This window comes from Schistocerca cancellata, chromosome 1 (assembly GCF_023864275.1).
Source record: "Schistocerca cancellata isolate TAMUIC-IGC-003103 chromosome 1, iqSchCanc2.1, whole genome shotgun sequence".
In the NCBI taxonomy this organism is placed as follows: Eukaryota; Metazoa; Arthropoda; class Insecta; order Orthoptera; family Acrididae; genus Schistocerca; species Schistocerca cancellata.
The window spans coordinates 1,107,843,566-1,107,915,654 of NC_064626.1; the positions used below are offsets into that span (position 1 = coordinate 1,107,843,566).

At 43.7% G+C, this 72,089-nt stretch overlaps 1 non-coding gene across 1 annotated transcript; it reads left to right on the plus strand.

Moving 5' to 3' along the window:
- The first annotated feature begins 21,986 nt into the window (after nt 1-21,986).
- On the plus strand, nt 21,987-22,061 carry Trnas-cga (transfer RNA serine (anticodon CGA)). The gene has a single exon. It is a non-coding gene; the product is annotated as a tRNA-Ser (tRNA).
- The last annotated feature ends 50,028 nt before the right edge of the window (nt 22,062-72,089 follow it).

Sequence of the window (72,089 nt, forward strand, 5' to 3'; positions counted from 1 at the left end):
TCCATAATTACGGATGCGAAACAAAAGCAAATAGGAAAAGAACAGTTAACACAGCTGAACGAAGCAGGTGATGTACGGTCACAACAGACAAAGGAGCGAGGAAAGGTAAACGCGCGCATTCCAACAGAACGGAAGCCCATCCTCCCAACGTGAGTGACGCGAGAGCAGAGCAAAGGTTGTAGATATTAATCTAATAGGAAGGCAGAACACTGAACTAGTAACAGTAAATGTAAACGGATCTTTCAGTTCGATACATGAGGAACGGTACGGTGCAGATAACTGCACACCACTGCGTAGATACGATGCTAAATGGGGCATAAATACGTCATATCAAGACGCAGATGTGGTAGAACGAGTACAAGAGAAGATGACACAGTCGCAGGGAACGAGAAACGTTGTGAAAACACAAACGCCGTATGGTGAAAGAGAAAATTTTGACGATGATCACTGTTGGCAGTCAGAAAATTCAACATTAGGAAGAAAGCGGGAACGGCTTACATCCACGCACATTTATAAATCAATTTCAGATCGGTTTACCAGAGCATTGGCCACTTACGATGAAGGAAGAAAGGAATATAAAAGTTTACTATCGAGAAAAAAGGAGAAAGGGATAAGCAGAACTGAGAAAAAGAAATTTTAAGCTTTAAAAAACAATGCAATAATGAAGATTTTTGAAAGGCGAAAGAGCAATAGCAGAGATAAAGTGTGTTTTGAGGTTCTGTTACAGCTAAGGACAAAAAGAAGAGAATGCAGAGAAAAGGAGCTGGAGTCGGTGTCAAAGAGCGAAGTTTTCAAACTAACGTAACATACTTACAGTTAGAAAACAAACAAAGAAATAAAACTTGAAAGTCACTAACTTACTAACCGTTATCACCATCAATTTCACTCTTACTAAGTATCGTGTGAAGATGAGGAAACCAAGACCTTTATATTAAGAAAAGAAAATGGGGAAAGACTGAAAAAAAATTATATAAGAATAAGAACAACTGCTTTGGATAGAGGAATAATACTTTTTTGTAGAGTCATGAAAAGAAGTTTAATGTTTGTAAAGTTTTAGCGTAATTTAAGAGAGAAACATTGTATTAGATATGAAGTCAGCACACAAGGTGCGGCATCACTGCGGCCAGATCGACGACAAGACTGAGGAGAGCGGTTAGGCGTGAGAGGAAGGGACACTGAGTGCGAATGCTGGTACGTCAGCTACGAGATGACGAAAGAAGGGGCCTTGCTGGAAGCAACGTTCCTAGAGGATAACTCCTCTGTGGAATAGTTTGGAGAGCTACAACTCATCCATGTACCATGACGTGAGCTCTATTCATATGAAAGCCACACACAAGCGTTATAACAATGGTTTTGCGAAAGTGTTCGATACGTAGTACTTTTGTCGCGAACTATTCGAAGCAGAATATGAAGAGATAATAGGGAAAGTCTATCGACTATGGATGAGTTCTCTCGCATAATGAGAAACGTAGGGAAAGTTTCTGCTGGAAAATTCACCAAAGGTGTAATTAGTTTTATAGGAATTTCAGCGGAAGAGAGCGGCCTAGCAGACGACAGCTCATCGCAGCTTAAGGTAAATACCGCGTGCAGAGACGTAAACTTGTTGTTTCACCAGCTTGCGTCCACTGTAAACTCGAGCGACTTTGGGTAATCTTTTGCTCAATTTGTCACATAAGTAACCATCCAACGTAGACTTGACTGTCATTATAAAATATAGTACCGAATTTTGAACCGGAATCGGACGATTTTCGTAGTACTGACCAACATCATAACGTAAGTGTAGGAACAATTTTGTAAAGAAATTTCTAGTTAAACTTTAATATTGTATTGTTTAGGAAAATTTAACTTTCAATATTGTTGTGTTTAGGATTATTTCACTTTTTGATGTTGACGAGATGCGCTATCCAGACAACTGTTTTTTGTTGTCACATTGAAAACTCTGTAAAAGCTGTATTCTTGTGCTAATATTGCGATGTTAAAAATGTCATTTCAACTTACACAGTTGTCTACAATCTTAGAATAGTCAAACCACAAATATTGCACTTTACAGTTTATACGGCTGTTGTGTTCCCGTCGCAATCTTCCGTGTTTATTGCGGATATGAGACCGTTATTTCGTATAACTTACAATTAGTAATGGTGGTCGCGAGCAGCGCCTACATGGCGTGTGAAGATAGGCGTTCAGTAGTAGCTCTTACCACTTGTGTTATGCAGGAATTTGGTGCAATGGCCTACGACTAACAATCTTACATTCTCTGGGAATATTGTAACCATGAAACTTAAGATGAGGATGTGTCTTATTAAAGTGAAACCATTTCCAGAACTAAAATAGTATCTTTATGGTTTTTTTAGGGTCTTATTATGTACCGTTTAAGGTGACAATACCCATTTGAATTATAAACGGTTTCGCAGAGACATAATCCAATTGAAAATTATGTCATTCGGTGACAGGCACTAGATGTACACAGAAACCACAGATTAACAGTCTCGAAGCTGGAACAGCTGATGATTATATTATTTGTTGTTGTTGTTTTAATCTTAGCTACTGGATTACGCTTTTCCAGCTATTTAGTTTGCGACTGAGTTCCAACTCGATTACCACTTAATTGGGTGTGGTCTTCCATGTAATGATTCTGGAGTCTTTGTTGCGTTAAAGTAAATCTCTAAAGGGAGCTTCTGCCTTTAAACATTTCTGAATTTGGATTATGCTGCGGAATTAATTCCTGTACGGGCACAGGTAAATTTAATTGGTTTGGATGGCTACTGATTCCTTTTTAATCTTTTGATTAATTCAGTTCTGTAATTTTGTTTTAAATGTCAGTTCTAGCTATTCACTAAAGCACTAGCTAAATTTTGGCTCTATTAAATTCAGTGACCGTTAAGTGGCTAAATCTTGAATTAACTTTCGTCATTTATGGTTGACTATTATTAATCAGTTGCGTGTGTTTGTACATTTTCTTAAGTTTCAGTAAAGGTTTCAGCTACACTGTCCGTCTGTTTTAAATCAGTTGTTTTGCAAGGCTGTTGACTTAAAATTTAATGATAAGAGTTTTTAATCATTTTTAAAGATTATTTTTTACAATTTAATTTGACTTCAGTATAATAGCCAAGCCATAGTCGCAGTAAATTACAGAAGTTTACATGACTAGTTTCGGTACTCAGTCACCATTTTCAAGTTTAAAAAGTATGAAATAAGTCTGCTATTAATTATGAGAATTAAGAGAATAATTAATAGCACACTTATTTCATAGTTGTTACCTTTGATAATGGTGACTGGGCTTCAACAGAAATAGTCGTGTAAACTTCTGTAATTTACTGCGACTATGGCTTGGCTACTCTACTGAAGTCAAATAAATTTGCAGAAACTTGCATTTAGTGGCGCTCCTCAAGATAGTTATGTCTAGTTACAACACACTTGTAAAGAGTTGCTTTGGTAAATTAACAAGCCTTGATAGAGAAAGAGAGGTATATAACGTTAGTTGCGTCAGTGACGTAATTCAAATATCTTGGTTTTAATAAATATATCAAAGTGTTATTCTGCACCTCATCCCCGACAATCCTTATTCCACACGTCTACGTGGTACAAAACATGTTTTTGTATCTTTTTATTACGGCATATGACCGAGAGTTGCTGGAACACCATCACTCAACGGAAAAAGCATCTTTAACCCTGTCAAGAAACCAGTGAGACTAATAAAAGACCTACAGAGAACAACACGTCTGCGTTAGCGATGTATTGAAGGCAGAATTTTTAAATAATTGCGTCTCTTTGCCAATGAAAATGTAATGTTTTATCGATTTTAATGTAAGTAGTTAAAAGCATAATTGAGAGCTGTGAAATGGTTGCTTATGATGTTATTAGTTTAGTACTGAATGCCTAATGTTCAGTGGCTGCTGTTGTAAGTACAATCTGAGAAACTTCTTTCTGCGTGGAGGGATGACAAAACATAAAATAACGCAAGTAAACAAAAATGTAAATACCGTAAGATATATCTAGAATAAAGACTATGTAATTTTGATAGTGATGTAATAATTTTCTGTACCTCATAGATGTGAAACACGTATTTTTTTCGATTAAAAGTAACTATCAGCTTTATCCTATGAGTTTTAATCAATATAGGACAAAATATATGTGTTCATTTCACAACAAAAAAAAATTCACTTTCATGTTGTTATTGCTATGAAAAGAGAAACTAAACTCAAAACTTAATGCACACATGTGGAATTAATTGCGAATAACCTCGTTAGAGCTATGCAGAGAACATAGAGGTTTACATTTCTGTTCCTTTTCCATTACTTCATTCTATTCCTGTTGGCTTCCTTTCTCCGGTCTTTTCATATATATATATATATATATATATATATATATATATATATATATATATATATATATATATATATATATATATATATATATATGCACACACTAGCTTACCACCTGCTGCTTCGCTTCCACAGATTGTGTCACCCACAGAAATTCTTTTGATTCTATTTAATCGAATTTTTATGTTGTTCGCAAATTGCAACAGCTTTTCTCGATAATTAAGACAATGTAATCATGGTCTTTCCCGAAGGTACTTCTGATCAAAAAGCGATTGTGGTAGCTGGAGCCGGCTGCTGTGTCCGAGCGGTTATAGGCGCTTCAGTCCGGAACCGCGCGACCGCTACGGTCGCAGGTTCGAATCCTGCCTCGGGCATGGATGTGTGTGATGTCCTTAGGTTAGTTAGCTTTAAGTAGTTCTAAGTTCTAGGGGACTGATGACCTCAGATGTTATGTCCCACAGTGCTCAGAGCCATTTGAATTGGTAGCTGGAGTCCATAGTTTTTGTTAATCATGCCGTATGCGTTATTGTGGAGCTATTTCCATAGCACCTTTCATCCCCTAACAAATATTTCTTTCTATCCAAGGAGTAAAATACCAATTTTCATAAACTTAGGTTCAAAATTTTTTAATGTAACGAAATATTTTCTTAAAAATTTTCATCCGTTATTGCAATCCCTTACCAGAAATACCGAAAGAGATATTTTTTTTGTATTTCTAACTTAGATGTCCAATGCCAATTGTCATAGAGTAGCGTTAGGAATCCTTAATAGTTCGTTAGTAACTATATATTTTCAAAAAGATTTCACCCAGAATTTTACCCCATTAATGGTTGAATTCCCAAAAATGTTGAAACATACAATATATTTTATGTTCTGAGTGAAAAACAAAATACCAGTTTTCGTAGTTCTAGTTCCAAAATTCTCTTAATAGCGTCTTACTTTTAAAAAGCTTTTCAACCCCTATTTCATTCCCTTAGGAGAGTAATTTCCGACAGTCACTTCTTAAACAATACGAACAGTATAAGTCCAAACATCAAGTATCTATCCTTAGCAGTTTGGGCTGGCCGATGGTGAGTCAGTGTATCAGTCTGACCCTATTTCATCCCCTCAGGGATTTAATTTCTAAGACCAGTGAACAACGTATTTTTCATTTCAGACTGAGAAGACAAATTTAAATTTTCATAGATTTACCTTTAAAAATGCTTTCATAATAAAATATTGTCACCCTCTACCATTCAATTTCCAAAAAGAATGAAACTTGTATTTTTATTTGTAACCGAGAGGTCAAATACCAGTGTTCATAAATGTATCTTCTAAAATACTTCAGTAATTCCTTAATAATGATATATTTTCAAAAAAGCCTCCATCCTATATTTCATCCACATGGAGTTAAATTTACTAAAATGCTGAAACATGTATTTCTATATTTCTGACTGAGAAACCAAATTCTAGTTTTCGTAGCTCTAGCTTCATGATTAGTTCAATAGCGACTGTTTTCAAAAACGTCCTTCGGATTGTGATTTCGAAAAATCCCTTCTTAAATGACACCTGTAGTATAAGAGCCACATCTTCTGCAGATGTCAACTTTCTATCCTTATCGGTTTGGACTTGGCGATGATGAGTCAGTCAGTCACTCACGACATTGCATTCAACGCGATGACATGATGTATGCTGAGTAGAACGAGATCCATTTGTCTCACTTACATTACGTATTCATAATTTGGCTTATGCTGTGGGAGCTATACTATTAAGTTATATGAGTAATCTAGGTAAACAGTAATTATCCGCGTTATGGAATAACTGTAAACCGCTAAGTTGTGTTACGGCCTTTCCCTTAGATATGACACTCTAGCGGACTCTCTAGCAGAACCATTACGTATACATCACGAATATATCTTGGTGGAACATAACGTATTAATAACTGGAATACAAAATATTAATGTTCCATAATAATATTCAATAGTTCATTATGAACCTGCTTTCGGCTTCTTAGGCCATCGTCAGGTAACTTCTTACTAAACAGATAGTCCACACAACTTCAGCGAGAATTCATAGGTGTACAGAGACTGTTGTAGAAAGATATGTGACACTTTATGACTTAATCAATACAAAACACTAACATAATGTAATACCTAAAGAGACTGAACACACAAGACTTATGTTACAGTACAGTCAAATATTAAAACTACGCCAATGTTAAAGTCAAAAATGTTCTGCAAGTGAATAATGGCACAGGCTACTATATCTTATGGACAAACTGGTGAATGTGATGAAAAGATCGAATAAAGCGGAGGAGAGAAAGAAGTCTGTGGAATGTCGGTGTGGAACAGTTATAAGAAGCTTATTATCTAATGGTGAGAGTAATAATAACTGGCTGCTATTTCAATAAGTCTGAGTAATGGAGCTGTATTTGGTCATTAAGGACCAGGTCAGGATTATTAGATTGGTGTTTATTAATGGCCAGAATTTCAAGTGATGTTAGTTTTCTACCTTTAGGTTCTTTATGGAGAACATTTCATTTCACGTCCATTTAGAGCATGTTCAATAAAGGTTCTTTAATTATTTCCAATTCATTTTTAAAATATGGTTTGGTTTGTGGTGTAGATAGCAGGCAGAGCACCATGACTGAAAGGATACATATTTCTTTGTTATAAGGTCTCCGAACTGGCTGGTATTACTGTAACTGTTGAGTTTACTTTCCTGCATATCTTAAATAAATGTTGTTACTTACTGATGTCAATCGTGAGGTCCAAAAAGTTGATAGTCTGCTCCCAGCTCCATTGTAAACTTGATTTTATTGTGGTGTAAATTCAAATGTTGAGAATATTTGTTTAATTGTCTGGTGTTACCTGTTCACAAGCACAGTACAACATCTATACACCTAGTTCAATACCGTATTTTAGAACTCAGAGGCCCTTTTTCTAAATGTTTGCTCATAATTATCCACGAACATTTCGGCTATAAAGGGCCCAATAAGGGCCCCATTGCTAACCAATCTGACTGACTGATTATGCAGAGCCTGTTGAAATAGGAAATAATTTTGCTTTAAGCATGTTTCAGTAGCCTCCTTATAACTTCTGTCTCCACTGTATTAAGCAACCATTCCGTTAAAATTTCCGTTGCGTCTGCAGGAGGAATATTAAAAAACAGCCTGCTAACATCAAGTGAGACTAGTTTTGCACAAGGTGAAATGCATAAATATTTTAGTTTCTTCACAAACGCAAGTGAATTAGGTATACGAAAGTTCGGTTGAAATTTAGTTTTTATTTTAATTAGTGAATCAAACTCTTCTGCTAATGTACGGCAAGGTGCTAAAACTGAAAACACTTCAGGTTTTAATAAGGTTCTTCACTTGCAAAGCATATTTCATAGTGGGGTCGTTAGGTAACTCAGGGAACTCTACAGCGTTGAGGAATGTAAACACATTTTAGATATGTTATGACATTACGTAACGCTAAACTGTTCTCCTTGTCACCCTTGGTGGCAATCACATCTTGAGAAGACAGTTTTCTCTTTAATGTGGACAACACTCTTTGCTCGCTACGACTAGAGTTGAACATATCTATATTTACAGTTTTCAGTCATGAACTACCAGATGTTTCGTAGACACATCATATAACAAAAAATATTCAGGATCCACTTTCAGCATGTCTAGCTGTTTATCGAAAATATTGGATTTCGGAGCGTATTTAACTCCCTTGTTTAAAATTTGGAATTCTTCAGAAGACAAATTTGTATTTTATAGGTTAATGACACATTCTGAAAACTGTTGCCTTTTAGTGGTCGTTGAGTCTCGTTTCAGCTGAGGTTGATAACTGTTCGATTTTAGGTTTCTGGTGGAGGTATATTACTTTCGCTATGACAAACAATTCTTCTAGGACTGCTTTATCAAGTACGTCGAATTTACAAGGGTGTAGGAACGACGTAATTGCCATTTTATCCACTTTCAAATGTAAACATACATTATCACGCACGACATAACACTCTGTCATTTCTTTATTTACCCTCGTCTTCTCACAACATGGACACTTTTCATGGCAGTATGTGTGCTACTTCTTGACTTCAGCATCGCGTATTTCGGTGTTCAGTTTTAATCACTCTCGCTTGAACCACATATATTATGTGGCTTTAGACTTCCACTAAATTGTTGTATATGACGAATAATTGAGCTACCTTAGCACATTTCATAATATTTGTGGAATATTCCATCTGTTCTTGGAGGAACGTAGACATATCAATAATTTGAATAGAAAATATTAATGTTTCACAAAAATATTTAATAGTTAGTTATGAACCGTCATTCGGATCGTTATATAACTTAATACTAAAAATATAGTACACACAACTAGTGTGAGAATCATAGCCGTACAAAGATTTCTGCACAAAGATAAGTGACATTTTATGACTGTATCGATACAAAACAGTAGCATAAGGTAATATATAAAGAGACTCTGGGCAAATAAAGCTTACATTGCAGTATATTCAAATATTGAAAATACGTGAATGTATAAGCCACAAGTTCTACAAGTGCATAATGGCGCAGGCCTCTATGTCACATGAACAAACTGGTGAATGTGATGAACAGACCGAATAAAGGGAGGGAGAGAAAGAAGTCTGTGGAATATAGGTGTGGAACAGTTATGACAAACTTATTATCTAATGTTGGGAGAAATAATAACTGGCTGCTGCTTCCGTAAGGATGAGTAATGGGACTGTGTTTGGTCATTAAGAATCAGGTCAGGATTCTTCGATTGGTGTTTTTTTAATTGACAGCATACTCAACAAAAGGAAGTGACAGAGGATAATAGCACTGTTTTATCCACCTCAGACAGCACAAAACCACATTCATAACAAATGGGCCCACACGCTGAATATGAGTAGAACTTCACAGGTTCTTTCCAGGAAACTAAAATGCAGGAAATATACTCCAACTATTTACACTATGAATTCTGCTGACTACCTTCTGTTCAACGGTAAAGATAAGATTCCACCTTTACAACAGAGTGAAATTTACAGAATTTCCTGCAATCTGTGTCGCAAATTATATGTAGATCATTCAGGTAGGACTATAACTACTAGACTGACTGAGCATGAAAGGAGTTGAAGATTGAAAAAGATTTCACCTTTGCTGAATATGCTCTGAGTGAATGTCATTCATATGATGTGAAATGTGATGTTCTCTATAAAGGAATTAAAGGCAGAAAACTAAAATTACTTGAAAATCTGGCCATTAATAAACACCAATCAAATAATTCTAACCTGATCCTTAATGACCAAATAAAATTCAATACTCACCCCAATTCAAGTGGCAGCCACTTATTATTTCTCTCAACATTCGATGATAAGTTTGTTATAATTGTTCGACACCTACACCCCACAGACGTCTTTCTCCTCCTCCTTTTATTCGATCTTTTCATCACAGCCACCAGTTTGTCCATACGATATAATAACCTGTGCCATTACTCACTTTTAGAACATTTTTGGCTTATACATTTACGTAGTTTTAATATTTGAATATACCTGTATTGTAGCATAAGATTTATTTTTTCAGAGGCTCTTCAGGTATCATCTTATGTTAGTGTTTTCTATCGAGATAGTCATAAAGTGTCAGGTATCTTTGTACAGCAGTCTTTGAACAGCTATGAATTCTCACTGAAGATGTGTGGACTATCTGCTTAGCATTAAGTTATCTAACGATGGGCTAAGAAGCCGAAAGTCGGTTCATAGCCAACTATTAACTATTGTGGAACATTAATACTTAGCATTCAAGCTATTAATGTGGTGGCTTGTTTTGTAAAGCCTCTTCACTCCTGAGTTACACGAAACTCGCAGTAAATATTTCTTTTCATATTTTTAGCAAACTAATAAACAATCATGACACAAATACAATTTAAATATTTTTGATAATTCACTAAGGCATAAGCGGAGGTCCACATATGTGGACGTCATGTCTCACTAATCGTGAGAACGGATTACTCTTTGCTTTGTATTTTCTTTCCCTTTTCTTCAATAAGAACATTTTATCAAGGAATACCTATATTTTATTTGAACAGCAAACTGTATTTGCTAACTCACTTAGAAAATTATACGATTTCCAATATATGTTTTTGTTGATGCTCCAAAACAACTTCAATAATGCAAGGAAATAATAAACATACAATAATTTCTGGCAAGTAATAATTTGATACTATTAACAAATAAATTTCTTTTCAAAATACATAAATACATTCTACATTTGACGCACATGTCAAGACTTCTGTTTGCGGTCTCACCGTATGTGGTTGCCAACTACGAGAGCTAATATAGATATCGGTTATTTTCGCATGGGAGTGTCTGATGCCTTTCGGTAAAATCCAACCACTATATATTTAGAGGGCCTGATGATGACGACGTGCATAACCGAAACCAGTTGCCAATAAATTGGTAATGAAATTACAGCTCACGGTAGTATTGAAAATTGTAATATCTCTCAGTCTTGGTCACCACTGCATACGCTACCCCTGTCATGTAGCCCTCACGGGTCACGCAGATTGTTGTCCGGTCAGGTCGATGACGGCAGAGTAATTTCGGCGCGCCGTTCCGTGGGATATGGAGGGCCATTTATAAAGCGGAGGGCTAAAAGGCGGCGGTGGCAGCGCTTCGCTGCGATATTACTTCTCCCAGCCACGTGTGCACACACATACCCACATACAAATACACACACACACACACACACACATGCTTGCCTCGCACCGCGCGTGTCGTATTTCTCTCCTCCAGCTCTCACAGCGGAAATACCAGTGCTAGCTTTGTCTCCGATGCACCGCACTGCCTGCCCGCTGTCAATGGCCTGTGTTCATCTGCTCGCTTGTTAACGCACCGGCATTGTACGACCCCATTAAAACTGTCAGCCTGTACCGCACCGTACGTCCCTCCCCGAACGTAATATACATCCTGTTAACAGCCACTGCCCTCCGTTTTGTCTTCGAATCATATCGGACAGCGGAATTAGTTGCAGTGTTCGCTAACGCAAACATTGCTGTATAGCACGTTGTCCTATAGGAAATACTCCTTGCTTCAACATGTGAAGCAGCTCATCGAGCAACTTATGTTACCCCGTTCACTGTAATGAAAGAAGATCAATGTTGGCAATTAGAGGTACCTAAGCACAGAACGAAAGCTCGGAGTTACTGCGGACGTGTATGATACTGTCTCGCGTACACAGTCGTCCACAGTTATACTTCTATTTGCCGAACAACCACTTTTGATTCAACAGTCGTAGCCACTTCCAGCCTCGTTGGTCATCTTCAAGAGCTACAAAGATAATGAAGACCTTAAAACGAGTAAAAAGATTTAAACTATGTCTGCATGTGAGATAAGCAAAGTGCTGTTAAAATAGGTCTATTTGTAGGCTAAGTATTAAAAGCGCACATGTGGGTCAAGCCTAAGAGCGGCATCTAGTGAAAAAATGTTAATGCGTTATGAAACAGAAAGTATTAAGAAAAGACAATGAATTACACTACTGGCCATTAAAATTGCTGCACCACGAAGACGCGAAATTTAACCGACAGGAAGAAGATGCTGTGATATGCAAATGATTAGCTTTTCAGAGCATTCACACAAGATTGGCGCCGGTAGCGACATCTACAGCTTGCTGGCATGAGGAAAGTTTCCAACCGATTTCTCAGACACAAACAGCAGTTGACCGGCGTTGCCTGGTGAAACGTTGTTGTGATGCCTCGTGTAAGGAGGAGAAATGCGTACCATCACGTTTCCGACTTTGATAAAGGTCGGATTGTAGCCCATCCCGATTGCGGTTCGTCGTATCGCGACATTGCTGCTCGCGTTGGTCGAGATCCAATCACTGTTAGCAGAAAATGGAATCGGTGGGTTCAGGAGGGTAATACGGAACGCCGTGCTGGATCCCAACGGACTCGTTTCACTAGCAGTCGAGATGACAGGCATCTTATCCGCATGGCTGTAACGGATCATGCAGCCACGTCTCGATCCCTGAGTCAACAGATGGGGACGTTTGTAAGACAACAACCATCTGCACGAACAGTTCGACGACGTCTGCAGCAACATGGACTATCAGCTCGGAGACCGTGGCTGCGGTTACCCTTGACGCTGCATCACAGACACGAGCGCCTGCGATGGTATACTCAACGACGAACCTGGGTGCACGAATGGCAAAACGTCATTTTTTCGGATGAATCCAGGTTCTGTTCACAGCATCATAATGGTCGCATCCGTGTTTGGCGACATCGCGGTTAACGCACATTGGAAGCGTGTATTCGTCATCGCCGTACTGGCGTATCACCCGGCGAGATGGTATGGGCTGCCATTGGTTACATGTCTCGGTCACCTCTTGTTCGCATTGACGGCACTTTGAACAGTGGACGTTACATTTCAGATGTGTTACGATCCGTGGCTCTACCCTTCATTCGATCTCTGCGAAACCCTACATTTCAGCAGGATAATCCACGACCCCATGTTGCAGGTCCTGTACGGGTCTTTCTGGATACAGGAAATATTCGACTGCCAGCACATTCTCCAGATCTCTCACCAATTGAAAACGTCTGGTCAATGATAGCCGAGCAACTGGCTCGTTACAATACGCCAGTCACTGCTCTTGATGAAATGTGGTATCGTGTTGAAGCTGCATGGGTAGCTGTACTGTACACGCCATCCAAGCTCTGTTTGACTCAATGCCCAGGCGTATCAAGGCCGTTATTACGGCCGGAGGTGGTTGTTCTGGGTACTGATTTCTCAGGATCTGTGCACTCAAATTGCCTGGAAATGTAATCACGTGTCAGTTCTAGTATAATATGTTTGTTCAATGAATATCCGTTTATCATCTGCATTTCTTCTTGGTGCAGCAATTTTAATGGTCAGTAGTGTATATAGATACGACAAAATCTACCTTTCTTTGCTTACTGTTTTGCGTTAGATGTGAGCCTCATCTACAATGAAGCGCCAAAGAAGCTGGTACAGTCATGCGTATTCAAATACAGAGATACGTAAATAGGCAGAATATGGCGCTGCGGTCGGCAACGCCTATATAAGATAAGAAGAGTCTGCTGCAGTTGTTACATCGTTTTCTGTTGCTACAATGGCATGTTATCAAGATTTAAGTGAGTTTGAACGTGGCGTTATATATGGTGCACGAGCGATGTGACACACCATCTCCGAGGTAGCGATGCAGTGGGGATTTTCCAGAACAAGCATATCATGAGTGTACCGTGAATATCAGAAATTCGGTAAAACATCAGATCTCCTACATCGCTGCGGCCGGAAAAACATCCTGCAAGAAAGGGATCAATGACGACTGAAGAGAATCGTTGAACGTGACAGAAGTGCAGTCCTTCCGCAAATTGCTGCAGATTTCAGTGCCGAGCCATTAACAAGTGTCAGCGTACGAACCATTTAACGAAACATCATCAATATGGACTTTCGGAACCGAAGGGCCGCTCGTGTACCCTTGATGTCTCCGCGACACAAGGCTTCATCCCTCGCATGGGCCCGTCAACACCGAAATTGGGCTGTTGATTACTGGAAACTTGTTACCTGGTCGAACGAGTCTCGTTTCAAATTCTAACAAGTGGATGGACGTGTACGGAAATAGAGACAATCCATGGACCTTGCATGTCAGCAGGGGCCTTTTCAAGCTGGTGGAGGCCCTGTAATGGTGTGGGACGTGTGCAGTTGGAGCGATATGGGACCCCTGATACGTCTAGATACAACTCTGACAGGTGACACGTACATAAGCATCCTGTCTGATCACCTGCGCCCATTCATGTCCATTGTGCATTCCAACGGACTTGGGCATTCCAGCAGGACAATGCGACACCCCACACGTCCAGAATTGCTACACAGTGACTCCAGGAACACTCTTCTGTGTTTAAACACTTCCCCTGACCATCTAAACCCCAAGACATGAACATATCTGAGCATATTTGGGATGCCTTGCAACGTGCTGTTCAGAAGAAATCTCCACCCCCCTCGTACTCTTACGGATTTTTGGACAGCTCTGTAGGATTCATGGCGTCAGTTCCCTCCAGCACTACTTCAGACATTAATCGAGTCCATGCCACGTCGTGTTGCGGCACTTGCGCGTGCTCGCGGGGACACTGCATGATCTTAGGCAAGTGTACCAGTTTCTTTGGCTCTTCAGTGTATAAGAGAATCTAATCTATAAGAGACTCTAACTTTTGAAAACCATAAAATGACAATAATGACAACAACATTTCAATCAGTTGTATGTAACATATAACAATAAATTACAGGTCGTTAAATCAGTGCAACAATATTTAATATCCTGTAAGGTCTTTCTAATAAAAGAAATAAAGTAGCTGTCCTTATGGCGCAAACTTCCGGTAGCTGGTGGCACTGTACTTGTGTCTCTGTAGCTCATTGCTTATTCTTAATACGTTCAGTTTTACAACGCATGAACATTTGTACGTATGTTCCACCTGTATTTTAATAATACTTTGCTTAGATCACAAACAGACCTATTTTAATAGTACTTTGCTTAACTCGCAAGCAGACTTAGTTCAGATATTTTACTTACTTTGAGGTCTTAATATAAGCCTTATATTTCTCGGAGCATTCGAAAATGGCCAATGTGGCTGAAGACGATTATGATTGTTGCATAAAAAAGTTCTATGACAGCAAATAAACAAAAATTACAAAAAGTCTGTCACTGTTTCCTTACACGAAATAATGTTATTTCCAAAGACCTAAACTGGCAGGCGCTTGAAACTGGCATCAACTATTCCGTGAAAGTCTACTTACGACGTTTTTTTAAGAACCAGCACCAAGTAATTAATCTATGAAAATACTATATCCCCTAGATATGGCAGTGAAAACACGATCCGATCAATTGCAGCATTCACAGATATGCTTAAGCAACCACGCTTCCCACGCTCTATCAGCGAATACAACAAAAAGAAACCCTAATCCATTATCTGATCAAATTTACCCAGACACACCTAGATGCCACTAGACGAGGACAAGCGAGCATATAATGAAGTATGGAGTATTGTGATGTTAGTAGGTAAACAGTAACAGCAGGTCAGGAGAACTCAGCTTCTTCGGACGTGCACTAGACATTGGATGTCACCTGTGTAAGGAATCCATCTTAGCTTTTAGTTTTTGTTATGTCATGGTCCTTACGTCACTTTCCCGATTATTTTATCAATATGATTTGGAACAAGTCAGATTGATAGGCCATTTTTGTATATGACACCTTCTGAATTCGATTTATTACCTGATGGTAGTAGAATTATTCATTGTTCTGTAAAAGTAATTGCACGAAATCCTAGAATTGCTTTTCCCACTAATTCAAGTGATACAGAACTTGCAACATTAAATCAAAATAAGAATATGATTACAAGTGTAGGGATTAATTTGAAAATACCGGGAATTAATGTAAAACCTACAGCATTTACAACAAATGCACCTATGGAAACAACCGCCATAGATCATAAACGAAAGTTTGATTCCATTTGGAAGTCATGGTATGGTTATAGAAATGATGAAGCAGAGTTTCTTACTAAAGTGCCTGCACATCAATTTGGACAACCCATTAATTTGAAATATTATTATGCGTGTGTTTCTAGCTCAAAAGATAAGGGTTTAGATAATTGGGGTTGGAAATGTGTACAGTCTTGTGTTTCTGAAGTAGATGCAGATGCACGAACAGGAAGTGTTATTGTTGACTATACTTACACACCAACATTAGGTTTTCTCAAAATTCCAAAAGTAGCTAATGTTGATATTTTTCCTATTACAAGTACTGCTCAAAATGTAATTCAAAGGTATAATATTAATGCTGATAAGCACTGTAATCCTTTTATGTCATGTGAAAGTTTTTCTTTAACCTCTTTTGAACCGGCAAGAGTGGAAGAACAATTAGTAGGAGCTGTTACTCCAGTCACAAATGCAGACGCATCTGGATATAATAATTTAATAGACAAAGCTGATATTGCTTCTGCCGGGTACAATATTAGACTTCATGATACAAATGTTCAACCGAGCCTTCATGTAGGCATTAATCCTACATATGCTTTACGTACAAGCAGTTTAAATAGTGATGTTACAAAATATACTGATACTCAAATGTTATTTGAAGTTATTGCTGAATGTTCAGTGTATGCAGATGGTCTAGAGACACATTACCCTAGAGCAACTGTATCAAATGTTCAAGTATCAGATATGATTTATATGTCTAAACGGCACTTAGTGCCATGTTTCATGTTTCATGAGGCACCAGGCCGATAATGTAATGAATATAAAAGGTGGCAATGATTTATTTATTTTAGTCAGCAAAATGTCTTGGGTAAATCAGTATTTAAGCACGGGCAACCATGGCTCTATACAATACGACGGAGGTGTTTTATATCCGGGACCAGAGGAAGACATCGAAATGGCGGAAAGAATTCCACTAACAAATGTTAATAATTCTCGTAGCAGTAATGATATATATATGATATATATATATATATATATATATATATATATATATATATATATATATATATATATATATATATATATACACTCCTGGAAATTGAAATAAGAACACCGTGAATTCATTGTCCCAGGAAGGGGAAACTTTATTGACACATTCCTGGGGTCAGATACATCACATGATCACACTGACAGAACCACAGGCACATAGACACAGGCAACAGAGCATGCACAATGTCGGCACTAGTACAGTGTATATCCACCTTTCGCAGCAATGCAGGCTGCTATTCTCCCATGGAGACGATCGTAGAGATGCTGGATGTAGTCCTGTGGAACGGCTTGCCATGCCATTTCCACCTGGCGCCTCAGTTGGACCAGCGTTCGTGCTGGACGTGCAGACCGCGTGAGACGACGCTTCATCCAGTCCCAAACATGCTCAATGGGGGACAGATCCGGAGATCTTGCTGGCCAGGGTAGTTGACTTACACCTTCTAGAGCACGTTGGGTGGCACGGGATACATGCGGACGTGCATTGTCCTGTTGGAACAGCAAGTTCCCTTGCCGGTCTAGGAATGGTAGAACGATAGGTTCGATGACGGTTTGGATGTACCGTGCACTATTCAGTGTCCCCTCGACGATCACCAGTGGTGTACGGCCAGTGTAGGAGATCGCTTCCCACACCATGATGCCGGGTGTTGGCCCTGAGTGCCTCGGTCGTATGCAGTCCTGATTGTGGCGCTCACCTGCACGGCGCCAAACACGCATACGACCATCATTGGCACCAAGGCAGAAGCGACTCTCATCGCTGAAGACGACACGTCTCCATTCGTCCCTCCATTCACGCCTGTCGCGACACCACTGGAGGCGGGCTGCACGATGTTGGGGCGTGAGCGGAAGACGGCCTAACGGTGTGCGGGACCGTAGCCCAGCTTCATGGAGACGGTTGCGAATGGTCCTCGCCGATACCCCAGGAGCAACAGTGTCCCTAATTTGCTGGGAAGTGGCGGTGCGGTCCCCTACGGCACTGCGTAGGATCCTACGGTCTTGGCGTGCATCCGTGCGTCGCTGCGGTCCGGTCCCAGGTCGACGGGCACGTGCACCTTCCGCCGACCACTGGCGACGACATCGATGTACTGTGGAGACCTCACGCCCCACGTGTTGAGCAATTCGGCGGTACGTCCACCCGGCCTCCCGCATGCCCACTATACGCCCTCGCTCAAAGTCCGTCAACTGCACATACGGTTCACGTCCACGCTGTCGCGGCATGCTTCCAGTGTTAAAGACTGCGATGGAGCTCCGTATGCCACGGAAAACTGGCTGACACTGACGGCGGCGGTGCACAAATGCTGCGCAGCTAGCGCCATTCGACGGCCAACACCGCGGTTCCTGGTGTGTCCGCTGTGCCGTGCGTGTGATCATTGCTTGTACAGCCCTCTCGCAGTGTCCGGAGCAAGTATGGTGGGTCTGACACACCGGTGTCAATGTGTTCTTTTTTCCATTTCCAGGAGTATATATATATATATATATATATATATATATATATATATATATATATATATATATATATATAAAGAAATTATTTAAAGCTAGATTTAAAACTTGATCTGCTACCTGACAGACACGTTATGTTGTTGGGCAGATGATCAAAGATTTTTGTGGCTGAATAATGTATTCCTTTTTGAGCAACTGACAGCTTCAATAACGGATAAGAAAGGTCATTTTTCCCCCTAGTGTTGTACGTATGAACATTACTGTTCTTCGCGAATTGAGATGGATTAACAAATTTCATTAGTGAATATATGTACTCTGATGGTGCAGTTAAAATACCTAACTCCTTGAAAAGGTACCTACATGACGTCCTTGGGCGAACACCACTAATTATTCTCACTGCTCTCTTTCTGCAATCAATACTTTATGTCTAAGTGGTAAGGTACCCCAAAAAACTATTCCATAAGACGTTATTGAGTGGAAATATGCAAAGTACGTTAGGAGTCTGATCTGTTTATTACCAAGACTATCGATTATACGAAGAGCGAAAGAAGCTGAACTTAGTTGTTTGAGAAGCTCATAATATGCTTTTTCCAGTTCAAGTTGTCATCAATGTGAACACCCAAAAATTTGGAGAATTCTACCCTGTTAACTGAGCCCTATTCATATGCCACATCAATTGTCGGTATGACTGTATTTGGTGTACAGAGTTTTTTTCAAAATTAAGGGAGAGTCCATTTTCTGAGAACCACTCAATAATTCTTTGAAAGACATCCTTAACAATATCTTCAGCTTCCTTTTCTGGAATGGGATTTATTATACACTCATGTCATCTGCAAAAAGTACTAGTTCCACTTGCTGAACGTCAAGTGGGAGGTCACTCACATGAATAAGGAACAGCAGAGGACCTAAAATAGAACCCTGTGGGACTCCCTTTGTGATAACTCCCCATTCACCAGAATTTACCACCCTTCCAACATTATTTGTGCTATTCAGCACAACTTTTTGCTTTCTGTTCATTAAGTATGATTCAAACCAGCTGTGTATATAGCCTTCAGGGACATCAGGCACATTTCAGCTCTTCTAAAGCTGACCATGTTGACAGGTGGAGAAGTGGAAACGTGGAGAAACAACCACATCTGAAACAAAAACAAGGGACGGACAGGGACGCCCGAGCATTACGGAGGGTGGTTGTAAAGAACCCGAATGGAATCAGCAGAAAAGATCACACGTGAGTTCTGAAGTGTTACCAGCTATCCAGCTAGCACAGTGACTGTACATGTAGAATTAAAAAGAACGGTCGAGCAGCTGTGTAATAGCCCCATATTTCTCTATCAGTGACAAGCGGCGCTTGAGGTGGTGCAAAGGGCGACGGCACTGAACAGTAGATAACTGCAAAGGAATGCTCTGGAATGATGCCCCACGGTATACCCTTTGGCAATCCGAAGGAAGGTTTTGGGTTTGGCGAATGCCTGGGAAACGTTACCCGTCACCGTTTGTAGTGCCATCAGTGAAGTACAGAGAGCTGGTTTCACGGTATGGGGGTATTTTTCGTAGTGAGGGAATGGTCTCCTTATTGTGCTTAAGCAAACGCTAAATGCGGGAGGATATGAAATTTTACATCATTGTACAGTGTATAGTAGAGGAATAGTTAAGAGACGATTGTTGCAATCAGCATGACAATGCACCCCGTCATAAAGCCGCATCTTGAGGCAAATGTTTGTGGACAATAACATTCCTGAAATGAACTCGCCTGCCCAGAGATCCGACGTGAACCCAGTGGGACACCTTAGTGATGATTTAGAATGTCGACTTCAGTCCAGATTCTAGCGTCCAACATCGCTACCGTCTATGGATTACGCTCTTGCGGAAGAATCGTTTACAATTGCTCCACAGACTTTCAATTAAAAGTGTCCCCAGTAGGGTGGACATATTCCATATTGATGTCCATTTTGATCAGATAGTCTACGTGGCACAACGGGGGGTACCATGTGGATGCATTTCACAGTGATTTACAGGGTGTCACTGTAGTATATGTAGATAAAGATGTAGATGTTGATTCGAAACGTAGTTTGCTGTGACGTTTCCATCTCAAGCGTTCCGGGTAAACCACGGAAGTCTAAATCAGCACCTCAGCCCGTCTCGTGCTCATGCCTCAGGCGTTGCAGCTCAGTGAAACCAGCGGAACCGTAGGCACAGTGGTGTTTGGCATCCGTAAGAGGCATTACAAAACAAGAAACTCTCGTTAACTTCAAGAGAAATGTTTCCCACCAACCAACGCTTTAAAAAAAAAAGAAAAAAGAAAAAAGAAAGAAACTCTACTTGGGGAAGGATGGGAAAAGAAGTTGGTCATGCCTTTTAGAAGGAACCATCAGGCGTTAAATGAAGGGATCTAGTGCCTTATCACTGCACCCTGTTACTCGGTCTTCACCTGGAGTAGGTGACATATGTATTAGGGCTTCTAGTAATATCTGACTTGGCTGTAGTGTAAACAGCTACGGGGGAGTTTTTGGTGAAGTTACACGATTACACTTTTTAAATCAGATTACCGAGAATTTATCTGTGGTAGTGTTGAAAAAACAACATCGAACTTGGTCCAAAGTCTGCTTACCGACAAAACAAATCGAAATACATTTTTCGTACGCAATTCATCTACATATAACTTAGTTTCATTGGTTATTTGAAGAACTCGACGCTGTAGAGCATGTAAACGTGTTTTATGACACCCCCCAACAACAATATGTCACCCTCATGGTTTTTCATCGCATACGGACTACTCAAATTACATTGATGGCTATAGATAGCGCTGAAATTTTACGTATGAATATGCTGTCATGAGTGGAATGGCGTTTCATCAGAAACCGATCAAAAAGCTCTTCAGTACTAAAGCCATCTCATTTCGCGAACAACCTACTATCAAACCGAAATGTTGATCGTTTTTTTTCGGGCTTCAAGATAATTACATTTCTAGAAAAGAAAAACCCTGTTCAAAGTCCTTCAGTGTTATGCAAGTCATCTGGACAGCACATCGTTTTTAATTTAAGCGAAATGAGGATCGGACTGCAGTTTTTGAGCGCAGGTAACTTAACGAAGTTCTATTCTTAACTATGTAGGCCTTTAGAGGAAAAGAAATATGTTTACAAAATGTTTCATCAATAAACTCAAAGCCGGCCGGTGTAGCCGAACCGTTCTAGGCGCTACAGTCTGAGAACCGCGTGACCACTACGGTCGCAGGTTCGAATCCTGCCTCGGGCATGGATGTGTGTGATGTCCTTCGCTTAGTTAGGTTTAAGCAGTTCAGAATTTAAGTTCCATAGCGCTCAGAGCCATTTGAACAACAAACTCAAATACTCTTATAGAAATCGTCAGCACATTGAAACTTCCTGGCAGATTAAAACTGTGTGCCGGACCGAGATTCGAACTCGGGACCTTTGCCTTTCGCGGGCAAGTGCTCTGCCCGCGAAAGGCAAAGGTCCCGATTTCGAGTCTCGGTCCGGCACACAGTTTTAATCTGCCAGGAAGTTTCATATCAGTGCACACTCCGCTGCGGAGTGAAAATCTCATTCTGGACACATCCCCTAGGCTGTGGCTAAGCCATGTCTCCGCAATATCCTTTCTTTCAGGAGTGCTAGTTCTGCAAGGTTTATAGGAGAGCTTCTATAAAGTTTGGAAGGTAGGAGACGAGGTACTGGCAGAAGTAAAGCTGTGAAGAAGCGCCGTGAGTCGTGCTTGGGTGGCTCAGTTGGTAGAGCACTTGCCCGCGAAAGGCAAAGGTTCCGAGTTCGAGTCTCGGTCCGGCAAACAGTTTTAATCTGCCAGGAAGCTTCATATCAGCGCACACTCCGCTGCAGAGTGAAAGTCTCATTCATCGGCACATTGCTTATAACCCATTTTGTGTAAGGATTGTTTTTACAGAACGTCTGGTCTGTTTTAACTCAGTTTTAAAATGTTTTTAAGAAAACGAATGTAAGAAATTACACCAGTTTAACCAGTCAGCAACATGCAAAGTACCTTCAAGAAATGACCCTCCTTGTAATCGCATTTGGCCATAAACAGACAGTGTGGAACTGACAGGACGAATATTTACAGAAACAACTACAAGGTACGGAATTCCCGGCCATGAAATAGCATGAACTTCTGAACCAAAGATTCAACTTCCCAGGATTCCAGTTAATTTAACTATACTGAGAAAAAACAAATTACAGTTTAATATGAAGCACCGCAATGTTTCGTAGATGAATCTGAGAACACCTAGGAAGTCTGAAAGGTGTAACTATCGAAATCAAAAGCTTAATAGATAAAGCTAACGTAGTACAGTGGATGTGCAGTTTATTGTGGGCTGAGGCGACACCTATAAGTAATGAAGAAGGAAAGTACACTAACAAATGAACCTAAGTTTTGAATTAGTAAGCAAAAAACTGGTACAACGAACCTATTTTCAGTTAGCGTTAGATTAAAGCCGTGACGGTCATATTCTCTTACATTCCTTCGACAGGATGAGTATTGGTAGGTATGACTTTTTCCTTCGTGCTGGTACATCTCTGGTCCAGTAATCTTCTCATGCTAGAACACGTAAACCAGTTGTAAATGCAAGAAGTTTTACAGGCATACCTGAAGCTCCTGTAAATATGAAGAAACTCCTGTAAATAAGAAGATGAGTAAGAGAAACATTTTAGGGTCTTCTTAGTAGTCAGAAACGAAATATGCAACACATCTCCTCAGTGCTTCGCAAATCTCAGTCTATATTACAAAATCGATAGGTGATTATTCGCGCACAGTCTCGCTAAAAAAAAAGTGCGATTGTATGAAAGAATCTGATGGTGGGGAGCGACCTCATTTGTAGATCATCAAACTGCAGCGTCAAGCCCTTCTCCTCCGAGGCGCAAAGAATCTGAAACCCATCAACGTCAGAGACGACCTCCGACTTTTTCCAGGGAAAGGTGACGAACTTCACAGATGGGTTTTCTGCTACGCTTGCAGCAGTGCAGGTGTATCGGCATCCCCCTTAAGTCCAAAAGTGCATTCCTAAGAATTCCTCAAGAACCGCGCGCTAGTCATTACTAAGAATATTTCGACACAAACGTTCACGACTCCTGAAACTTATCTCGAGATGATAAAAAACAAACATAAACGACAGCCACAGGAGCCTCCGCAATTTAAACACGAAAAGCATATCACCACGTTGTACTAAGTACAAATTCTTGTGTTCTCGCTTTTTCTATACGAGATACCTTCGCAGCTAGTATTTTAATATGCAAGTAGTAAAAAGCCCTAAAACAGAAATAATAAAAAGGAACAATTCAGTATACTGTCCTCGAAGGTGAGTGTTCATCAGAAACGAGGGTGTCATCAGGAGTGCCGTAAGGAAATGTGACAGTACCGCTGTTATTTTCTATATACAGAAGTATTCTGCCGGTCAGGGTAAGCAGCAGTATGTGGCTGCTTGCGGATGATGCAGTGGTTTATGGGAAGGTATCGTTGTTGAGTAACTATAGGAAGATGCAAGATGACTTAGACAAAATTTCTAGTAGGTGTGATGAATGGCAGCTAGTTCAAAATGTAGAAAAATGTAAGTTAATGCAGATGAGTAGGAAAAACAAACCCATAATATTAGAGTGCACCGTTAGCGGTGTGCTGCTTGACACAGTAACATTGATTAAATAACTAGGCGTAACGCTGCAAAGCAATATGAAATGGAAAGAGCACGAGAATTATAGTAGGGAAGGCGAATGGTCGACTTCGGTTTATTGGGAGAAATTTTAGGGAAGTGTGGTTCACCTGTAAAGGACTCCATGTATAGAGCGTTAGTACGACCCACACTCTAGAGCACTGCTCGAATATGCGGTCCGCATCACGTCGAGTTAAAGGAAGACTTCGAAGCATTTCAGAGGTGGACTGCTAGATTTTTTACCTTTAGGTCCGAACAATAGTCAAGTGTCAGGAAATGCTTCGGGAATTCTAATGGGAATCAGTGGTAGGAAGGCGACGCTCTTTCAGAGGAGCACTATTAAGAAAATTTTGAAAACCCACATTTGAGGCCGACGCAGGACGATTCTACCGCCGCCAACGTACATTTCACCGAAGCACTACGAAGATAATATTAGAGAGGTTAGGCTTCGAGCAGGGGATGTACACAGTGCTTTTTCCCTCGCTCTATTTGCGACTGGAACAGGAAAGGAAATGACCAGTACTAGTACCATACGGTAGCTTGCGGAGTATGTAGGTAGGTGTACATGTAGATGTTGAAGAAGGTTAATTGAATGTAACTTCTCACCAGATAAGAACAGTGTGAGGTACTGGGACTCGAACCCAGTACTCAGCTTCGAACAACTTTCTTACCAAATGAGAAGAAGCGCCTGGAGCTTCCCTTAAAGCTTTACTATACCCCAATTTTCAAATTGTAGGTCTGACTGTTAAGGTCCCCCGATAAAAACATATAGGGTAACGGAGAGTGAGTCATATACAGTCTAAAGACTGTTTCCTGAATAAATGTTTCACTCCTCAGCGGAATCGACCGTCAAAACACGGGTGCAAGCTTAGGTTTCATTCATATTCAGCCTTGATCTATCAGGAAGTTTCATTTTTATTTCCTTGTTCATCCATCGTATTATTTACGCTATCAATAATAACAATATTGCATAGGCCATAACATACAGAGCACTTACAGAAAGCGAAGTAAAGAGAATAATGAACCAAGGAGCTTTGAAACGCCATAAACAAAACAAAACTGATAATAATAACAATAACAATAATAGTAACTTTTATTATTATTACTATTATTATTATCATCATTATTATCATTGTTATTATTGAAGAATGACAAGACACGGATTTAGAAAAGTGTAACGTAATGGAGGTTTACTGGACGTCAAGAGAAACTTTTAAAACCATTTATTTCACATCAGTAGCCCAAACAAGAATCAAACAAACATTGCTGTGCAGTTGCACCGTGTTCTATCGTATTACTCAATTCTTAGGGAAAAAGTTAATTCTCGAAATAAAGTCAACACAAGTAAATTTTGTTTTCAATTTTATGAAAACAATCAGTTAATTAAAATTACAACGTCATAAAATAAAATAAGAAATTCGTATGCTGTTAACTGTCTTACTAGGCTTTTATAACACTGTGATTTGGACAACTACACTCTAAACACACCAGTTTTACAAAAAGGCAGAAAATTTCTAAGGCTTTTCTTGTCATTAGCATGGGTACAAAATAAATGGCTCTTTGCACTATGGGACTTAACATCTGAGATCATCAGTCCCCTAGAACTTAGAACTACTTAAACCTAACTAACTTAAGGACATCACACACATCAATGCCCGAGGCAGGATTCGAACCAGCCACCGTAGGGGTCGCGCGGTTCCAGACTGATGCGCCTAGAATCACTTTTTTTTATTCCACAAAAACAGTAACAAAAATGGCTACAATGAACTGACATAAATAAGGTCACAGGTAATTGCAGTCATAAATTACAGCATTCAAAGAATGAGGAATCATATTCAGTCTTTAGCAGTAGCGCACATTTAGCACCTTCACTGGCACCTTCAACTGGTGGCATTTCATCATGCACATTTTCTTCTTCTGCAGCCTGAGGTTCCTCATCATCATTTCCCAGACCCAAATTAATCATTCAGTAAATCCTTGAGGTGTGTTCCTTCCAGGGTAGGTTACGTGGACAGAAGAGCAGTCCCGAACAGCGACATCGCAAAGTCCTTCACTGGCTCGTTATTTTTGTCAGTTCCAGCCTTCTAAACGCATCCATAGGGAGTTCAAGACCTTCCTTTATATCAGACACCAGATGTTTGCCGTCATATTATTGTATCTGCTGTACTACTGATTTATTTTTCATGTGTGACTTGCAAGTGAGGTTAAGCCGTCGGCATACGGACCGTGCTGTCGAACGTTAACGTTCAGCATGCCAAGTTCATCGTGCTGCTGAACGCTCAGGAACAATGTGCCCTTTGCATTCGGTACGTGGGCCCCAACGTGGTATACGCGATCGCAACGCACTCCAGCGGCAGTTTGAGGGACGTTTCTACTTCGTAAATTACACTGTTTACGAATGGGGCGCGCGTAAAATTCCCACGTTAGCTCTATTAAAACGCACATTTCCTCCATCGTCCACGAAAAGGAAAGTACCATGTCCAATCAATAAGTACACAGGCTTATAAAAGTTCCATTACAAACAGTGCGGTACAAATTTGGAATACTTCTCCGCATAAGATAAACATTATTTCATCATTCCCACATTTTAGTAAAACTTCAAGGTCCGTCTTACTTGATCACTGTTCCTACCCAGTAGCAGAATCTTTGCAACATGTGTATTACGAAGCGTAAAATAAAAAGGAGCATAATATCTTTATACAAGTGGCGCAAGTTGTCCTGTAATTAAGCCAGTCGAACCAAGTTACCCCTCAAAAAAAGGTGAACTTACATGTACATAACATCAAATATTATAGCATATACTTATATTAAACTAATAACAAAGTATCAGAACTAAATAAAAACGCGAATGTTAAGAAAAAAAATTCGCGAGTGTTTAGACGCGAACCACCGCCCAGTCAAAGACTCATCAGTGGACAGAGAGGCTACTCATTACGCAGTTTCTTCTTTTTCTTTTTTTTTAAACCTCACTTTGTTCGCTTTCTTTCGTTGCATTGGCTCGGGGCGGACGCCGTGAGACATCAGTTTCATACTAAAATGTAGACTTTCACGGCCGGAAATATCATGTCCATTATAATTATCCGGGCTGTTATGCCGTGGTCGGTTGATGAATTCTGTGTCGATTCCCAACGTTTCGTCTCCGACTACGGGAGACATCTTCAAGGGGGTCCGTAGCTCAATGAAAGGTCCAACACACCCACTGGCTCGCTAGTAGCGGACCCCCTTGAAGATGTCTCCCGCAGTCGGAGACGAAACGTTGGGAATCGACACAGAATTCATCAACCGACCACGGCATAACAGCCCGGATAATTATAATGGACACATCAGTTTCAGTTCGTTGTTGATCGGTGAACTCAGTTTTTTTTATTACAGAGGGCAGCTAAACCTCTGACCGAACACGCTGAGTTACCGTGCCGGCCTCTAAACCAACAACAGGCCGCTACTTCTTAATAATATTGTATTACCTGTTGCTAAAAAGGTTAATCGTAGATAATTATGTTATTAATTGAAATTTGATTATAACAAATTGTACGAAGAACAATGCGTTTTGCGTGGTTTCCTCAGTGTGTCGCTGCCTTCAAATAGCCTACTCTCATAATACGCTCGTTGCGATAATTCTTTTGCCATGAATATGATGTTTCTCATTGTTTTATTGGAACGAATCACACAACTAACAACGGGTTTTCCAGTGATTCTCAATTTGCTGGTGCTCAGAAACAGTATATATACATAGAGGCTTGAAATGACTGCCAATATGGCGCCTCACAACTCTGTATTGAAGGGAGACGGCGTGCGTGTGACGTTGGTGGCGTTGTGCCATCTCATTGGACTCCCGAACGTGCTATTCCTCGCTATGACGTCAGAAACTGGGCACGCTCAACGCTCAACGTTCGGGTGCACGGTCCGTGTGCCGACGGCTTTAGGGTCGGGAACGTGACCCAACCCATCCCCTCTCTACGAGGAATCCAGTTTCTAACCAGTACCCATTCTGTTGAAGACAATGAGGAACATGTTACCATATTTCTTATTGAGATTCTGATACTTAAATGTTTTCTCGAATTTATTTTCCATATACATCTTGTATTCAATATGTTCATCGTTCGCAATATTGTTAAAAACGTAACTTGTATATTTGCCCATTAGCCAAATCACTGCGTTATTTTTTGCCTGAGGGTAGTAACTTTCTTCTGGTCTGAAGAAAATGTTAGTCGGTACGTTGTTTGCTGAAGTTCCTGTTATTTGACCGATTTTCTCACTGGTCCACCTCCAGTTGATAATCCGATCTCCACATGTGTAACGATGAGGCACACTGTCAACGAGGTTGCATTTGCTGCAGAGGTTAGTGGCACTTAAACCGATGGCAAAGAGACGCTCATTAGTGCTGAAGATGTTGTTGGCCACCTTGTACCACGCTGTTCTCACGTCAGACGAAAGAACATCACTACTGATGTCGGTCACAGCGGCCGGCATGCTTATATACCCATTTAAAAACCATATAAAATGTACACTGAATATTTAACTTAAACCTAGTAATTAAAATCAATTTACTTCTTAAACACCACACACTCCTTTTACCGGTCTGTTTCTCAAAACTTGAGGCGTTACTCTTTCTCTCTGACTTCACGTAAACAAGACAGCAAAACTGAAAATAATCCATTAAATTTCGGGCATGCAGCCACGCAAATAAAATTTCCTCTACTGATATTTCGGCCGTGTATCGTCCGGCACTCTTCAGAGCGAGTCACAAGACTCACGAGTCTTGTGACTCGCTCTGAAGATGGCCGGACGATACGCGGCCGAAATATCAGTAGAGGAAATTTTATTTGCGCGGCTGCATGCCCTAAATTTAATGGATTATTCATTACGCCGCGAGAAGTTGAAAATGCACAAAACTGAAAATAGTTTATCAAATTATCAAGCATCAGCTATAGGAGGGCAAGAGTTCTACTTTCTCGACGTTACATGCTACCAGTACTGAATAGAACTGTAATACACTTTATGTTCGCAAGCAGTCACGTGGGAAAACGTCGCTTCACTGGTTATTAAATCTGGCGATTCTCCAGTTGCACGTACCGGGACTGTATGTCTTGGCAAGTAGTCGAACATCAGCTGCACGTTCCTCTGTTCTAGCTGATGCACGCACGGTGATACAGTACGGTCGAGTAGTGACTAACAAATGCAACTTACGTCCACGCGCTGTCTGTCCCGCCACTAGCTGCTGCGTCCCAGCGTCCTTGCTGCCGTGTGTCAATTCCCAGCTGTAGCGTACTGCTCGCCTCGGTGCGCCCTATCTTGGTGACCTCAGTTACTCGCAGACAGCCACGCCACACCTGTGCTCGAGGTCGTCGCTCTGTCCGTAGCTCTGCTCTCCATCTCTGCTCCCTCTGCTCCCTCTCTACAATACTCAAATACCAGTTATGTAGACCAACTGCGTAGCTTGTGTCCCCAGAAAACACCCTGGCAACTATGGCTCGACCCCGATCTATCAAGGTCGATACTTCGACACGACTCAATTACTTTGAATTTTTAGCATTTTTTTTCAGTTCTCCGGACGTCATCTTGAGGAAGTTTTTGTCATTCCCGAAAAACATGCTGCGTCATTTCATGAAGATTGTTGGCAGGAAGCTGGTACGAAAGTGTACTCTTCCTATCATATCCTAGACGTGTTCTTTGCCTGACAAATCACGAGGGGTCCGTGGCGTGGCGTTTTATTTGTGTTAAAAACAAACTCCTCGCTTAGTTGATTAGTTTCAGACACTATCTCCCTTAGACTGATATCAGCGTATCGATGCAGCAGCACGCCGGAATGTGTAAGCAGCCCTTGTTTAAAATTGAAGCACTGGTGTTCGAAGTCTGTCGGCCTTCTTTACTTCGAACCCACAGCGACTGCACCACTCGGTACCGCAAAAACTCCCTTGATCTCAAACAATTAACCAAATATACTTCGCGTGTTCGCGACAGGCTCATAAGCTTACGCGAACTTGGTAACTGTAGTACTTATGCCCGGTTTGCGAATGAGTGTTCAGACGCAGATAATAGGATATCTTGAATTTTAAAGTCCATCACTCAAGCCGATGCAACATCATAGTTTTGCGAGGGTGTTGATTTATTAATTTATATAGCGGCGTCAAGGCGTCGCTACGGTGTTAATTCAACAAGTAATATGACGTAATTCCAGAGATAAAATACTCTTCTGACAACATACAGAAAGCGTCGTATTTCGGTGTAAACTTGCAGTTCACTGTTAATAAAACCACTAAATCACCTTTAACTTCTGCGTTCTCTCAATAAATAGTTAATTTCACAATGGCACAATAAATTTCCATTATGTGACATAGCCAACACGAAGCATTAAGGTTATATTGGAGTTTATTGAACTTCGTAATTATTTAAATCTGCCCTGAAAACACACCGCGCTGTCATTCAGGGTCTTGAATCTATTTGCATCAGCGATTCAGACATTGGCTGCAGCTCCGACAACACGGCGTAACTGTAAGTTCTTCGTGATCGCGTGTAGCTGTTACCTACTCAAGGCTAATAATAGAGTTTATGTCGGTGATTGGTGTATTGCTGTGTCCTTTGATGTTCGTGACGATCACATATCACGAAGGCTAAGTCCCAGCGTTAATCAGGTATCACACGATTTACTTTTCTTTCACATATAGTAACTGCTCCGTTGTCTGGCTGAACCGTAAATGTTATTTTACTTTAGTTCGAAATTCTGACTAGTACGTCAAGTCCATACTGGAAAACGTTTAAAACTTCAGATCATTTTGAAACAATCTAGTAACGTTCAATAGGCTTACTACTATTGCGACGTCTACAAGAGAGACTGAATTAACATCGCCATTGTAGTGTTACATTGCAATCGCAGCGAACTTACAGCTCGATGCGGCTACAACTCTCTTCTTGGATAAAAGTTATCTTTGATCTATTTATGTTCTGGGCTTTAACCTTCGTAAAGAATATATTTTGAATTACTTATCAAAAGTTTCAGGCTTCGTATCATCTGATAGTCTTTCATTTAGTTCCTTCTTTATAATAAACGTTATTAGTGAGATAGTATTCCTGTTAGTCAAACTTGCAATAGTGTTAATTTTGTTGTCAGTAGCTCCCATCAATGTCAGGATAACTAATTTTGCTATTTCTTTTACTACCAAAGGGTCTCATTAGAGGTTCCATATTTGGGGTGCTACAGTGGATTTCTCAAGATGTTTGTTGTATGAACCGCTTTGTGGGATATTGAACTATCTTGCTGGAATATGCTACATATTACTCTGCTCATGAAGCGTTTGGAAAGAAGCTTCACCATTTTTGCCACATACCGTTCGGGCATTCAGCCTCCCTTCGACAAATCACTCATGTTGGCAAATCCCTTAGTTTCCTAAACCATGATTATGGGAGTTGGAGAGGAACGGGTCTCCAGATTTCTGCTTCCTGTACCTTTCTCCATGTTACCTATGGATGCGTCGACCTGACAACCACAAACAGAAGCGAGACCCATCGCAGAACAGAGTACGCTCAGTTGACAAAAGTCAAGGGATGCCTCTTAATATTGAGTCAGTCCAGTAGCACAGCAACTCGACCCGGAATGCGCCCAACAAGCCGTTGGAAGTTCTCTGCAGAAATACACTCCTGGAAATTGAAATAAGAACACCGTGAATTCATTGTCCCAGGAAGGGGAAACTTTATTGACACATTCCTGGGGTCAGATACATCACATGATCACACTGACAGAACCACAGGCACATAGACACAGGCAACAGAGCATGCACAATGTCGGCACTAGTACAGTGTATATCCACCTTTCGCAGCAATGCAGGCTGCTATTCTCCCATGGAGACGATCGTAGAGATGCTGGATGTAGTCCTGTGGAAAGGCTTGCCATGCCATTTCCACCTGGCGCCTCAGTTGGACCAGCGTTCGTGCTGGACGTGCAGACCGCGTGAGACGACGCTTCATCCAGTCCCAAACATGCTCAATGGGGGACAGATCCGGAGATCTTGCTGGCCAGGGTAGTTGACTTACACCTCCTAGAGCACGTTGGGTGGCACGGGATACATGCGGACGTGCATTGTCCTGTTGGAACAGCAAGTTCCCTTGCCGGTCTAGGAATGGTAGAACGATGGGTTCGATGACGGTTTGGATGTACCGTGCACTATTCAGTGTCCCCTCGACGATCACCAGTGGTGTACGGCCAGCGTAGGAGATCGCTCCCCACACCATGATGCCGGGTGTTGGCCCTGTGTGCCTCGGTCGTATGCAGTCCTGATTGTGGCGCTCACCTGCACGGCGCCAAACACGCATACGACCATCATTGGCACCAAGGCAGAAGCGACTCTCATCGCTGAAGACGACACGTCTCCATTCGTCCCTCCATTCACGCCTGTCGCGACACCACTGGAGGCGGGCTGCACGATGTTGGGGCGTGAGCGGAAGACGGCCTAACGGTGTGCGGGACCGTAGCCCAGCTTCATGGAGACGGTTGCGAATGGTCCTCGCCGATACCCCAGGAGCAACAGTGTCCCTAATTTGCTGGGAAGTGGCGGTGCGGTCCCCTGCGGCACTGCGTAGGATCCTACGGTCTTGGCGTGCATCCGTGCGTCGCTGCGGTCCGGTCCCAGGTCGACGGGTACGTGCACCTTCCGCCGACCACTGGCGACAACATCGATGTACTGTGGAGACCTCACGCCCCACGTGTTGAGCAATTCGGCGGTGCGTCCACCCGGCCTCCCGCATGCCCACTATACGCCCTCGCTCAAAGTCCGTCAGCTGCACATACGGTTCACGTCCACGCTGTCGCGGCATGCTACCAGTGTTAAAGACTGCGATGGAGCTCCGTATGCCACGGCAAACTGGCTGACACTGACGGCGGCGGTGCACAAATGCTGCGCAGCTAGCGCCATTCGACGGCCAACACCACGGTTCCTGGTGTGTCCGCTGTGCCGTGCGTGTGATCATTGCTTGTACAGCCCTCTCGCAGTGTCCGGAGCAAGTATGGTGGGTCTGACACACCGGTGTCAATGTGTTCTTTTTTCCATTTCCAGGAGTGTACTGAACCATGCTGCATCTGTATCAATCCATAATTGCAAAAGTGTTGCTGGTGCAGAATTTTGAGCACGTACTGACCTTTCGATTATGTCACATAAATATGTTCGATGGGATTCATGTCGGGCGATCTGGTTGGCCAAATCATAATCATAAGTGTCCAGAAGTTCCCCAGCGACATGGCGCATTCTCATCCATTAAAATAACGTGTTGTTGGGGAACATTAACTACATGAAAGGCTGCAAATGGTCACTGATTGATTCAGCTGGAAAAGAGGACATAGTCAATTGCATGTAAACACAGAACGCACCAAAAAATGGCTCAAATGGCTCTGAGCACTATGGGACTTAACTTCTGAGGTTATCAGTCCCCTAGAACTTAGAACTACTTAAGCCTAACTAACCTAAGGACATCACACACATCCATACCCGTGGCAGGATTCGAACCTGCGACCGCAGCCGTCGCGCGGCTCCAGACTGTAGCGCCTAGAACCGCTCGGCCACTCCGGCCGGCCCAGACCGCACCATTATGGAGCCACCACCATCCTGCAGTGTCTTGTTGACAAGTTGGGTCCATCGTGACAAAATAAAAACACCTACAGCCGTCCTTATGATTTTATTTTATTTTATCGCTACCAGTTTCAACGCTTCATTGCGTCTTCTTCAGGCCTGAATGTATAAAACATTAAGGATAGCATTATCAACTTATCAAGTTACATACAAACAGATTAAAACAGAAAAAGAACAATGGCAAGACCCTACAACTGAATTTACACCGAACATTTGACAGAAAGAACAGATACATGCATTGTCACACATCTATAATGTACCACCACGAATTTCCACTCAATACATTGTACAATTGTATTATCTATTAAAACTTCTTCAAATACTAGTCATGATTTTTATTTGACAGTCGGACATGCGTTATCTGTAAAACCCTGAAATAACTTACTCTAAGACAAAATAACTGTAAAAGTTAATGAATGGAAGGAAACAATACCTACAAAGAAGTAAAAAGAAGGAACATGACCTAAGCGTCGTGTCAAAGTATAAAATGCTTAGTTGTGCACAGATGAGGGGCATACACTATGTCATACCTATGAAATAAACGTCCAAGACGTGGTATAAACCGAATGTAGGAACCACATATGTAGAATGTATGAAAGACGCCCAGAAGGAAACTTTTCATGATGCAAACGCTCATATGCGAATGCAGCATATATCGTGTACTGTCATGAAAAAATCACACACATGGCTACTAAGTAGCCCGCAAGGGTGCAGTGTACCATGAAGCATGAGTCAACAATTATATATATGTGAAAAACCAGAAAAGCTTACTGAGTAGCACACCGCTCAAAAAGTACTCTTGTGTGTTAAACTTAAGTGATCACGAAGAAAATTGAAATATAAAACATATAGTTATGTATAAATGCATTGTAACTAGTACACACTTAGGTCTTTCGATGACATTAAAATCAAAAACCATTATCTGCCAGCAATTAGAAAATTTCTAGTCATTCAAATCGTGTCAAAGTCAAGCTACATTATTAATTGACCAGTGAGGTGGTCACACACCATGCCCATAATTAAAATGTAAGTTATTGTAATTTTTCCATCAGTCGTAAACTTAACGAGTGACAGCTATCTGTATGTTGGCAATGCATACACCATTACAACAAAAACACTGGAAATGCCACGAGTCGTATGTAGTGGAACTTAAGGGACATACAAAAGTTGGGTCAATGGCTTTGTAGGGTCCGCGCTACACTTGAATCTTACCATTAAGTCTTACAAGCTGAGATCGCGATTCATCCGACCAGGTCACGGTTTTCCAGTCGCCTAGGGCCCAACCGATACGGTCATGAACCCAAGAGAGATGTGCCGTTAGCAAAGGCACTCGGCGTCGATCGTCTGCTACCGCAGGTCATTAACGCCAGATTTCGCCGCAGTGTCCTAATCTTCGTACGCCTTACATTGATTTCCGCCGTTATTTCACGCAGTGTGGTTTGCCTCTTGGCGCTGACAGCTCAACCCAAACTTCGCTGTCGTCGGTCGTTAAGTGAAGGCCGTCGGCCGCTAAGTTGTCCGTCGCATGAAATTTGGTATTCTCAGCACATTGTTGACATAGTGGATCTCGGAATATTGAATTCCCTAACAATTTCCGGAATGGAATGTCCCATGCGTCTAGCTTCCACTACCATTCCGCGTTGAAAGTCTGTTAATTCCCATCGTGCGGCGGCCGGAAACTTTTCACGGCGAATACCTGAGTACAAATGACAGTTCCACCAATACACTGCCTTTTATAGCTTGTATAGGTGATGCTAGCGCCATTTGCATTGTGCATATCTCTATCCCGTGACTTTTTGTCACCTCAGTGTACAGTGGTACTCAGTCTTCCAGCTGACTCTGACACTGCAAAGGACAAATCTCAGTGGTCTGTGGCATAGTGTCTGCGCTGAACAATTCGTGACAACTATTGGACTCAATCCAGCCTCCTGTAATCTGTTCCGCATGATTCATGGTAACAGTCTCCCTATAATCTGTCCCAGGATTTCAGTTGTTGCTGAAGCGCCAGCGAAACAATCTTACCATGTTACCATGGCGAAATCCTTTCACTAAGTTCCGCGCCTATTCTTCTTTCCATGCTGTTGTCTCTAGTTCATCCCGTCTCCTCACGTTCTGCTGTCATTGCACTACAACCGTCTGTATGATCTGGCGGTGTGACGCTCCAATGTCCCACATTTCACTGATTCCAAAAGACGATATGCTGCGCGTATTCGTCCTATGAGCATGCTGTCTTGGGACCTCCACCTGAAGAGCTCCAGCAACGTCAGACTTACGCCACAGTCATTATACACTGAAGTGCCAGAGAAATAACTACAATTGCCTAATATCGTGTAGGGACCCCGTGAGCATGCAGAAGTGCCACAGCACGACATGGCATGGACTTTACTAATATTTGAAGTACTGCTGGAGGGAAATGACACCATTAATCCTGCAGGGCTGTGCATAAAGCCGTAAGAGTACGAGGACGTGGAGATCTCTTCTCAACAGCACGTTGCAAGACATTCCAGATATGATCAGTAATGTTCGGTCTGGGGATATTGATAGCCAGAGGAAGTGTTTAAACTCAAAAGAGTGTTCCGGGAGCCACTCTGCAGCAATTCTGGACGTGGGTGGTCTCGCATTGTCCTTGTGGAATTGTCCAATGCACAATGAACATGAATGGATGCAGATGATCAGACAGGATGCTTACATACGTGTCACGTGCCACAATCGTATCTAGAGGTACCAGGGATCCCGTATCACTCCGACTGGACACTCCCTACACCACTACAGAACCTCCACTAGCTTGGAGTCCCCTGCTGACAAGCAGGGTCCATGGATTCATGAGGTTGTTTCCATACCCGTGCAAGTTCATCCGCTCGATACAATCTGAAACGAGACTCGTCCGACCAGGCAACATGTTTCCAGTCATCAACAGTCCAATGTTGGGGTTGGCGGATCCAGGCCAAGAGTAAAGTTTTGTGTCGTGCAGTCGTCAAGGATACACGAGTGGGCCTTCGGCTCCGAAAGCCCATATCAATGATGTTTCGTGAATGGTGCGCACGCTGACACTTGTTGATGGCCCAGCATTGAGGTCTGCAGCAATTTGCGGAAGGGTTTCACTTCTATCACATTGAACGATTTTCTTCAGTCATCTTTGGTCCCGTTCTTGCAGGATCTTTTTCTGGCCGCAGCGATGTCGAACATTTGATGTTTCACCGGATTCCCGATATTAACTGTATACTCTTGAATAGGCGTATGTGAAAATCCCCATTCATCGCTACCTCATAGATGCTGTGTCTCATTGCTCGTTCGCAGACTAAAACACCACGTTCAAACTCACTTTAACCTTGATAACTTGCCATTGTAGCAGCAGTAACCGATCTAATAACTGCGCCAGACACTTTTTGTCTTATATAGGCATTGCGGACCGCAGCACCATATTCTGCCTGTTTACATATCTCAGTTTCTTTGGCCCTTCAGTCTATACTCACAACATTCTTCATGTGTAAAAATGAATAGTTTTGTACTGAAAATAAATTAGCATAAGGAAAAAAATTTTAACCAACGTGTCCCACGGTCGCGATAACAATGGAGTACCACTGTGAGCTTCATAATGTAATAGTTTGTTTCCGTCAGTGTGGATTTCAAAAGCTGGACACTGTAATGGTTCTTTATTTGCGAAACCATTACCACCCGCCAACCCAATTTTTCGATACCGTAGATCAATGAACATTTTTCTACGTAATGTCTGCTGTTTTTCACTCTATTCAAATTTGGTTTCATTTTTACATTTAGGTACGTCGATATTTCAAGAGGTTGAAATCGATATAATATCTAGTGTGAATATTTTTGTACTTATTGTTATCTTTGAGGCTAGCGTGAGCGACTTTTGGCGCGGAAGCGTACAGAGTAAAGTTTTTGTGCTGAATATGAACAGTTTTGACTTTGTGTTGGAAATGAAAAGATGAGTCCGAGTTGTGAGTTTTGTTAGGAGCAGTGACGGCTGCGAAATTGTACGATGAAGTAATGTTTTGAACATGCGGAAGTATGGAAAGTTTAATAAATGTGAATTTCTGTAAGTTCTTCAGGTCGGCGTAATTAACATCCAAGTGCCTTTCGCACCAACAGCGATAGTCATGCTACCTAGACAACAATTTTAATTACGAGACAAAGCCAGAGCGAGATCGTCATTGGATTGCAAATACAAGATAAGTAATATTATTGTTAATTTTCTTCAGTGACTGTGATTAATTGATGTAGCAATACCTGCCACATTAAAGACCGTTTTTAGTTGCGCAATAAAAAGATCATACTGTGAGTGCGCGACGTGTTAATTTTTGAACTAATTAACTGTTAGTGGAGGTATTGTTATAACACCCATGCACCATCCATAAATAAGGGCTCCTGGAACTTAATTACTCTCTAAATCTCAGTACATTTCACTTCATAGCGCACCTTTCAGTGAAATACGTAAGTGGACGAGACACCAGCGTTCGGAAAACACCGTTGATAGCACCAATGTGAAAATACATCTTCATGGTAGAGATATGCGTAAGGGCCAAGATTGCTAAACGACTAAAGGAATGAGTGCGACACGAATGAGGCAGCAAGTCAGATGTGCAGATGGCATTCTCATAAATCCAATAACGTCAACATCGTTGAAGAGATTCGAACGACGTAAATGTTAAATTTTCTCATCTCTTCAGCGTACTGACGTTTGCAAAATAACATCTGTCAAATTCTCCATGTATGTATATGTTACAGCCAAAGCTCAAAGACCGGCCAGATCACGAACTGGCCGCCATTTCGCACTTTGGCTGATAGTGTTGGTCGAAGACCAATTACGTGAAATAAAGACATATATCCGACTTCGACCACCATTTCGCGAAATTTCCGGAGGTTTTTGGCCAAAACGCGATGTGACTCCACATAGGTCGGCAAATCCCTGGCAAATCCCTGGCTTTACCGTGATGAGACAACCATGTGCGGTAGACAGCAGTTCTCTCAATTTCAGTGTTAACTGTGCCGCGCACGTGGTAGCTGCTGCTTTTCGGAGAAGGTCTTGCATCTGCGCGTTTTTTTCTTCTTGATAAATTGGGTTAGTTGTGAGTACTGTTATGTTTTCTAATATTTTTGTTTGTGATATTTGTGGTTCAAATGGCTCTGAGCAGCCGGCCGCGGTGGTCTTGCGGTTCTAGGCGCTACAGTCCGAAACCGCGGGACTGCTACGGTCGCAGGTTCGAATCCTGCCTCGGGCATGGATGTGTGTGATGTCCTTAGGTTAGTTAGGTTTAAGTAGTTCTAAGTTCTAGGGGACTGATGACCTAAGATGTTAAGTTCCATAGTGCTCAGAGCCATTTGAACCATTTTTTGGCTCTGAGCACTATGGGACTTAACATCTATGGTCATCAGTCCCCTAGAACTTAGAACCACTTAAACCTAACTAACCTAAGGACAGCATACAACACCCAGCCATCACGAGGCAGAGAAAATCCTTGACCCCGCCGGGAATCGAACCCGGGAACTCGGGCGTGGGAAGCGAGAACGCTACCGCACGACCACGAGATGCGGACTGTGATATTTGTGCATCTTTTATATGTGGTAAGGAAATGTCGGCTAAATACGTGAGCTGCTTCTTTGTTTGGCATTTTAAACGGAAAATGTGTTTACCGAACATACTTAAAGCCTGTCTTTCAGATGGTTCAAATGGCTCTGAGCACTATGGGACTTAACATCTGAGGTCATCAGTCCCTTAGAAGTTAGAACTATTTAAACCTAACTAACCTAAGGACATCACACACATTCATGTCCGAGGCAGAATTCGAACCTGCCACCGTAGCAGTCGCCCGGTTCCAGACTGAAGCGCCTAGAACCGCTCGGCCACAGAGTCCGACAAGCCTGTCTTCCATGTATTATATTTTTTCTGTGAAAGTGGAAGAGAAACTGAAAACTACACTCTTCTAAGGCTCATTATAACGAGTTTAATTAAATCGATTGCTCTGATCGCTACCAAATGGCTCTCTACGATCACGGTTTTTTTGTAAATTGTTTCTTCAAATAATTAAATACAAATTAAATGTCGATACCACTTTCTCTAAGCATTCACTCAGTCCAACGGCATTCGTATGCCTCCTCTACAGTAATCTGTATATAACACTCTACTAACAAACATTAGAACATACACGTAAACTGAAAAACTTTTATTTGTTTCAAACACTGATTAAAACACTTTAATAAGAACATGTTTTATAGAGAAATTGTCTTAAACACTTTAAGACGTGATGATGATGTTTGGGTTGTGAGGCGCTCAACTGCGCGGTCATCAGCGCACGTACAAAGTCCCAATTTTTACACAGTCCACTTTTTTACACGGTTCGATCTGTCCACTGTCACGAATGTATATGATGATGAAATGATGAGGACGACACAAACACCCAGTCCCTGGGCAGAGAAAATCTCCAACCCGGCTGGGAATCGAACGCGGGACCTCGTGATCCAGAGGCAGCAACGCTAGCCACTAGGCCACAAACTACGGACATGAAAACACTTTGCCTTAAGCACACCAACACTGAGTTGGTTCTACTATTCATGTTCTTAACCCTCGGACAGACCGACTCAAAGGTTCCTGTAAATAGTAAGCTTAGCTGCTTTAACAGATCGCTAAAAAACTACTAATGTAGACCAATATCACTGAACCTTACTATTCGTATGAAAGACAACACTGTTTGTGCCATCTTCCGAGCCTTATCGTTATGTACCTTCTCAATTTCTAAATTTATCTGATCACTAAGTGAATTCTTGTCATTGCACTTGAGCATAGCTTTCTTTCATAAAAGATTGACCTTTCTCTGTAACGTTTGTTTCGACTTATCAGCAAGTCAATAAACACACATCATAAATGTTTTACTACAAAATTCATTTTAAACACAATAAGACACATTTGTCAGTTGCAGATTATCACGATTCTTTCTCAATTGACATGCGTGAATTCGCCCGCTGTGGGAGGTAGCCTCCCAAATGAAAATTCGCACTTCTGCGGCAAGCCTTTCAAATCGTGTAATCCCAGGCACACTCTCGCATAATGCATTCAGTTCGAATCACAATGTACATAAAAACTGGTGTGTACTTTTTACACTGTTTATGCTCGGGATTAATTTTAGAAAACAAAATGTTATCTCTTATAATAATGGGGATTTTCTGAATTAAAAATTTAACGTGAGATTTTAATTGACCTCCCCTTTAAATGAGAATTGGTGAGGTTTTGTCAGACTAACTTCCTCCATTTTGAGCTCACGTAATTAATGGACGTGCCTTAAATCAGTAACCGAAAATGCCGGTCCTAATTATATGGTAGCGGAACCTAGGCTGATCACATGAAATGGCATTCGACTTCAATTCTTCGTATCATTCTTCCGTATGCTGACGCTTGGCTGCTTCACACGGTAACGATATGGTACTCACTATGAAGGTGAGGTGGGAAAAAAGACAATAATATCGGAATAATCCCAAGAGACAGACACTGTTCTTTTATAGAGGACGTGAAACAAGCCAAACCAAAGCAGAGAAAAGGGAGTGGTGACTACATCTACATCTACATCTACATCCATACTCCGCAAGCCACCTGACGGTGTGTGGCGGAGGGTACCATGAGTACCTCTATCGGTTCTCCCTTCTATTCCAGTCTCGTATTGTTCGTGGAAAGAAGGATTGTCGGTATGCCTCTCTGTGGGCTCTAATCTCTCTGATTTTATCCTCATGGTCTCATCGCGAGATATACGTAGGAGGGAGCAATATACTGCTTGACTCTTCGGTGAAGGTATGTTCTCGAAACTTTGACAAAAGCCCGTACCGAGCTACTGAGCGTCTCTCCTGCAGAGTCTTCCACTGGAGTTTATCTATCATCTCCGTAACGCTTTCGCGATTACTAAATGATCCTGTAACGAAGCGCGCTGCTCTCCGTTGGATCTTCTCTATGTCTTGTATCAACCCTATCTGGTACGGATCCCACACTGCTGAGCATTATTCAAGCAGTGGGCGAACAAGCGTACTGTAACCTACTTCCTTTGTTTTCGGATTGCATTTCCTTAGGATTCTTCCAATGAATCTCAGTCTGGCATCTGCTTTACCGACAATCAACATTATATGATCATTCCATTTTAAATCACTCCTAATGCGTACTCCCAGATAATTTATGGTATTAACTGCTTCCAGTTGCTGACCTGCTATTTTGTAGCTAAATGATAAAGGATCTATCTTTCTGTGTATTCGCAGCACATTACACTTGTCTACATTGAGATTCAGTTGCCATTCCCTGCACCATGCGTCAATTCGCTGCAGATCCTCCTGCATTTCAGTACAATTTTCCATTGTTACAACCTCTCGATACACCACAGCATCATCTGCAAAAAGCCTCAGTGAACTTCCGATGTCATCCACCAGGTCATTTATGTATATTGTGAATAGCAACGGTCCTATGACACTCCCCTGCGGCACACCTAAAATTACTCTTACTTCGGAAGACTTCTCTCCATTGAGAATAACATGCTGCGTCCTGTTATCTAGGAACTCCTCAATCCAATCACACAATTGGTCTGATAGTCCATATGTTCTTACTTTGTTCAATAAACGACTGTGGGGAACTGTATCGAACGCCTTGCGGAAGTCAAGAAACACGGCATCTACCTGTGAACCCGTGTCTATGGCCCTCTGAGTCTCGTGGACGAATAGCGCGAGCTGGGTTTCACATGACCGTCTTTTTCGAAACCCATGCTGATTCCTGCAGAGTAGATTTCTAGTCTCCAGAAAAGTCATTATACTCGAACACAATACGTGTTCCAAAATTCTACAACTGATCGACGTTAGAGATATAGGTCTATAGTTCTGCACATCTGTTCGACGTCCCTTCTTGAAAACGGGGATGACCTGTGCCCTTTTCCAATCCTTTGGAACGCTACGCTCTTCTAGAGACCTACGGTACACCGCTGCAAGAAGGGGGGCAAGTTCCTTCGCGTACTCTGTGTAAAATTGAACTGGTATCCCATCAGGTCCAGAGGCCTTTCCTCTTTTGAGCGATTTTAATTGTTTCTCTATCCCTCTGTCGTCTATTTCGATATCTACCATTTTGTCATCTGTGCGACAATCTAGAGAAGGAACTACAGTGCAATCTTCCTCTGTAAAACAACTTTGGAAAAAGACATTTAGTATTTCGGCCTTTAGTCTGTCATCCTCTGTTTCAGTACCATTTTGGTCACAGAGTGTCTGGACATTTTGTTTTGATCCACCTACCGCTTTGACATAAGACCAAAATTTCTTAGGATTTTCTGCCAAGTCAGTACATAGAACTTTACTTTCGAATTCATTGAACGCCTCTCGCATAGCTCTCTTCACACTACATTTCGCTTCGCGTAATTTTTGTTTGTCTGCAAGGCTTTGGCTATGTTTATGTTTGCTGTGAAGTTCCCTTTGCTTCCGCAGCAGTTTTCTAACTCGGTTGTTGAACCACGGTGGCTCTTTTCCATCTCTTACGATCTTGCTTGGCACATACTCATCTAACGCATATTGTACGATGGTTTTGAACTTTGTCCACTGATCCTCAACACTATCAGTACTTGAGACAAAACTTTTGTGTTGAGCCAACAGGTACTCTGAAATCTGCTTTTTGTCACTTTTTCTAAACAGAAAAATCTTCCTACCCTTTTTAATATTCCTATTTACGGCTGAAATCATCGATGCCGTAACCGCTTTATGATCGCTGATTCCCTGTTCTGCGTTAACTTTTTCAAATAGTTCGGGTCTGTTTGTCACCAGAAGGTCTAATATGTTATCGCCACGAGTCGGTTCTCTGTTTAACTGCTCAAGGTAGTTTTCAGATAAAGCACTTAAAAAAATTTCACTGGATTCTTTGTCCCTGCCACCCGTTATGAACGTCTGAGACTCCCAGTCTATATCCGGCAAATTAAAATCTCCACCCAGAACTATAACATGGTGGGGAAATCTACTCGAAATATTTTCCAAATTATCCTTCAGGTGCTCAGCCACAACAGCTGCTGAGCCAGAGGGCCTATAGAGACATCCAATTACCATGTCTGAGCCTGCTTTAACCGCGACCTTCACCCAAATCATTTCACATTTCGGATCTCCGTCAATTTCCTTCGATACTATTGCACTTCTTACCGCTATAAACACGCCTCCCCCTTCACTGTTCAGCCTGTCTCTGCGGTATACATTCCAATCTGAGTTTAGGATTTCGTTACTGTTTACGTCTGGTTTCAGCCAACTTTCTGTCCCTAGTGCTATATGGGCGTTGTGATCGTTTATTAATGAGAGCAGTTCTGGGACCTTTCTATAGACGCTCCTGCAGTTTACTATTAGCACATTAATATTGTTATTCCCTGTTGCATTTTGCCTACTCCTATCTTTCCGCGTCTCAGGAGGCGTCTTGTCGGGCCTAGGGAGGGGATTCTCTAACCTAAAAAACCCCCATGTGCACTCCACACGTACTCCGCTACCCTTGTAGCCGCTTCCGGCGTGTAGTGCACGCCTGACCTATTCAGGGGGACCCTACATAGGTCAGGCGTGCACAGAGATATCGTCGACTATGAAAATATGACATTATTGAAGTCGACGGAAAAGAAAAACTTACTGCACCAAAAACAAGAGACAACAGCGCTATTTTGTAAAATGTCCATACAGAAGAACTGTTCCAAATACTGAACGATACTCACTTGACAATTGGACATGGAGGTCGCACACGGATGGAAAAGGAACTGCAGTTTCAGTACAAAAATGTCACCAAAGAGGTCATTACTTTGTATCTTCGCTAATGCAAACTTTGTCAGACTAAATTGTCCAATCCAAAGAAAGGTTTAGCTTCCAAACCTCTTACTTTTAAAGAAATTAATTCAAGATGCCAGGTAGATGTGACAGACATGCAAAGTAGCCCTGACAAGTTCATACTCAATTACGAAGATCGTTTAACCAAGTTTATATTATTGCAGTCCCTGAAAAGCAAAAGAGCAGACGAAGTTGCTTACCATTTTCTTGACATCTTTACTAATCTAAGTGCTCCAAATGTGCTGCAGTGACATAATGGTAGAGAGTTTTCGAACCAAGTTATAAATGAGCTAAATAACATGTGGTCTGACCTGAACTGCTGCATGGAAAACCCAGACACAGCCAAATCAAAGGTTCCATCGAACGGGCCAACCAGAGTGTACACAATATGATAATGACATGGATGCAGACAAATAACTCACTACATTGGGCTGAGAGTCTTGGATTCATCCAATTCATGAAAAACCGTTCTTTTCGTCAACGAATTGAGCAGTCGCCATACCAGGCAATGTTAGGCAGTAAAGCAAAATTGGGGATGAGTATTTCAAATCTGCCTAAATAAATCATTGATAACATAGTGCCAGAGGAAGACCTTGAGAAAGTCGAATAAGAAATGAAAGATGCTATAAGTGTAGGGACTACTCCCAACAATGAAACTGCCCCTTGGAGGACGAATCATCGGAAAGTCGAAAACAGTTACCTAACAATAGAAATGTTAAAACATTCTATGTGATTTGTGAAGAAGAGTGTAGTGCAGATTATTGTTGTATAGCCTGCGGAAAAGATGTCCTTGCAATTTGTGGAAGAAGTAATGAAGCACAGGAAGGATATCGAGGGAAAAGTATTTCAAAACTATGTTATAATAAACAAGAAATTATTAGGAAGAGGGCAATAGCTCACAACAATTTGTAATCACAAGGTGCAAAGGTGCTTAAAACCTCAGATGCAAAATTTCCACCTGCAAAATTGGAGCCAACGTTCGCATTCGTATACCAGGTCTTAGACAGAGGTCACGGAGATCTCAGAAGGGTTTTTGCAGTTGTCATGAACGTCGAAGGCACTTTCTAAAAGCTGGGAAAAGAACATGGTGTTCTGAAGCTACAGTATTCTAGAACCGAGTTTCCTATTCCGCACGAGAAACTGCTCATGCTGCAGTCTGTGGCCAAAATCATTATGAACCATTCGTCGTTACAGTCGCTGACCAGTGGCCAACGATGCAATCGATGGGACTGCTCTACTAAATGCGCCACAAATCGCTGCAAATGCAGAAATAAGAAAATATTGTGTAATTCCAAATGTCATAAAAGCTTAACTTGTTGTAGTAAGTAAATATCGGTTTTGTTAAAAAAGATTGTATAAAGTCTGTATTTTTTATAAGTGAGATTGTAAAACAAATAGATTGTATACAGCTTGAAATTGTACATATTTATCCACTCCTGATTTATCTTCCGATTCTGGCCGATCTGTCTACCCCACTTCGCAAATTTGCCGCTCAGACCTCGAACTGAAGAAGAGATCGGACATTGGGTGCTCAATTTACAGCGATGTTGGCCATTTCCTGACTTATACAGTTTCAAATAGTTCAGTTAAATGTGCTTTGCTTCTTTCTTTGGAGTTTGACCGATCGGTCACATCCGAATCCCGAAATCAGGAAAAGATCGGACATTATCCGGCCAATTTAAAGCGAATTTGGCCACTTCGCAACTCGGCCGGCCAGTTCCTGCTTTGGCCGATTTCAGGCTTCGGCAGTAACACATATACATGGTTTTAGTACCTTGTTACTTTGTTAATACTGAAATATTGTATGCAACTACTGATATGCGTTTATCCATCACGATACACATTTCGTTAATTCGGTTAAAGCATCGTCAAAGACATAGTTTTATCGTCTTACATACTTACATGTCTGCTTGACGTTTCGTTAAAATTTTCTTTTCTCACTTGTTATGCACATAAAAAAGTAGCTGGGAGACAATAAACGACGAATAATAAACGAAAAGGCTGACAATGTTGTCCACGAGTAAGGCAACACATTTGGACGGCCCATTAACACAGAACTTGAGCAGCCACGAGGCGGAAGGTAGCACGGAGAGGGACTGTTTCCCCCTCCCCTCAACCCTAGCATTCTTCTCAGTTGCCTCCTAACAAGGAAACGTCACGTACTTGGTCTCATATTTTATGCAGAAAAAAGACATATATCAGCCCCAACAATCTATACAGCGTGAAAATTAGGGCCATAATTCTGATAGTACGCAAATATGACTCTTTGAATGCACACCTTTGAAGCGTGGAGTGTACCGGTTGTTTGTCACTTGCTCCTCCCCACTCAATGACTAGGGAGTACAGTGGAGTGAGCAAGAGGTTTATCAACTACTGTCTTGACAGTGGTAACGTGCTTACTTCATTGTGTCAAATTGTATGGTTTCTAACGGGTGGCTGGTGCCAGAGATCGCTTTGCTTTGAAACTTTTTATGGTACGATTCACAAACGCAATGTAAATTAATGAAACGAATGAGGGTCAGTAAAGATGCATCGTAGCACCATTTAATTATTAAAATCACTGTCGTGCGTTATACCTTTGGATTTTAAAGCCGACACTGTTACATTCAAGTACATTTGCAAGAGATGTGACGTCCTTCAACGTTACTCGCACGATAAAATTCTAAAGCTAACGTCATTAACTTCGTTTCATAGAAATTCTTCATTTGCTTCCATTTATTCATTTTGATTTTGAGGCATACATCCACTGAAGCACCAAAACCATTGGTATAGTTATGCTTATTCAAGTATAGAGGTGTGTAAACAGGCAGACTACGGCGCTGCGGTCGGCAACGCACATACACTCCTGAAAATTGAAATAAGAACACCGTGAATTCATTGTCCCAGGAAGGGGAAACTTTATTGACACATTCCTGGGGTCAGATACATCACATGATCACACTGACAGAACCACAGGCACATAGACACAGGCAACAGAGCATGCACAATGTCGGCACTAGTACAGTGTATATCCACCTTTCGCAGCAATGCAGGCTGCTATTCTCCCATGGAGACGATCGTAGAGATGCTGGACGTAGTCCTGTGGAACGGCTTGCCATGCCATTTCCACCTGGCGCCTCAGTTGGACCAGCGTTCGTACTGGACGTGCAGACCGCGTGAGACGACGCTTCATCCAGTCCCAAACATGCTCAATGGGGGACAAATCCGGAGATCTTGCTGGCCAGGGTAGTTGACTTACACCTTCTAGAGCACGTTGGGTGGCACGGGATACATGCGGACGTGCATTGTCCTGTTGGAAGTTCCCTTGCCGGTCTAGGAATGGTAGAACGATGGGTTCGATGACGGTTTGGATGTACCGTGCACTATTCAGTGTCCCCTCGACGATCACCAGTGGTGTACGGCCAGTGTAGGAGATCGCTCCCCACACCATGATGCCGGGTGTTGGCCCTGTGTGCCTCGGTCGTATGCAGTCCTGATTGTGGCGCTCACCTGCACGGCGCCAAACACGCATACGACCATCATTGGCACCAAGGCAGAAGCGACTCTCATCGCTGAAGACGACACGTCTCCATTCGTCCCTCCATTCACGCCTGTCGCGACACCACTGGAGGCGGGCTGCACGATGTTGGGGCGTGAGCGGAAGACGGCCTAACGGTGTGCGGGACCGTAGCCCAGCTTCATGGAGACGGTTGCGAATGGTCCTCGCCGATACCCCAGGAGCAACAGTTTCCCTAATTTGCTGGGAAGTGGCGGTGCGGTCCCCTACGGCACTGCGTAGGATCCTACGGTCTTGGCGTGCATCCGTGCGTCGCTGCGGTCCGGTCCCAGGTCGACGGGCACGTGCACCTTCCGCCGACCACTGGCGACAACATCGATGTACTGTGGAGACCTCACGCCCCACGTGTTGAGCAATTCGGCGGTACGTCCACCCGGCCTCCCGCATGCCCACTATACGCCCTCGCTCAAAGTCCGTCAACTGCACATACGGTTCACGTCCACGCTGTCGCGGCATTCTACCAGTGTTAAAGACTGCGATGGAGCTCCGTATGCCACGGCAAACTGGCTGACACTGACGGCGGCGGTGCACAAATGCTGTGCAGCTAGCGCCATTCGACGGCCAACACCGCGGTTCCTGGTGTGTCCGCTGTGCCGTGCGTGTGATCATTGCTTGTACAGCCCTCTCGCAGTGTCTGGAGCAAGTATGGTGGGTCTGACACACCGGTGTCAATGTGTTCTTTTTTCCATTTCCAGGAGTGTATAAGACAACGAGTGTCCTTGCAGTTGTTAGATAGGTTATCAAGATTTAAGTGAGTTTGAACGTGGCGTTACAGCCGGCGCACAAGCGATGGGACACGGCAACTCTGAGGTAGCGATAGTGGGGCGATATTCCGGAAACCATTTCACGAGTGTACCGTGAATATAAGGAATCCGGTGAAACATCAAATCTAAGACACGCTGCGGCCGGAAAAAGATCCTGCAAGCACGGGAGCAACGACAACTGAAGAGAATCGTTCAAACGTGACAGAAGCACAACCCTTCCGCAAACTGCTACAAATTTCAATGTCAGCGAGCGAAACATTCAACAAAACATCATCGACATGGGCTTTCGGAGCCGAGGGCCCACTCGTGTTCCCTTGACGACTGCACGACACAAAGCTTGACGCCTCGCCTGAGTACGTCAACACCGACATTGGACTGTTGATGCATGGAAACATGTAGACTGGTCGGACGAGTCTCGTTTCAAATTGTATCGAGCAGATGGACGTTTAAGGGTAGGGAGACAACCTCATGGAGGCATGCATCATGCGTATGAGCGGGGGACTGTTCAAGGGAGCGGTGGCTCTGTAATGGTGTGGGGCGTGTGCAGTTGGAGTGATAAGGGCCCCCGATACGTCTATATATGGCTCTGATAGGCGACACGTACCGGTGATCAGACAGGATGCTTAAATACGTGTCACCTGCCAGTTCCGTATCTAGATGTATCAGGGGACCCTTGTAACTCCAACTGCACACGCCCCACGCCATCACAGAGCTTCCACTGGCTTGAACAGTCCCTTGCTCATACGCAGGGTCCATGGATTCATGAGGTTGTCTCCATACCCGTACACATCCATCCGCTCGATACAATTTGAAACGAGACCCGTCTGACCAGGCCACACGTTTCCTGTCATCAATAGCCGAAGCGTAAAGACGAAGCGTAAAGCTTTGTGTTGTACAGTCATCACGGGTACACGAGTGGGCCTTCGGCTCCGAAAGCCCATATAAATGATGTTTCGTGTAACGGTTCGCATACTGACACTTTTTGATGGCCCAGTATTGGAATCTGCAGCAATTTGTGGAAGGGTTGCACTTTTGTCACGCTGAACGATGCTCTTCAGCCGTCGTTGGTCGCGTTCTTGCAGGATCTTTTTCCGGCCACAGCGATGTCGGAGATTTGACGTTTCACCGGATTTCTGATATTCATTATACATTCGTGAAGTGGTCGTACGGGAAAATTTCCCCTTCATCGCTACCTCGGAGATACTGTGTCTCATCGCTCGTGCGCCGACTATAACATCACGTTCAACCTCACTTAAATCTTGATAATCTGCCATTGTAGCAGCAGTAACCGATCTAACAACTGCAGCAGACACTTGTTGTTTTATATAGGCGTTGCCGACCGCAACGCCGTATTCTGCCTGTTTACATACGCTGCCTATAGCAGTTTCTTTGGCGCTTCTGTGTACTTCTCCCTTTTATGCCTAGAATAACATTGTTCTAGAACATGATTTCAAAACACTTTGAACAGATCATCCGCCTCCTCCTACCTCCTCTTCACCCACGTTTAACGTACTGCGAATAGGAGGGCTAAGGTTGTCACTCCGCTAAACAGTACTTCGTGGTCGGGCATCTGGCGGCTGCAACGGGGCGAAGAGAGTGGCAGACAGTCGGTGCGCGCATAGTTTAAAAGCTGTGCTTTCAAATGGTCATAACCAAAACCAAATGGTACAAATGGCTCTGAGCACTATGGGACTTAACATCTGAGATCATCAGTCCCCTAGAACTTAGAACGGCTTAAATCTAACTAACCTAAGGACATCGCATACATCCACGCCTGAGGCAGGATTCGAACCTGCGACCGTAGCGATCGCGCGGTTCCAGACTGACGCGCCTAGAACCGCTTGACCACACCGGCCGGCAGGTCAGAACCGCCTACTAGCAGAATCCGTGCGCGAACAATTGCCGGGGCTGATATCTTGTAAGTGTATTTTTCTACTTAGAATATGAGGTTAAGTTCGTGGTTTGTTCTTCTTTTTCTTCTTCTTCGTCTTCTTCATTTCACACATTAAGCAAATTACCTGTTACGATATTCCATCTCCAATGGTCTTCCTACATTTCTTCCCACGGTGCATTTATAATAGACATCTTTTACCAGGAATCTTTCTCCACCCATGCAGACTTTATGTTCCATATTCTTCTATTTTCTTTTAATTTTTTGCTTAGATTGTATACTCCTAAATCATTCCTTATATCGTCATTTCTTTTTCTATCTTCCCTTGTACATCCTTCTATTCTCCTTAGAAATTTCGTTTCTTGAGCCTGTGTTTTACTTTCTTGTTGTCGCCGACGCTTTGCTTCCCTAAGTACGGTTGGTACTGCTATTGTTTTATAAAACTTCAGCCGGGTTTCTTTCCTGGATTTGTTCTGCAAACGTTTTACGATAGTTCCACTTATGAAAGTGAATTTATTTAACTTTTGGTTCACGCCATAGCTATATTCGTAAGTGATGTTGCAGCCTGGTTTCCCTGTCACATAAACACGCTACAAAACATTGGCCATTGTGTGTAAACTGTCTTGCAAGAATAACGCCTGCTGGACACATGTTCATAGCGTAAGGTCGCAGCTTCGTGATGTACAGAACATTACAAAAGCCTATACAAAGGCTATTGACAACGTCAAATGCATTACTGATGACCTGATCCGTTATAAGCTGAGGCATTCCCCACCAGACCACTAAAACCAGAAACCTTTTATAATGGTATCAGAAGTTCAATCTTGAACAGCTGTTCTGCCTCCCACCTTTTCCGGATACCAATCCAAGAAACACATATTGTCGGTCAACAAGAGTCACTGCAAACCTACAGTTTTTCTCCTCGTAATCTTTAAGAATATGTGAACTTTGTGTGAACATCTGTAGCCATCTAGTTCCAACCCCGTTTTGTCTAAAACCCTACAACGATTTTAGATTAACGAATACTGGCTTCTTCAGTTTGCTATCGTATTGGTTTGGCATCAGACACTTCATCTTGATAGCACAGGCAGATAGCTTTAGTCCCAAAGTACACGTGTCGCAGTAGTTAAAGTTTCTAAACATGAGCGTAAGTGACACATACCTTGTCGAACTCCTACTCTCACTGCTCCACATAACTAAGTTAGTAACATAGAAGAATGATGACAAAGGTCTACTATGTCCCCTCCCTCCATCGGCTCCCTCCTTTCTTCCTTTCCTCTCCTCCCCTTTATTCCCCCTCATCGGTCAGGGTCCTCCCCCCCCCCCATCTGCCGCTGTGTCGTCTGTATAATGCTGTTAAGTGAGTGTTCAGTGTTGTGCGTCCCCTCTCAGTGATGCGAACAGCCACCATACTGTCGCTAGCTGCGTTTTTTTCTTTTTAGCTCATGTAAACAGAAACCAGACTGTCACTGTGTTTTTTTAAATTGTGCCTGTCTATTTACTATGTGTTTTAATCGCCAACCGTTTGTTTTTATATTTTTTTCTCATCTTTTTCTCCATGTTTCAGTTCATAACAGTCACCGTTTTATCGCCTGCTTTTGTATGTTTTTCATATTTCCTCATTTTTTTTTAAACTTGCCTCTAGGCTGCAGAGCGGCGTATTGTGCTGCAGCCAGCCCGCCGGGGGGGGGGGGGGGAGGGGGGGTCGAAATCCAATAAAGAAAAAAAATGGTCTACTAAAATCAGAATAGTTTGTACTATACAATGTACACTCCTGGAAATGGAAAAAAGAACACATTGACACCGGTGTGTCAGACCCACCATACTTGCTCCGGACACTGCGAGAGGGCTGTACAAGCAATGATCACACGCACGGCACAGCGGACACACCAGGAACCGCGGTGTTGGCCGTCGAATGGCGCTAGCTGCGCAGCATTTGTGCACCGCCGCCGTCAGTGTCAGCCAGTTTGCCGTGGCATACGGAGCTCCATCGCAGTCTTTAACACTGGTAGCATGCCGCGACAGCGTGGACGTGAACCGTATGTGCAGTTCACGGACTTTGAGCGAGGGCGTATAGTGGGCATGCGGGAGGCCAGGTGGACGTACCGCCGAATTGCTCAACACGCGGGGCGTGAGGTCTCCACAGTACATCGATGTTGTCGCCAGTGGTCGGCGGAAGGTGCACGTGCCCGTCGACCTGGGACCGGACCGCAGCGACGCACGGATGCACGCCAAGACCGTAGGATCCTACGCAGTGCCGTAGGGGACCGCACCGCCACTTCCCAGCAAATTAGGGGCACTGTTGCTCCTGGGGTATCGGCGAGGACCATTCGCAACCGTCTCCATGAAGCTGGGCTACGGTCCCGCACACCGTTAGGCCGTCTTCCGCTCACGCCCCAACATCGTGCAGCCCGCCTCCAGTGGTGTCGCGACAGGCGTGAATGGAGGGACAAATGCAGACGTGTCGTCTTCAGCGATGAGAGTCGCTTCTGCCTTGGTGCCAATGATGGTCGTATGCGTGTTTGGCGCCGTGCATGTGAGCGCCACAATCAGGACTGCATACGACCGAGGCACACAGGGCCAGCACCCGGCATCATGGTGTGGGGAGCGATCTCCTACACTGGCCGTACACCACTGGTGATCGTCGAGGGGACACTGAATAGTGCACGGTACATCCAAACCGTCATCGAACCCATCGTTCTACCATTCCTAGACCGGCAAGGGAACTTGCTGTTCCAACAGGACAATGCACGTCCGCATGTATCCCGTGCCACCCAACGTGCTCTAGAAGGTGTAAGACAACTACCCTGGCCAGCAAGATCTCCGGATCTGTCCCCCATTGAGCATGTTTGGGACTGGATGAAGCGTCGTCTCACGCGGTCTGCACGTCCAGCACGAACGCTGGTCCAACTGAGGCGCCAGGTGGAAATGGGATGGCAAGCCGTTCCACAGGACTACATCCAGCATCTCTACGATCGTCTCCATGGGAGAATAGCAGCCTGCATTGCTGCGAAAGGTGGATATACACTGTACTGGTGCCGACATTGTGCATGCTCTGTTGCCTGTGTCTATGTGCCTGTGGTTCTGTCAGTGTGATCATGTGATGTATCTGACCCCAGGAATGTGTCAATAAAGTTTCCCCTTCCTGGGACAATGAATTCACGGTGTTCTTATTTCAATTTCCAGGAGTGTATTTATTACACTTTAAGTTCATAGAAAACGTCGCCAGGAGCTGTAAAGTCCATTCATAGCGCATGAGGATTCACACTATGTCCATTTGAGATAAACATTGCCTTTCTGATTCAGTTCTGGCGTCGTAAAATATTATGTTATCTCATTTCGTACAAAACAAATGTGAATCTACAGTTATTAATATCTGCACCTACTTTCCATGGTCCAATGCTGTCTCCAATACTGAGAACAGTTTTGCTAACGGACATGGAGATTTCATTAACCACTCTATCTAAAGTTATACTTGATTCGATATATACTAAAGAGCCAAAAAAACTGATACATCTGCCTTAGTGTGGGGCCCCCGCAAGCGCGCAGAAATGCAGCAACACGACGTGGCATGGACTCGAAAATGTCTGTAGTAGTGTTGGAGGGAACTGACACCAATCCATGAATCTTGCAGGGCTGTCCATAAATCCGCAAGAGTACGATAGGATGGAGATCTCTTCTGAACAGCACGTTGCAAGACATCCCAGATATGCTCAATAATGTCCATGTCTGCGGCGTTTGGTGGCCAGCGGAGGCGTTTAAATTCAGAAGACTGTGCCCGGAACCACTCTGTAACAGTTCTTGAGGTGTGGGGTGTCACATTGTCCTGATGGAATTGCCCAAGTCCGTCGGAATGCACAATGGACATGAATGGGTGCAGGTGATGAGACAGGACGCTCACGTACGTGTCAGAGTCGTATCTAGACGTATCAGGGGTCCATATCACTAGAACTGCTCCATACCATTACAGAGCTCCCACCAGCTTGAACAGTCCCCCGCTCATATGCAGGATCCATGGATTCATCAGGTTGTCTCCATACCTGAACGCGTCCATCCGCTCAATACAATTTGAAAGATTCGTCCGACCAGGCTATATGTTTCTAGTCATCAACAGTCCAATGTCTGTGTTGACGGGCCCAGGCGAGGCGTAACGTTTTCCGTCGGGCAGTTACCAAGGATTCACGAGTGGGCCCTCGGCTCTGAAAGCCCACGTCGATGATGTTACGTTGAATGGTACGCACGTTGACACTTGTTGATGGCCCAGTATTGAAATCTGCAGTAATTTGCGGAATAGCTGCTCTTCTGCCACGTTGAACGATTCTCTTCAGTCGTCGTTGGTCCCGTTCTTGCAGTATCTTTCTCCGGCCCGGTCGATGTCAGAGATTTGATGTTTTATCAGTTTCCCGAGATTTGATGTTTTCCCTGATTCCTAATATTCCCGATACACTAGTGAAATGGTGGTACGAGAAAATCCGTACTGGAAACTCCGCACTTAATCGCTACCTCGGAGATGTTGAGTCCTATCACTCGAGCACCGACTATAAAACACCACGTTTGAACTCACTTAAATCAAGATAACCTGCCCTTGTAGCAGCAGTAACCGACCTAACAACTGCACCAGACACTTGTTGTCTTATATAGGCGTTGCCGAAAGCAGCGCCTTATTCTTCCTGTTTACATATCTCTATATTTGAATATGCAAGCCTATACTTTTTTTGTGCTTCTATGTATTTCTCTGTATATTGCCATGTTTGCACCTTCAAACCAAACAAACTTGGCGTGTAGTACTGCTATTCGAGAAACACCCACAAGAAAAAGTAAGTGTCCTAAGATGCAATCTCACCAAGCAGTTACTTTCCAAATATAAAACTAATAGCTTAAAAATGGCTCTTTCCTATCAGCAGCCTGTAACACTTCGCTACCAGACGCTCCGGGCAAAATGGCTTCACATGCGTCGCAATTGGACGCAGTGAGACTTAGCTGAAAGCTACAGAGCACAGACAAGTATAGATTACTGAAATTTTCCCGGCGTATTTCTTCTTCTAATAATTTCCGGGTATGCAGCCGGATCCCGTCGACATTCTGCCACGATATTTCGGCCCAGAGACGTCCGGCCATCATCAGGTGAGTACACAACTACTGAAGAGCCCAGGTGCAGTCGCGGTATTTATGCCGAATCTCGCGCCCGAGTTGTACGTGCTGCCCTCGGTGGTGGAAATAAAGGTTCATCTAGTCATTGAGTATCGAATGACACTGTCGATTCCGCTGTGATTGTATAATTTTAATAACAGGATTCCAATTTTTATCCAGCTGAAAGCCGTTGTCACGATTTATAAGATTATTGGCAAGACGTATTTCCACTGATTCCTTGATTACGGAATCCCAAAAACCGGAAACCGGGGATAAAATTTTTGTTACATTGTATTCCATTGAATGTCCCAAAGAAATACAGTGCTCTGCTACTGCCGATTTTGACGGTTGCCGCAGACGGGTGTATCTTTCATGTTCTATACATCGTTCATGGACAGTTCTTGTCGTCTGGCCAATATATGCAGCGCCACATTCACAGGGAATTTTGTAGACGCCTGCCTTCTTCAGTTGTAAATCGTCTTTAACGGATCCAACCAGGGCCCGGTTCTTAGCTGGTGGACGAAAGATAACCTTGATTTTATTTTTCTTCAGTAATCGGCCTATTTTCGACGACACATTCCCGGCGTATGGAAGGAACGCAGTTGATTTAAAGTCATCATCTGCGTCCTCAGTGCGTTGCTTCTTGTTATGATAGTTGCGCATGGCCTTCCGTATTTGGCGAGAAGTGTAGCCATTCTCTTTGAAAACCTTCTCCAAGTGTTCTAATTCTGCGTGGAGATTTTCATCGTCCGATATTATATGCGCTCGATGTATTAAGGTACTGAGAACACCGGCTGTTTGTGCTGGGTGATGGCAGCTTGACGCCTGGAGATACAGATCTGTGTGAGTCGCTTTCCTGTACACAGAATGTCCTAATGACCCATCATTTTTACGGCGTACTAGCACGTCTAGAAATGGTAAAGTGCCCTCTTTTTCAATCTCCATCGTAAATTTGATGTTCTCATGTAATGAGTTTAAGTGATGAAGGAATTTCTCCAGTTCCTGTCTGCCATGAGGCCATACAGCAAAAGTATCATCTACGTACCGCCAGAAGACCGTAGGCTTTAAAACAGCAGACTCAAGTGCTTTCTCCTCAAAGTCCTCCATAAAGAGATTAGCTACCACAGGCGACAAAGGGCTCCCCATGGCGACGCCGTCTGTTTGTTCAAAGAATTCGTCATTGAATAAAAAGTACGTTGAGAAGAGTATATGTTCAAACAAGGCCGTCATTTCTGCACTGAATAAGTTACCAATAAGATGTAATGATTCCATTAAAGGCACTTTGGTAAAAAGTGAGACCACATCAAAGCTGACTAATAAATCCGAGCTGCTAAGCTTAACATCCTTCAAGCGACTGACAAAATCCTCGGAATTACGTATATGGTGGCAACACTTACCCACATACGGCTTTAGTAACGAGGCCAGATATTTTGCTGTAGAATAGGTCGCAGCACCAATATTACTCACTATTAATCGTAGTGGGGCACCATCCTTGTGTATCTTCGGAAGACCGTAGAGTCTTGGTGGTACTGCATTGTGTGGTCTCAATCTCTTGATAACTTCTTCAGGTAGAGAACAGTCGTTCAAAAGGGTAGTAGTTTTCCTTGATATTCGGCTTGTTGGGTCCTTTTCAATTCTACGGTACATAGAATCATTTAGCTGACAATATATCTTCTCGTTGTAGGCTTCTCTTGTCAGAAGAACTGTGGCGTTACCCTTATCCGCAGGCAGTACGACTGTGCTAGTATCTTCTCTCAGGCTGCGGAGAGCAGCTCTTTCAGCTGGCGAGATGTTACTCCGTTGTGGCGCACATTTCAACAACGTTCGGCAAGATTCACGTCGAATTTCGTCTGCAGAATCCACAGGGAGACGTCTAATGGCTTCCTCAATGGAACTGATGAAATCCGTTAAAGGCAGTGAGGCAGGTGTAGGAGCGAAGTTTAAACCTTTCGCAAGCACTGACATCGTCGCATCGTCAAAAGATTTCTCCGTGAGGTTCACCACGGATCGTCCAGAGATAGCTTCTTGCGGTTTTCGTGTTACGAGTTGGCTAAACTTCGCACTTTGTCTGTTCGTACTGTCCCTGTGAGCCCAGTCTGCCTTGGCCCAGGATACGCCGTCAATACAGTCCCAACTAAGGGAAGAACATCTTGCTGAAATCTTCAGATGTAAATAATATAAATTCCTGGCGACAGCGTCTAACTCACGTCGCGTAAAACGGATTCGTTCTCTTAATAATGCCAGACTCGCCTTGCGTTTTATATTGTTGGCAGCCACACTATTAATAAAATGAACAACTTTGGCGAAAGTTGGAATCAAGTTATTGTCTCTACATTTCAGTAAAAAATTTAGTGAACACAGCAACCTGGCTCTTTTCTCACGTAATTTATCCAATACGTGGATATCCTGAACCATCTCCTCCCCGTAAAGGTATTTGATGTGACTTCTGAAATTTTCCCGGCGTATTTCTTCTTCTAATAATTTCCGGGTATGCAGCCGGATCCCGTCGACATTCTGCCACGATATTTCGGCCCAGAGACGTCCGGCCATCATCAGGTGAGTACACAACTACTGAAGAGCCCAGGTGCAGTCGCGGTATTTATGCCGAATCTCGCGCCCGAGTTGTACGTGCTGCCCTCGGTGGTGGAAATAAAGGTTCATCTAGTCATTGAGTATCGAATGACACTGTCGATTCCGCTGTGATTGTATAATTTTAATAACAGGATTCCAATTTTTATCCAGCTGAAAGCCGTTGTCACGATTTATAAGATTATTGGCAAGACGTATTTCCACTGATTCCTTGATTACGGAATCCCAAAAACCGGAAACCGGGGATAAAATTTTTGTTACATTGTATTCCATTGAATGTCCCAAAGAAATACAGTGCTCTGCTACTGCCGATTTTGACGGTTGCCGCAGACGGGTGTATCTTTCATGTTCTATACATCGTTCATGGACAGTTCTTGTCGTCTGGCCAATATATGCAGCGCCACATTCACAGGGAATTTTGTAGACGCCTGCCTTCTTCAGTTGTAAATCGTCATCAGCAAGATGTTCTTCCCTTAGTTGGGACTGGATTGACGGCGTATCCTGGGCCAAGGCAGACTGGGCTCACAGGGACAGTACGAACAGACAAAGTGCGAAGTTTAGCCAACTCGTAACACGAAAACCGCAAGAAGCTATCTCTGGACGATCCGTGGTGAACCTCACGGAGAAATCTTTTGACGATGCGACGATGTCAGTGCTTGCGAAAGGTTTAAACTTCGCTCCTACACCTGCCTCACTGCCTTTAACGGATTTCATCAGTTCCATTGAGGAAGCCATTAGACGTCTCCCTGTGGATTCTGCAGACGAAATTCGACGTGAATCTTGCCGAACGTTGTTGAAATGTGCGCCACAACGGAGTAACATCTCGCCAGCTGAAAGAGCTGCTCTCCGCAGCCTGAGAGAAGATACTAGCACAGTCGTACTGCCTGCGGATAAGGGTAACGCCACAGTTCTTCTGACAAGAGAAGCCTACAACGAGAAGATATATTGTCAGCTAAATGATTCTATGTACCGTAGAATTGAAAAGGACCCAACAAGCCGAATATCAAGGAAAACTACTACCCTTTTGAACGACTGTTCTCTACCTGAAGAAGTTATCAAGAGATTGAGACCACACAATGCAGTACCACCAAGACTCTACGGTCTTCCGAAGATACACAAGGATGGTGCCCCACTACGATTAATAGTGAGTAATATTGGTGCTGCGACCTATTCTACAGCAAAATATCTGGCCTCGTTACTAAAGCCGTATGTGGGTAAGTGTTGCCACCATATACGTAATTCCGAGGATTTTGTCAGTCGCTTGAAGGATGTTAAGCTTAGCAGCTCGGATTTATTAGTCAGCTTTGATGTGGTCTCACTTTTTACCAAAGTGCCTTTAATGGAATCATTACATCTTATTGGTAACTTATTCAGTGCAGAAATGACGGCCTTGTTTGAACATATACTCTCCTCAACGTACTTTTTATTCAATGACGAATTCTTTGAACAAACAGACGGCGTCGCCATGGGGAGCCCTTTGTCGCCTGTGGTAGCTAATCTCTTTATGGAGGACTTTGAGGAGAAAGCACTTGAGTCTGCTGTTTTAAAGCCTACGGTCTTCTGGCGGTACGTAGATGATACTTTTGCTGTATGGCCTCATGGCAGACAGGAACTGGAGAAATTCCTTCATCACTTAAACTCATTACATGAGAACATCAAATTTACGATGGAGATTGAAAAAGAGGGCACTTTACCATTTCTAGACGTGCTAGTACGCCGTAAAAATGATGGGTCATTAGGACATTCTGTGTACAGGAAAGCGACTCACACAGATCTGTATCTCCAGGCGTCAAGCTGCCATCACCCAGCACAAACAGCCGGTGTTCTCAGTACCTTAATACATCGAGCGCATATAATATCGGATGATGAAAATCTCCACGCAGAATTAGAACACTTGGAGAAGGTTTTCAAAGAGAATGGCTACACTTCTCGCCAAATACGGAAGGCCATGCGCAACTATCATAACAAGAAGCAACGCACTGAGGACGCAGATGATGACTTTAAATCAACTGCGTTCCTTCCATACGCCGGGAATGTGTCGTCGAAAATAGGCCGATTACTGAAGAAAAATAAAATCAAGGTTATCTTTCGTCCACCAGCTAAGAACCGGGCCCTGGTTGGATCCGTTAAAGACGATTTACAACTGAAGAAGGCAGGCGTCTACAAAATTCCCTGTGAATGTGGCGCTGCATATATTGGCCAGACGACAAGAACTGTCCATGAACGATGTATAGAACATGAAAGATACACCCGTCTGCGGCAACCGTCAAAATCGGCAGTAGCAGAGCACTGTATTTCTTTGGGACATTCAATGGAATACAATGTAACAAAAATTTTATCCCCGGTTTCCGGTTTTTGGGATTCCGTAATCAAGGAATCAGTGGAAATACGTCTTGCCAATAATCTTATAAATCGTGACAACGGCTTTCAGCTGGATAAAAATTGGAATCCTGTTATTAAAATTATACAATCACAGCGGAATCGACAGTGTCATTCGATACTCAATGACTAGATGAACCTTTATTTCCACCACCGAGGGCAGCACGTACAACTCGGGCGCGAGATTCGGCATAAATACCGCGACTGCACCTGGGCTCTTCAGTAGTTGTGTACTCACCTGATGATGGCCGGACGTCTCTGGGCCGAAATATCGTGGCAGAATGTCGACGGGATCCGGCTGCATACCCGGAAATTATTAGAAAAAGTATAGATTAGCTGAAGTGTTTGCTGCGCTCTACAAACGTCGTCCCATCTCAAGACTCACTGACAGCAGAGTAATACTTCTGAGCCCCGAGCGACTTGGGCACTTGAACGATTGCTTACAGGCTTTTCTGTCACAAACACGCAGTCTTCTTTTCAGGCATCAGCCGTCTCGACAACTCGGGACAGCAGATAGACACTTGAAGAAATTCATAGCGGTTTTCATAAAAGAATCAGGCACGGAAGCCACTAGGGAACGCATGGCCCACACTTACATGTAACTCACCAACCACCGGCCGTGGTGGCCGAGCGGTTCTAGGAGCTTCAGTCCGGAACCGCGCGACTGCTACGGTCGCAGGTTCTAATCCTGCCTCGGGCACGGATATGTGTGCTGTCCTTAGCTTGGTTAGGTTTAAGGAGTTCTAAGTTCTAGGGGACTGATGACCTCAGATGTTAAGTCCCATAGTGCTCAGAGCCATTTGAACCATCTGAACCACTCACCAACTGTTGCCCAGGGACTTTTAGACTAAAAAGAGCGAAAATTTTGGGATACTTGAGGGAGACTAGGTGGTGTGGCTTCCGAAAATCGGATGTTCACTTGGTGAGATGGCAGACTGAGCTCACCAATGACACTGACGATACGATGGGAGGCTCAGCAACATGGAGAATGAACAAAACTGTTAACCACGGGAAGATGGATCACTGAGAGAGGAGTGAGAGGAGATTGATGAGGGATGAGGTCTCAGTGAAAGCAATCACAGGGCTGTGAGAACTGAGTGGTATCTTTTTCGTCAAATGAATAATTAGTCATTATGCTGTTTCGCTCAAAGAATTCTAACTTTGTCTTCCGGAAGCATGTCAGCCTATTGTCGACTCAGCTTTCAGGCTTGGAGACAATCCCTGTAGTCATTCCGATGTCTTGTGTCATCTTGTGTCATCCTCATTTTCCACTCCATATCATATGGACTATCTGATGCTTCAATCCCTCGGCTGACCTCGGTTCGGAAATATTAGGTTGACGCTTCCCCTATGAGCCAATCACTGCAGACAATAGGCGCAATACACGAGGGCATGTCATTGGCCGTTAGACTCTCAAGGCCACGGATTAGGCCGGCTGTCAACCAGCGATGTTAAGTTGCAGAGAATACCGCCTGAGAGCCACGGGACATAGAAGATGAACACTGTCAACCATAGGCACACGACACTAGAGGAGATCTACATGTTGTGTCGACATTATATCGGCCGCGCACGCCTGCGTCTGACAGCCACTCCGTCAACTTGTAACATGGAGTGGTTAATTCCCCACATTCTTGCCCAGTTAGTGAGACATATCTATATCCAGGTAAATCGGACCTGAGATTATATTTGTATTGTTGGTCTGTGAATGATAATAAAAATGTTAATGTTTCCATATATTTATCATTATTTAAATTCACTAAAGGCCTTTCATTCCTATCAGAGAAATATGTATTTAACCATTCTGCGACAGTTCCTAGTACACCAAAATTTCTAATTTACCTACAAGAATGTTGCGAATTCTATACGTGTCTCAAATTCCATAAACTCTTACTACAAGACCCCTTCATACGTTAAATACTGAAGCTAAGGATTGTTTTCAATTATTTTTCGTTTCACCACTCATTTATTTCTATAGTTATTATTTTTGCAGCGATTTTAAGTTGAAATTATGTTTCATTTTAGATAAACAACTGTAAACGACCAAATATTGTATTTCAACGTTCAGTTTACATTCTTCCGTTTCAATTCCTTCAAGATCAACAATCATTTGGACAGACAACTAGATCAAAATCATTCAGGGTGCTTCCACAACTTGACAGGTAAGATGTTGTTTATGAATACAGTGATATACAGGGTGAGCACAAAGTCTTCCCCTGGTGTTAAAAATTTTATAACGTAATAACCATTTGACATAATAAGTTACATTTGATGCCGTTACATACGTTAGTGTTACTAGTTGTTGTGACCAATAGATGGCGCTAGTGCTCCACAACACCGACGTGGTCTGTTAGGTCACGTTAGTTGCTGGCGAAATGGCGTCGAAGCGAGAGAAAGTGCAATGTGTGCTTTGGTTTCACGAAACGAAATCGCCCACCAGTATTCAGCGTAAATTTCGGGCTTCTTATGGACGCAGCTCTCCTGGCGTTACATCAATAAAGTGGTGGTATTCAAAATTTAACGAAACAGGCAGCGTTGAAGATCGTCCTCCAAGTGGCAGGCCTCGTGTGAGTGATGTTACTATTGATCGTGTTAGGCAATCGTTTCAACGGAGTCCGTCTAAATCAACTCGTCAAGCATCACGTGAACTTAAAATACTGCAAGCAAGTGTGGTGAAGATTCTTCATGAAATACTTAGGCTGCATGCTTACAAAGTGCAGACCCTGCAACCGAATGATTTACGGACACGTGCTGAGTTTGCAACTGAGATTCTCGACAGGATTGATGGCGCTAACGATTACTTAAATTGCATATGCTTTACCGTTGAATCCACTTTCATGTCAGCGGAATGGTAAATAGGCATAGTGTTCGTATATGGGGTTCAGAGTCTCCACATGCTACTGTACAGCTACAGCGAGACAGCGAAAAAGTGAATATTACCGCTAACATTTACTTAGACGTTTTGCAACAGTTCATGGCCCCACAGTTAGAAGAATATCAACCTTGGATACTTTTCCAGCAAGATGGAGCACCCCCCTCCCCCCCCTCCCTAACTGGGCTTTGATAGTGCATGATTTCCTGGATGAAACATTTCCGGATCGGTGGATTGGAAGGAACGGTCTAACACCCTGGCCACCCCGCTCTCCAGACATTACGTCCCTTGACCTTTTTTTTTTCTGGGGCTATATCAAGGACAGAGTCTTCGTCGCACCAGTTGCTGACGTCGACGAACTGAAGGCTAGTATACAAGCTGCTGTGGGTACTGTGACAGAACACATGTTACGAAACACGTGGAAGGAACTGGAATACCGCCTCGACATTCTCCGAGCTACCAAGGGAGCACACGCTGAGGTTTACTAACGTAAGTGGTCTTAAAAAAAACTAGTAATACTAACCTATGTAACGGCATCAAATGTAAATGATTATGTCAAACGGTTATTCTGTAATAATTTGTTATAATCAGGGCAAGACTTTGTGCTCATCCTGTATTTTTATGTCTGTTGAAATTTCACTCAGTTTTTATTTGACAGCAAAGGTGTGACTTCGTTTGAATATGTTACAAAGCTCTTTCTCTTCCTGTATAAATTTTTTAGTGTTGTTTCTGAACCACCCCTCACAAACGTACCTAGCACGTGACCTATAATGTTTTTGAACTTGAACCATAGATTGTCTAAATTCTATTTCCCAGAATTGAATGTTCGCTGCGGACTGCTCGAGTTCATCACAGCTATCCCGTTTCTTAATGTGTTTGCCATTCGCAGTGACCGATAATACTACGATATTCTCATTGTCACTAATTGTTTTCGTTATATTCACTCAACAGAAATTGCTGCCAGCAAATTTCAAGTTCCTGTTTCAAGTGTATCAGTCACACCAGATCTGTTCAGCAGGGGGATAGGGGAGAACGAGTGCTCACGCTCGTTCGCCACCTGAGTAGTGAACACTTGCAATAAAATGGGGTTCTCATCATGTAGTGCAGAGGGAGTTCAAACTGCGTTGTCTGCAGAAGAATTATACGTTAAGTTTGCCGTAGTTTTAAACGTAAGCGTAGGGTAAGCTGGGGGACAGTGGGCACAAAACTCACTTAATATTATTTCTGAGCTGCAGTAACTGCAATACAAGGTTGACACAACGTCCTCAAGTAACGTAATTACATTAGTTGTTTCAGTAATTTTTCTCTTTGCCCTCACGTTAACAGTTCGGGCACAGTGAGCAATTGCTTGCGGCACTAGGAGCACACATTTGTGTAGGTAAATTATTGACATAAAAAGCTTTTGTCTTATAACAAACACAATTATTTCATTACTACAAAAATATTTTCCCTTTTTTACTGAATACTGTAATGGCAGAAATAGACTGGAAAGGCCAGAAACTTATTGCAGTGGTTAGTACCACCAGCAGGGTAGGGCTTCGATAGTTTACACACAATGTCACTAAAGTGCATGTCACTTTTTTCTGGATTCTTCGGCATAATGAAATGATTTTCACTTTTATGTGATTTCTCCAGGTACGATACTTTTGCGATTTTTTTCTCATTGTCGGTAGAACTGATTATGGCAACAGAGTGCCGAAACGGAATCTGTTTCTACAGCGTCTTCAAAAAAATGGTTCAAATGGCTCTGAGCACTATGGGACTCAAACATCTTAGGTCGTAAGTCCCCTAGAACTTAGAACTACTTAAACCTAACTAACCTAAGGACATCACACACACCCAAGCCCGAGGCAGGATTCGAACCTGCGACCGTAGCAGTCCCGCGGTTCCAGACTGCAGCGCCAGAACCGCACGGCCACCGCGGCCGGCACAGCGTCTTCACTTTCACCACTATGTAATCATCCTTTTTGGGATCTTCAGTGAGCACTGTGAATATATCGTGCTGTTCGTCTCTACTATTACAATGTGTCATCGTCTGTCATCCAAATCACTTTGCATGTCTGTATCAGAGTCATCACTTTCAAAGACAAGCTGCGTTTTGGCTCTGGCTCTTTGCTTCATAGGAATGAGATATCTTTTGCAGTTGTCTTTCCTTTCTTCTGCGTTTTTTTCTAAAATTTCTTGTTTTCTGAGATATCTGTCAAGATTCTTATTTGCATTTTTTCTCTTCTGGCAGTTGAACCTTTTCTTTGAGATGCCATTGGGAATGGACTAATTTATTGAGGTGTGACAGACAAACATGACGCTCTACTGGTATCGTATCTTGAAGGACCGGGTGTAGCACTTTTTCGCAGTTTCCTGGACTCATCGAAGGTTAATAAAATACTTACATTATCACCTTTATCATTAATTACATCATAGTTCCCTTTTCCATTTCCCTCAGTTGGCTCACGCAGCGTTACAGAAGAAGATAGGAAATCTTGCTCAGTAAGAATATCTGTGTTAAGAGAGTAGATGCCTGTGAACTGGAATCCTGATGTGATATCGTACGCTGTTTATACCATCGGATATGCTCTTCCAAGAAGTGCTGCAACATTTTTAAGTGTGACTGTCTTTCCACGGTTCATGCTCATGAAGTTGTCATAAGCTCTGTAATAAAATCTCTTAAGAGATGGGAGTATCAGAATTGTCACACTATTCTGCTCTGCTATGTCACTACAATCTATGTTCAGATGGCTTTCATAATTGTCATAAATCAACAAAACTGGGTGTTAGGGGGTGCACGTGAATATTTAACAAAATGGTTCATGTAATGAACCCTGGTGTTTGTGGTGTTGCACCATGCAGCATGTGTCCTGGATAACAGACTTTAGGGAATATTATTGCAGGTGGAATAGAATTCCCTCCTGCAACTACGCAAGGAGTCAGGATAACAAGTTGGCCACGTTCAGCAGAGGTGCAACGCCCTTCCTACTTTTCTTGATATTTCTTGGTACAATAATTTACCAACAGCCGTATTTATTATAGAAATTTATTTTATGAACTTCATACATGCAACCTGTTTCGGCATTACATTGATGCGATCTTCAGGCCCCTCACGTTATAGTCGTAAAATTGCTATACACGGAAGGAGCCATATAACTGGGTCCGTGAATCAAGTCGTTATGCAACAGCTCTTGGTGGCCAGGCGACACAACCACATTTCAGCGCCTCCATTCCATCCGTCTCACTGACGAATCTTTGTGCCCACGCTGCGCACTCATCGATTAGGGCGCGCTCTGTTTGAGATGTCCTGTGACGGGCAGCTGCTGAGGTCTTACACAACGTATGCTGGCGCTCCTGCTGGGACGACAGCCAGAGTCTATCATGCTGGACGAACTCCTACGCCCAGACACTGTTTACTTTCCCACTACCAAAACTAAAGCCGTTGGTTGGTTGGTTTAAGGAGTAAAGGGACCAAACTGCAGAGGTCATCGGTCCCTTTTTCCAAAAAAAAAAAAAACTAAAAATACCCACAGAGAATAAAAAATGTTCAACAGAATAGGAGACAGACGACACAGAACAAACGTCGATAAGGACCAGACAAAACGAAATAAAATCACACAGAGTGTGACGGTGGTTGGCCAACCATAGGAACAAAAAATAAGGAAAAGCCAACCACCGAAAACGCACTAAAAACCGAGTTTAAAACCGTAGGCCAAAGGCCAGAATCAACACAAAACAATAAAATAAAACATAAACACTCATATTAAATGACAAAAAACCCCTGCCCGAACACAACGCAAAACTACGCCAGCCATAGCAGGGTCATCTGTTAAAAGGGCAGGGAGCGTGTCAGGCAGTGCGAACGTCTGCCTGAGCAGAGCTAAAAGCGGACACTCCAATAAAATATGGACCACAGATAAAACGGAGCCGCAGCGACATAGAGGTGCGTCCTCACGGCGCAATAAGTGGCCGTGCGTCAGCCGAGTGTGCCCAATGCGCAGCCGGCAGAGGACAACAGACTCCTTGCGGGAGACCCGCATGGACGACCGCCACACAGCCGTCGTCGCCTTGATTAGACGGAGTTTGTTTGGCGTGGGCAGATTGCGCCATTCAGCGTCCCAAACCGATAGAACTTCGCGGCGCAAGACTGCCCGCAAATCAGTCTCCGGGAGGCCAATCTCCAGAGATGATTTACTAGTGGCCTCTTTCGCCAGGCGGTCAACATTCTCATTGCCGGGTATCCCAACATGGCCCGGGGTCCAAAGACCACAGAGCGGCCGCAACGGGCAAGAGTATGAAGGGTCTTATGGATAGCCATCACCAGACGAGAACGAGGGAAACACTGGTCGAGAGCTCGTAAACCGCTCAGGGAATCGCTACAGATAACGAAGGACTCACCTGAGCAGGAGCGGATATACTCTAGGGCACGAAAGATGGCGACCAGCTCAGCAGTGTAAACGCTGCAGCCATCCGGCAAGGAACGTTGTTCGGAATGGTCCCCTAGAGTTAGCGCATAACCGACACGACCAGCAACCATCGAACCGTCAGTGTATACAACGCCAGAGCCCTGATACGTGGCCAGGATGGAATAAAAGCGGCGGCGGAAGGCCTCTGGAGGGACTGAGTCCTTCGGGCCCTGTGTCAACTCCAGCTGAAGGCGAGGGCGAGGCACACACCACGGGGGTGTACGCAGAGGTGCCCGGAAAGGAGGTGGAAGAGGTAAAGCCCCAAGCCCGGAGAGAAGCTCTCTGACGCGGACCGCGATCGTACAACCTGACCGGGGCCGAGGTTCTGGCAGATGGACGACCGATTGCGGGAACAGGAGACGCTAGTGCGGATGCCCGGGCGTGCTAAAAACATGGGCAGCATAAGCGGCCATAAGGTATTGGCGCCGCAACCGCAATGGGGGGACACCTGCCTCCGCAAGTATGCTGTCCACTGGGCTGGTCCGGAAAGCAGCAGTGGCAAGGCGTAGTCCGCTGTGTAGGATGGGGTCCAGTACCCACAGCGCAGATGGGGATGCTGAGCCATAAGCCAGGCTCCCATAATCCAGACGAGACTGGATTAACGCCTGGTAGAGCCGTAACAGGGTAGATCGATCGGCGCCCCAGTGGGTGTGGCTCAAGCATCTCAGAGCATTGAGATGCCGCCAACACGCCTGTTTAAGCTGCCGGATATGAGGCAGCCAAGTCAACCGGGCATCGAAAACCACCCCCAAAAACCTGTGTGATTCCACCACTGAAAGAAGTTCGCCGTCAAGATAAAGCCGCGGCTCCGGGTGGACAGTACGTCGCCGGCAGAAATGCATAACGGAGGTCTTGGCTGCCGAAAACTGGAACCCATGAGCTACAGCCCAAGACTGCGCCTTGCGGATAGCGCCCTGTAGCTGACGTTCAACAGCTGCAATGCCAGTACAGCTGTAGTAAAGACAGAAGTCGTCAGCATACATGGAAGCGGAGACAGAATTTCCCACCGCTGCAGCGAGCCCGTTTATTGCGATTAAAAACAGGCAGACACTGAGGACAGATCCCTGTGGTACCCCGTTCTCCTGGACTCGGGAGGAACTATGAGAGGCCGCGACTTGCACGCGGAAGGTACGATACGACAGAAAATTTCGGATAAAGAGCGGCAGAGGGCCCCGAAGACCCCATCCATGAAGCGTAGAAAGTATGTGATGACGCCATGTCGTATCGTACGCCTTCCGCATGTCGAAAAAGACAGCGACCAGGTGCTGACTGCGGGCAAAGGCAGTACGGATGGCCGACTCCAGACTCACCAGATTGTCGGTGGCGGAGCGGCCTTTACGGAAGGCCCCAAGACTCCAGTACCCAATTCAAGCGCCGGCTCACCATCCGTTCGAGAAGCTTGCAAAGAACGTTGGTGAGGCTAATGGGGCGGTAGCTGTCCACCTCCAAAGGGCTCTTGCCCGGTTTCAAAACGGGGATGACAATGCTTTCCCGCCATTGCGACGGAAACTCACCCTCGACCCAGAGACGGTTGTAAAGGTCGAGGAGGCGTCGCTTGCAGTCCACTGAAAGGTGTTTCAGCATCTGACAGTGAATGCGATCTGGACCAGGAGCGGTATCAGGGCAAGCGGCAAGGGCACTGTGAAATTCCCACTCACTGAATGGAGCATTGTAGGATTCAGAATGGTGGGTGCGAAAAGAAAGGCTCCCACATTCCATCCGCTCTTTAATGGAGCGGAAGGCCAGTGGGGAATTGGAAGAACCGGAACTAAGAGCAAAATGCTCTGCCAATCTGTTGGCAATTTCGTCGGAGTCTGTACAAACTGCTCCATTCAGTGAGAGCGCAGGGACACTGACAGGGGTCCGATAGCCATAGAGGCGTCGGATCTTGGCCCACACCTGCGATGGAGAGACATGGAGGCCAATGGTGGACATATACCGCTCCCAGCACTCCTGCTTGCTTTGGCGGATAAGGCGGCGGGCCCGCGCACGCAGCCGTTCGAAGGTGATGAGGTGTTCAATGCAGGGATGTCGCTTGTGACGCTGTAGCGCCCGCCGGCGATCTTCAATCGCCTCAGCGATCTCAGGCGACCACCAAGGCACAGTCCGCCGCCGAGGGGACCCAGAAGAACTGGGAATGGCAGATTCTGCGGCAGTAACGATGTTGGTGGTGACTGAGTGAACCACCGCATCAATGTCGTCATTAGGGAGAGGCTCAATAGCGGCAATGGAGGAGAACAAGTCCCAGTCAGCCTTATTCATAGCCCATCTGCTAGGGCGCCCAGAAGAGTGACGTGGTGGCAGTGACAGAAGGATCGGAAAGTGGTCACTGCCACACAAGTCGTCATGCACACTCCATTGGACAGACGGTAAGAGGCGAGGGCTACAGATCGAAAGGTCGATGGCGGAGTACGTGCCATGCGCCACGCTGAAGTGTGTGAAGGAACCATCATTTAAGAGTGAAAGATCGAGCTGTGCCAATAAATGCTCAATGGTGGCGCCTCGACCTGTTGCCACTGACCCACCCCACAGAGGGTTATGGGCGTTGAAGTCGCCCAGTAACAAGAAAGGTGACGGCAATTGGGCTAGCAGCGCAGCCAGCTCATGCTGCGCGACATCACCATCCAGTGGATGGTAAAGACTGCAGGCGGTAATAGCCTGTGGCGTCCACACCCTAACAGCGACAGCCTCTAAAGCTGTTTGTAGAGGGACAGACTCGCTGTGAAGAGAGTTAAGGACATAGATGCAGACGCCACCAGACACCCTTTCATAAGCTGCTCGGTTCTTATAATAATCCCGATAGCCTCGGAGGGCGGGGGTTCGCATTGCTGGAAACCAAGTTTCCTGAAGAGCAATGCAGAAGAAAGGGTGAAGGCTGATAAGTTGCCGGAGCTCAGCTAGATGGTGGAAGAAACCGCTGCAGTTCCACTGGAGGATGGTATTTTCCATGTCTGTGAAAGGCGTGACGGGACTGGGAAGGCAGATTACGCCGCTGGGTCATCTGCTGCCTCCGATTGGGCACCAGTGCTAGCGCAATCCATGGCATCTGAGGGACCGGCGAGATCGAGGTCCTCAGCGGACGCCAGAATCTCCACCTCGTCCTCAGACGCAGAGCTGGAAGGTTGCAGTGGGGTGGCTGCCACCGCTAGTTCCTTGGGCTTAGAGCTCTTCTTCTTGGATTTCTCACGCTGCTCCTTGGGTTTAACTGGCTGGGAGGGCTTCACCGATTCAGCCTCCGGGACTGAGGAGGGTCGTGAAGCCCTGCGACCAGCAGATTGTGGGCACTTACGCCACTGTCGGTCGTCAGCCTTCCCGCTGGATGTAATCGGTCGTATTTCCTTTTGGCCTCAGTATAAGTCAGTCGGTCCAGGGTGTTATATTCCATGATTTTGCGCTCTTTCTGGAAGATTCTGCAGTCTGGCGAGCAAGGTGAATGGTGCTCCCCGCAGTTGACACAGATGGGAGGCGGGGCACATGGAGTATCCGGATGAGATGGGCGTCCGCAATCTCGACATGTGAGGCTGGAAGTGCAGCGGGAAGACATATGGCCGAACTTCCAGCACTTAAAGCATCGCATCGGGGGAGGGATATAGGGCTTGACGTCACATCGGTAGACCATCACCTTGACCTTTTCCGGCAACGTATCACCCTCGAAGGCCAAGATGACGGCAACGGTAGCAATCTGATTTTCCTTCGGACCCCGATGAACGCGCCGAACGAAATGGACACCTCTGCGCTCTAAGTTGGCACGCAGCTCGTCATCAGACTGCAAAAGAAGGTCCTTATGGTAAATAGCTCCCTGGACCATATTTAAACTCTTATGCGGTGTGATCGTAACAGCAACATCCCCCAACTTGTCACAAGCAAGTAACCGTCGTGACTGGGCAGAGGATGCCGTTTGTATCAGGACCGATCCAGAGCGCATTTTGGACAAGCCCTCCACCTCCCCAAACTTGTCCTCTAAATGCTCGACGAAGAACTGAGGCTTTGTGGAGAGAAAAGACTCCCCATCAGCTCTCGTACAAACTAAGAATCGGGGCGAATAACTGCTACTGCCATCCTGAGATTTACGTTCCTCCCATGGTGAGGCCAGGGAGGGG